This window comes from Macaca mulatta, chromosome X, assembly GCF_049350105.2.
Source record: "Macaca mulatta isolate MMU2019108-1 chromosome X, T2T-MMU8v2.0, whole genome shotgun sequence".
NCBI lineage: Eukaryota > Metazoa > Chordata > Mammalia > Primates > Cercopithecidae > Macaca > Macaca mulatta.
In genome coordinates, this window is record NC_133426.1 from 49,500,701 (window position 1) to 49,572,789 (window position 72,089).

General features: G+C 42.0%; 1 protein-coding gene and 2 pseudogenes across 2 annotated transcripts; 1 reads left to right on the forward strand and 2 right to left on the reverse strand.

Moving 5' to 3' along the window:
- Positions 1-17,958: 17,958 nt before the first annotated feature.
- On the reverse strand, positions 17,959-21,787 carry LOC693372 (sal-like protein 1 pseudogene; annotated as a pseudogene).
- A 19,031-nt stretch (positions 21,788-40,818) lies between these two features.
- PAGE1 (PAGE family member 1) lies at positions 40,819-48,172 on the reverse strand. Its single transcript, XM_015127402.3, has 5 exons — positions 48,085-48,172; positions 47,490-47,583; positions 44,077-44,202; positions 42,808-42,933; positions 40,819-40,932 (listed from the first exon to the last, which is right to left on the reverse strand). Exons 1-5 carry the CDS (start codon positions 48,145-48,147, stop codon positions 40,910-40,912), a joined length of 432 nt encoding a protein of 143 aa, XP_014982888.1. The 5' UTR covers positions 48,148-48,172; the 3' UTR covers positions 40,819-40,909.
- Positions 48,173-61,094: 12,922 nt separating this feature from the next.
- LOC693713 (small ribosomal subunit protein uS5-like) lies at positions 61,095-62,379 on the forward strand (annotated as a pseudogene). The gene is made up of 2 exons (XR_013412624.1): positions 61,095-61,402; positions 61,712-62,379. The product of XR_013412624.1 is annotated as a small ribosomal subunit protein uS5-like (transcript).
- Positions 62,380-72,089: the final 9,710 nt, after the last annotated feature.

Genomic DNA, 72,089 nt, shown 5'->3' on the forward strand with positions numbered 1-72,089 from the left:
GGCTGAGTCTGAAAAGAGAGTCAGCGAAGGGAGATAGGGATGGGGCTGTTTTATAGGATTTGGGTAGGTAAAGGAAAATTACAGTCAAAGAGGGGTTGTTCTCTGGCAGGCAGGAGTGGGGGTCACAAGGTGCTCAGTGGGGGAGGTTTTTGAGCCAGGATGAGCCAGGAAAAGGAATTTCACAAGGTAATGTCATCACTTAAGGCAAGGACCGGCCATTTTCACTTCTTTGTGGTGGAATATCATCAGTTAAGGCAGGGGCAGGGCATTTTCACTTCTTCTGTGATTCTTCCATTACTTCAGGCCATCTGGGCATATATACGTGCAAGTCACAGGGGATGCGATGGCTTGGCCTGGGCTCAGATGCCTGACACTTCATATGAGGCTGCATGATCCCTTCTTTGTGTTTGAAAATGTCAAATTTCTTTCAGGCACTCACCTGCATCTTCTTTGGGGACATGGGCTGTAAGAGCACAGGATTTAAAGAATCCTTAAAGTTGTTTGAAAATAGTTATTGGGGCTAGGCATGGTGGCTCACGCCTGTAATCCCAGCACTTTGGGAGGCCAAGGTGGGTGGATCACCTGAGGCTAGGAGTTCGAGACCAGCCTGGGCAACATGGTGAAACCCCATCTCTACTAAAAACACAAAAATTAACTGGCACACAGGCATGTGCCTGTAATCCCAGCTACTTGGAAGGTTGAGGGATGAGAATTGCTTGAGTCTGGGAGAAGGAGGTTGCAGTGAGCTGATATTGCACCACTGCACTCCGGCCTGGGTGACATTGTGAGACTCTGTTTCAAAAAAAGAAAAAAGAAAAGAAAAAAGAAAGAAAGAAGGAAGGAAGGAAGGAAGGAAAGAAAGAAAGAAAATAGGTCTGGAGCCTCAGTTTGGCCACAGAACTGGTTATGTGACATTGAGCAAGTTTTATACATCGTATGTGCCTCAGTTTCCTCATTTGCTGACTGAGATATCTAGCCTAGGGCAATCTTAAAGCTAACAGCCTTCAGTTCCCGTGTTTTATCTTCCAACATCAGCAACAAAAGCAGGAAGCCTCAGCACCCTGATATTTGCAGGAGTTTCTGGCCTGAGCCCCCATGACTTCTGGCTAAGCCATCCGAGGATTCTGCTTCTCTTTCAAACAGCTTCCTTCATCTTCCACCAGATTTTAATCTGAATGCCCAATAAAGTCAAATAGAGTTGGCCTCTGAAATGAAAATACTGTTACAAGTGGGAGAGAAACTGGAGGGTGAGTACTGCTAGAACATGAGAAATCTCTCTTGTGGGATTTCCCCCTGCACAGTTATTAAAGTTTTGAAGGGTACCAGAATATGCCACTCCAAAATATGCCTCTTTGGCATATTCATTATTTTGTGCTAAAGACCATTGATAACCAGCAGATGCAGGAAAAGCTCTTTACGTCCCCCTAACTGCCTAAAAATAGGTCTTTATGAAGTGTCATGTTTATGGAAACAAAAAAAAAAAACAAAACAAAGGTTGATGGTTAGAAAAACTTTACACTCAGATTTTTAGTCCAGAGGGCAGTCATTCAAGGCTTTTAGGTGTTGGACCGGAAGCATCTTTAGATGAAAGAGTGGGAATAGGCAGTGGCAATCCACTGATTTTTCTGATTTGCAGTGTCACAGTCATGGTTTTTTCTCAGAGCAGAGCATGAACGGATCCAGCTTCAGCTTGCAGGGCTTTTTAGATAGTCCTGATAAGGACCTGGGCAGTCAGGTCTTAGTTTTCAGTGGCATCAAGTCAGAGGGGTGAGAGAATAATTAGAAATGCTATTTACTGACAAAAATCACAGAACAGCAGGATCCAGTTTACAAAGAGGTAAAAAGACAAAACAAAACAAAATGTTCAAAGATAGTGAACATGGCTAGAATTTGACAACCCACAAGGGTGTGCTATAGTTTCTCACAGAAACAGAATTTTTCTCTCTATAATCACTCTCATTTCTATCAAAGATCATCAAAGGAAGACTAATTTGCTTACAAAGTAAGTCTTGTCTCATTAAACTTGGCCTGATAAGTGCATAAGTGCAGCAAGAATAGTGACTGACCATATAGGCTCCTTTAAGTCTGCTTTGCTGGATCTTTTTTAAGGAATCTCAAAGTAGTCTTTCATTGACTGGTTGATTGATTGAGGTAATCACCCAGGCTGGAGGGCAGTAGTGCAGTCTTGGCTTACTGCAACCTCTGCCTCCTGGGCTCAAGTGATTCTCTCACCTCAGCCTCCAAAGTAGCTGGCACCACAGGCACGTGCCACCATGCCCAGCTTATTTTTGTATTTTTGGTAGAGACGGATTTTGCCATGTTGCCCAGGCTGGTCTTGAATTCCTGAGCTCAAACGATCTGCCCGACTTGGCTTCCCAAAGTGCTGGGATTACAGGTGTGAGGCACTATATATATATATACATATATATATATGTACATATATATATATATACACTATATATATATATACATATATATATATATACATATATATATATATGTTTGGAGACATAGTGTCACTCTTCTCTCTCTTGCCTAGGCTGGAATGCAATGGCGCGATCTTACCTCACTGCAACCTCTGCCTCCCGGGTTCAAGCAATCCTCCTGCCTCAGCCTCCTGAGTAGCTGGGATTACAAGCATGTGCCACCACGCCCAGTTAATTTTGTATTTTCAGTAGAGATGGGGTTTCACCATGTTGGCCAGGCTGGTCTCAAACTCCTGACCTCAGGTCATCCACCTGCCTCAGCCTCCCAAAGTGCTGGGATTACACACATGAGCCACCAATATACTTGCCAATATATTGGCAAGTTTTCCAATATATTTTAAGATTCTTGGACCTGTCAGTAAGTGGCCTTCCTTATTCATCTGTAAGAAGAGAGATCCTGTAAGTCAGGTACCAAGCCGGTGTTCTAAGAGGGCTTTGTAAACATTGGCTCCATAAAGTCAACCTTAGTTCCTTATATCTGTCTGGTCTTATCTGATTCTATGTTCCTTATTCTTAAATATGACATTCCATTCAAATCCTTGGTAATATAACCAGTGTTTCTAATTTTGTCCTGTTTTAAGAACAGATTCTTATTGAACTTATGCAAATAACTATATTATTATGTATCCGATTACAGAACAGATCCTTATTGAACATATGCAAATATATTACCATGAAAATAATATTTAATAAGAGTTTCTGAATTCTGGAAGGATGAGACAGGGAGAAAAATAAATTTTTTCTTTTCACTTACAAAGATATAATCTATCAAATTGTTGTAAGTTATAAATAGTTTAAGAGAAAAGAGAAAAAGGGTTTTCTTAAATTTGGAAAATAAAACACTAAAGAACCTACAATGTTTCAAAAAGAAAGTCATAAAAATTATAATCATCTTCATCACTTTATTCAGGGCCATGTAATTAATTTTTGTCCCACTTGATCTTGGGTTAGCAGCTTTATAAAGTCACAAGAATTTTTTTTTTTTTTTTAAACCGGAGTTCTGGGAATTTTTACTCAGATCTTTTTTTTTTTTTTTTTTTTTTTTTTTTTTTTTTTTTTATGGAGTCTTGCTCTGTCACTCATGCTAGAGTGGAGTGGTGCATTCTCTGCTCACTGCAACCTCCACCTCCTGGGTTCAAGTGATTCTCTTACCTTAGCCTCCATAGCAACTGGGATTACAGGCGCCTGCCACCATGCCCGGATAGTTTTTAGTTTTAGTAGAAACAGGGTTTCACCATGCGGCCAGGCTGGTCTCGAACTCGTGGCCTCAAGTGATCTGCCCTCTTCGGCCTTCCAAAGTGCTGGGATAACAGGTGTGAGCTGTAGTGCCTGGCCAAGTTCAGTGGAATGATCTTAAAGTTATCAGAAACCCATACTTTGGAATACTTGTCATAGTCTTTTGTTTGAATCCTTTTGAAGATGGAGCACTTTTGTTTTTTGCTTACAGGTAATTGTAAAATCTATCAGAGAAAAACCAAAATAATAATTGTCTGTGAATGACAAAATACTTAAAATAGCCATGGTTAAAGATCTAACTCATTATAATGCAATTGATGATGAAATTTGGTTATTTCTGTGACATAGGATATTTTAACATAATATCCGGAATTATGACTAATATCATACTGAAACATATAGATGGTAAAGACACTGACAAATTTTTAGGAATATTATACAATTTCTGAAACACTTGTACATGTGTATGTTTTGATTTTTCATAGAGGCGTAGGTCTTACTGTGTTGCCCAGGCTGGTCAAACTCCTGGCCTCAAGTGATCCTCTTGTCTGGGCCTCCCAAAGTGTTGGAATTACAGGCCACCATGCCCGGCCTGAAACACTTATATTAATAACATAGATATTTACAAATATAACCTAAAGAAGGTTAAGCATCAGTTCATATTTCACAATGATTCCCATATAATTTAACATATCAAATAAATCTAATTAGTTTAACATCTCTCTTTTACAAGGTGATAGAGGAACAAGTCCTTTGAGATTTTACAGGGGCCCTCTGGGAAATCTCAGTCAGTTTGAGGCAAAAAAGGATTTCATTTATAATTTGATTTGGGGAAGTTTGTGAAAAAATGTCAAAAGGTTTGAACACCTGATTATATGAGATCATATGAGATCATATGAGATCAAAAATCCTGATTATATGCAATAATAATCAGTTATATATTTAAACTAAAATGACAATAAAAGATTTCAAAGGCAAGTATAGAAAGTAACGTATGTATAAAAAATTGCTTAGCTCTTTCAATACTGAGAAAATTCCATTTCATTAAGTAATCAAAGGCTTGATAAAGACAATATGAAGCACAGAAAATGACTTTTTAAAACTTTTATTGATACATAATAACTGCACATATTTGTGGGGTACAGGTGATATTTTGATACATGCATACTTAGTTCAAGTCAGGGTACTTAGGACTTCTATCATGTCAAACATTTATCATTTCTTTGTGTTAGGAATATTTCAAATCTTCTCTTCTAGCCTTTTTTTTTTCTTAACACAGGGTCTTGATCTGTTGCCCAGTCTAGAGTGCAATGGTGCCATCATGGCTCACTGCAGCTTCAACTGCCCAGGCTCAAGTGATCCTCCCACCTCAGCCTCCTGAGTAGCTGGGACCACAGGCATATGCCACCATGCCTAGCTAACTTTTTAAATTATTTGTAGAGATGAGGTCTCACTATATTGCCCAGGCTGGTCTTGAACTCCTGGGCTCAAGCGATCCTCCCGTGTCAGCCTTCTAAAGTGCTGGAATTATAAGCATGAGCCACCATGCCTGGCCACTTCTAGCTGTTTTTGAAATATACAATAAATTGTTAACTATAGTCACCCTACTGTGTTTTCAAACACTAAAACTTGTTCCTTTTATCTAATTGTATGTTTGAAATTATTTGAAAAGACACAGAATCTTTATTTTCTATTACTTACTCAATAGGTGAAGAAAACCTCCTTACAATAATCCAATATTTTCATTTTAATAGAGAAAGAAATTCAAATTATAGTTTTGCATAGTACATTATTGATATTAAATCTAATTTTAAAAACTCTTATAATAAACTCATTCAATTAACATAGACGACAATTTAATTGTCATTAAAATGACAAGCTAAAATGACAGGCTAAGGCTTGTTCGACCACAGGAGATAAGATTCCCTCTCTCTGTGTCTCTCTGTCTCTTTCTTTACATTTTATATCCATTTCAGTTTTTGTCCTTTATTTTCCCCTTTCAAAACAAAATTTAAGTAACCCCTAAACTAGAACAAAATTTCTCTCCTTTTCCCTTAACAAAAATGCACCCTTCATACCTCATACCTTTCCTTACTGAAGCACATCTTATTTTCCTTGCACACTTTGCATATAGAAATTTTTTCCTTTGGGAGGCCGAGATGGGCGGATCACGAGGTCAGGAGTTCGAGACCATCCTGGCTAACACGGTGAAACCCCGTCTCTACTAAAAAAATACAAAAAACTAGCCGGGCGAGGTGGCGGGCGCCTGTAGTCCCGGCTACTCGGGAGGCTGAGGCAGGAGAATGGCGTAAAAACCCGGGAGGCAGAGCTTGCAGTGAGCTGAGATCCGGCCACTGCACTCCAGCCTGGGCGACACAGCGAGACTCCGTCTCAAAAAAAAAAAAAAAAAAAAAAAAAAGAAATTTTTTCTTTATCCTTATTATTCCTGGTAGTTAAATATGTTGATTAGAATTCTTAACCCTTAGTAATCTTCATTCTCAGTTAAAATTAGAAAGCAAGGAAGTGTAAACTGTCATATACCAACATTTTGTAGTAGATTAGCAAATTTATGGATATACCCTTTCATAATTCCTAGAGATGTATGCTTCCTTGTAGTATAATTTTTTGATGTGGCAAAGGATATTTTTAGCAACAGGTTCCAATATCTTTAGTAGCTCTGTAAAAATTAAGAAGCCAAAAGTAGATGAATTTAAACTTATGTTTAGCAATTGATGTTGCAGTGTTTTATATTATTTGTTAATGATCTAGATATTCAATGATTATCTATCATTTAATGTAACTTAGTATACTTTTAGGATTTCAAGTAACCAAAAATATTTTGGAACCATTTTCAAGCAAACGTATTATAAAACATGTAATAGGCTGGGCACGGTGGTTCACGCCTATAATCCCAGCACTTTGGGAGGCTGGGGCAGGCAGATGATCTGAGGTCAGGAGTTCAAGACCAGCCTGGCCAACATGATGAAACCCTGTCTCTACTAAAAATACAAAAAAAAAAAAAATAGCTGGGCGTGGTGGTGGGCGCCTTAGTCCCAGCTACTCGGGAGGCTGAGGCAGGAGAATTGCTTGAACCCAGGAGGTGCAGGTTGCAGTGATGTGAGATCATACCACTGCATGCCAGCCTAGGTGACAGAGTGAGACTCTGTCTCAAAATAAATCAATCAATCAAGAAAACATACAATAGTTATTGTTGGAAGGTTTATTTATAAACTTTTATCCCACTTACACTCATTTAATTCACTTGTTATTAACAACTATGCATGAATTGTTCATGAAAATTTCACAAGACATTAAACAAAGCTAGCCATCATCTTAAGTTCTTTTTCTTGCTGACCAATTTTAAAACACATGTATATTAGGCAAGTATCAAACATTACAGAACAAAGCACCCAAAAAATTAAACACATGGCTCCCCAGATTTGTTTTTACTGGTGTGCTTGATAAACACAAGCAATTTATTTATTTATTTATTTATTTATTTATTTATTTTGAGACAGGGTCTCACTCTGTTGCCCAGGCTGGAGTGCAGTGGCGCCATCATGGCTCACTGCAACCTCCACCTCCTGGGCTCGAGTGATCCTTCCCCCTCAGGCTCCCTAGTAGCTGGGACTACGGGTGCATGCCACCACACCCGGCTAATTTTTGTATTTTTTGTAGAGAGGGGGTTTCACCTTGTTGCCCAGGCTGGCCTTGAACTTCTAGCCTCAAGTGATCCTCCTGCCCCACCCACCAGCAATTTGTTTTTATTGTACATTTGGTTTTTAGCTCAAATTTATAATTTTTAAATCTTAAATACCTAGTAGAGATAATATAACATTATTTAACCTGTAAACCCAAGAGAATAAAATCGCATGTCTGTATAATATCTAATGCCATCAACCCTGAAGACATGCTGTTTTTATTTAACCAACAATCTTTTTTTTTTTTTTTTTTTTTTTTGAGGCAGTGTCTCATTTTGTCGCTCAGGCTGGAGTACAGTGGAACAATTATGGCTCACTGCAGCCTCGGCCTTCCCGGGCTCAGGTGATCCTTTCACCTTAGCCTCCCACCACCACGCCTGGCTAATTTTTGTATCTTTTGTAGTGATGGGGTTTCACTAGGTTGCCCAGGCTGGTCTCAAACTCCTGGGCTCAAGCTATCCTCCCTTCTCAGTCTCCCAAAGTGCTGAGATTACAGGTGCGAGCCACTGCACCTGACCTAACCAAAAATCTTAACTCAGCAATCTTAACCTAACTTTATTTACCAAAGATTATCCCAGATTATGTGAATTAAAAATAAAATGGATTGGATTCTAGTTTTCTAAGAGTTCTAGGAATGCTTAATTTACATAAGTGCTTAATTTATTTTAGGCCAATTAAAGCAGAGCTCTTTTACAGGATTTTCTGAGTTAATTTTGACAGTACTATTGCAAGGTAGAAAATACCACATATACATAGCATATATACATACATACATAGACAAATGTACAGGCAAATGCAAATAGAGATCTTATAGCTTTCATTTAAAATTTTTAGCTATGAATCAGGCAAAAGTAGTAATAAAAAGCTCACTAGTTTATATACAATAGTCAAATCCAAATAGTGTTTTTGGCAGATGAACAAATTAAGGTTACCTGTTTAATAAGGGTATAAATAATACCTCATTAAACCTCATTAGCTGGGACCACAGGTGCACCCCACCATGCCCGGCTAATTTTGCATTTTTTTTGTAGAGATGGGCTTTTCGCTACGTTGCCCAGGCTGGTCTCGGACTCCTGGGCTCAAGGGATCAATCTGCCCTGGCCTCTCAAAGTGCTGGGATTTCAGATGTGAGACTCCGCACCAGGCCTGGATGTTTACATTTTTAAAATATGGTAAGATTTACAACTCCAAGAGACAGAGAAAAGTTGTAAGTTTTCTCTGAGAAGGGATTTAGGGGCACATTTGCTTACCGTTGGAAACCCAGGGCAATTGTTACTTACAGTTTTTTAGAAAGTGCAGATTTCTTTGTGGTGGGGGTCCAAAATGCATCCACAAAGGGAATTGCGTGGGAATGCCTGGAGCTGGTGGGGACTGGTTATAGAGTGAGGGGCAGTAAAACAACCTTGCTGTGTATTCTTGGGGGGTCAGAGGTTGGGGGGCTTTGTTAGCTAGTTGCTGGCTATCAGTGTTTGTATAAGTCCCACACCTTCCCGAGTGTCTTTTGTAATTCGTAACTTTTATTCTAAGTCTGATTTCTGCTTCCTAATCTAGTTAAGGGGGTTTTTGCTCTCAGAAGTGCACTCTCCCATTTCTTTTTTTCTTCTTTGCATCTGATCTCTCCATAGGTACCAAGAGGATATTTGTTTCGGATGAGAGCTCTCTAAAGATTATTTTAGATGTCAAACCAAAGGATCTGTGTCTGGCCATCAGTGGATAGGACCTCTGAAGGATACATCTACTCCCAGAAACCGTAAAGCCTTTTGATGGAAAGACCCAGAGGCAAATTTCCAGGCTGAGAATAAGTTTTTATCATGGACAAAAGAGACATCCCTGAAATGGGTGCAGATGATGTTGCCCCTGTGATTCCGAATAGGTCACTCCCAAAGATAGACATGGAATATGAAGACGTTCGTTGTCACAGGTGGTAAGGAAACTCCAGTCTTCCACAAAAGTGAGACACCTTCAATCACAGACCCACTAATCTGTGACACCAGGTAGGCAATACTGGGATAGGACTTTCCCTAGCACAAATAGGCGGCAAAGAAAAGACGCAGACTCAGCTCTGAAAATTGGCACAGTTGCTAGGCAAAGTATCTCGGGTCCTCATCCTGATAGCTCACCACCTACAGATGCAAGCCCAACAACCTGCAACTCCAGCAGAAAAACCAGGGAGAACGTGCTCTCACTGGATCCAAGCCAAGCTCTCAAGACACAAGATAAGATGGAAGAAAAATCTCATCTTTTTAAAACATTGGTGACCCACAGCAAAGTTGGTTCAAATGGAAACTGGTCCGGTGAGAACTGTAAACTCACCAATCTGTGAGACTGCCTCAAACAACAGGGTTATAGGATGTATGCCTGCATTTTACCCTATGATTCTTCCTCTTATGGCAAGTGACACAAAAGACAGAGACAAAAGAATATTGTGGCTACCCTTTGAGAGAGAGATGGATCAATAAGAAATGATCAAAGTCACACAAACCCAGAGAACTAACTTCATACAAATGTTTTCTCCTGTTAATCTAAACTTGGAAAGGAGACATTTTTACCACCTGGTCTTGACCATAGCCTGGAAATCTGGGATGCTGAGTTCAGGAAGAATTCTTAACTTTCTGCCAGTTTGGTCTGGGCTCCAGAGTTTTACTGTAGCCTCTGGGGTGAGTCAGGGACTTTGTTGGTTTTGTTCTCTGTTGTATCCCTAGCACCTAGAACAGCACTCAGACACATAGCAGATTCTCAGAAAACTCTTGTTGAAGAATGGCTGGGAGCCAGGCACATTGCAAACGTCACTAAGATGCACAGATGTCCTCCAAGGTGGGCATTTGAATGAGACTCAGAGAGGACAGGTCACTGCTATGGTTTGAGTATTTGTCCTCTCCAAAATTTATGTTGAAGTTTAATTCCCAATTTGGTAATGTGGAGAGGTGAGACCTTTGAGAGGTGATTGGGCCATGAAGGCTCTGCCGTCATGAATGGATTAAACGGTTAATGAATTAACGGGTTACCATGGGAGTGGGACTGGTGGCCCTATAAGAAGAGGAAAAGAGACCTTAATTAGCACACTCAGCCCCCTTGCCATGTGATACCATACCTATCTGCACCGCCTGAGGACTCTCGGAGAGTCCCCACCAGCAAGACCATCCTACCTAGATGTGCCCCCTCAACCTTGAACTTAGCCTCCAGAACCGTAAGAAATAAATTCCTTTTCTTTATAAATTACCCAGTCTCAAGTATTCTGTAATAGCAACACAAAACCACTAAGACACCAGGCAAGTGGAACAGCACTGACTTACCCAAGAAGAGACACTGGGCTCGCCAGGTAGCATCAGTTTAGCTAATTAATTAGGAACACTCTTGCTGTTGTTCAGGTATTTAGTGCTGGGGATGTGCTAACTGCTTTTCGGAAATTTTCTAACTTCATTCTCACAATATCTTTTGAGGAGGTGCTGGCCCCATTATGACCTCTGTGTTACAGATAAAGCAACTGGGGCACAGAGATGATATGTGATCTTGCTTCCAGGTCACTCAACTAGTGGATAATGAATTCAAGGCTCAAATCCTGTCTATCTGTGGCGGAAGCCATTGTCCCGAGGGCCTCGGTTAATAGTAAGAGCTAACTCTCAATGGGCAGCTGGGCTCTGTTACAGACACTTTATCTGTGCTAAATCATTTCATCTCCACAGCAACACTGTCAGGAAGGTGCCTTTATTTCCCCATTTTACAGAGAGTGAAACTGAAGCACAGAGAGTTTAGGCAACTTGCCCAAAATTAAATAGTTGGGAAATGGATTAAAACCCTGGAAGTCTTTTGGTGCTTTATGGGTTCTTATGGAGGCTTCGTTATGATTAAACCATTGACCATTGGTGATCGACTCAATCTCTAGCCCCTCTCTCCTCCTTAGAGGTTGCAGGTGGGGAGGAAAGTCCTAATCCTCTAATCCTGCCATAGTTTTCCGGTGACCAGCCCATCCTGAAGCTACCTAGCACTCTCAGCCACCAGTCATATTATTAGCGTACAGAAGACAGTCATCACTCCAGAGATTCCAAGAGCCTTGTGTTAGGAACCGGGGACTAAGGCCAAATATTATAACAAAAGATGCTTCTACCATCCCTGTCACTCAGGAAATTACAAGGGTTTTAGAAACTCGGTGCCAGGAACAGGAGATGAAGTCTAAATGTGCATTTCTTATTATATCAGAATATCGTGGTTGGTTTTCAGCTGGTGCAGAGGGTACAAAAGGTGCAGCAGGTACAGACTCTAGCAGTGACCGTCATGAGTATCTCAGAGGAGTGGCTGGATCTCTCTGCTACCCCCCTGTCCCCACCCCCCTCACAAATTTAACCCTTGATTTTGATTTTGGTGACAAAGTGGAGTCTTCTTTTTGTTTGACAGTTTAATAATCATTGTGTTGACCAAAATTAAGGCTGTTGAGGCAGAAATAATTTCATAAAGGTTTATTGGAAGTCAAATGTGAGGATTGACCTGGGAAGACACACCAACAAAAAGTTGGTGTTAAGAGTCTGTTACAAGTTGGAAGGCTTTGATAAGAAAGTTTAGGGGAAAGGAGGGGGATTTCTCAGTTGGAGTTGTCCTTTTTCATTGGAGGTTACAGTACAGCGGTTACAATCATTGGCTAGAGATGACAACAAACCAGCTAAAAAATTTTATTTTATTTTTTTGAGACAGAGTCCCGCTCTGTCACCCAGGCTGGAGTACAGTGGCGCGATCTCGGCTCACTGCAACCTCCGCCTTCAGGGTTCCAGCGACTCTCCTGCCTCAGCCCCCAGAGTAGCTGGGATTACAGGCCCCGGCCAGCACACCCTGCTAATGTTTTGTGTTTTTTGTAGAGACGGGGTTTCGCCATGTTGGCCAGGCTGGTTTTGAGCTCCTGACCTCAAGTGATCCACCCGCCTCAGTCTCCCAAAGTGCTAGGATTACAGGTATGAGCCACTGCAACTGGCCGCTAAAATGTTTTATGCACAAGACAATCCATAAAACTTTATGATTTAGAAACAAATCAGTGTCCTTTTCAATGTCAGTTATTGCACTCTTCCAATAATGTTATCTCAAAATTTAAACATCATTCTGACACACCCCCCCCTTTTTTTTTTTTTTTTTGAGACAGGGTCTGGCTCTGCTGTCCAGGCTGGAGTGCAGTGGTGTGATCTTGGCTCACTGCAACTTCTACCTCCTGGGTTGAAGCAACTCTTGGGCCTCAGCCTCCTGAATAGCTGGGATTACAGGCATGTGCCATCACTCCTATGGCTAAAATTTTTGTATTTTTAGTAGAGACGGGGTTTTACCATGTTGTCCAGGCTGGTCTCGAAATCCTGACCTCAAGTGATCCACCTGCCTCAGCTTCCCAAAGTGTTGGGATTACAGACCTAAGCCACTGCCTCTGGCCCACTTGTTTATATGTATGTGTATATATATGTGTGTTAGAGACAAGGTCTTGCTCTGTTGTCCAGGCTGGAGTGCAGTGGTGAGATCATAGCTCAATGTAACCTCCAACTCCTAGGCTCAAGCAGTCCTCCCACCTTGGCCCAGAGTGCTGCAACTGTAGCACCTCGGCCGTTGTTAGATATTATCAATCCTAATAAGATTGAAGTATTTATTCTAAACAGCACTCACTTTAATCTGGGTCTAGTATAGCCAGTTTAGAGGTTAAGACTCTATTTTTAAAACTGGAGTACATAGGGCACAGTGCATGAGTGTTTGGAACTATTGAGACTGTGACTCCAAGGGCCTGTGGGTATTTTCTGCAGGGCCCAGTGCTGTTTGTATGATCTCACACCAGAAGGCAAAGTTACACTCTGAACTGCCCAGCGTCAGACATCTTGGTGCCAGCAGGACAGGGGTCAGCTTCTGTATATCCTTGTGGAATGAATGGCATGGAGGTCCCTGTGGAAGTTTCTCTCTCTCTCTCTCTCTCTTTCTTTCTCTCTCTCTCTCGCTCTCTCTAACACACACACACACACCACACACACACACACGCATGCGCACACACACACGTGCACACACACACGCATGCACACACACACGTGCACACACACACGTGCGCACACACACGTGCACACACACACGTGCACACACACACACGCATGCACAACCAGGGATCAGGGGCTTCTGGCAAGCCCCTGTCATTCAACTATTTCCATGTGTGTGTGTAGAGCATCTGAAACTTTTCTTTTTGTTTTTTGTTTTGTTTTGTTTTTTGTTTTGTTTTCTGAGACAGAGTCTTGCTCTTGTTGCCCAGGTTGGAGTGCAATGGTGCCATCTCAGCTCACTGCAACCTCTGCCTCCTGGGTTCAAGCGATTCTCCTGCCTCAGCCTCTTGAGTAGCTGGGATTACAGGCGCTCGGCACCACGCCCAGCTAATGTTTGTATTTTTAGTAGAGATGGGCTTTTACTATGTTGGTCAGGCTGGTCTCAAACTCCTGACCTCAGGTGATCCGCCCACCTCCGCCTCCCAAAGTGTTGGGATTACAGGTGTGAGCCACTGTGCCCAGCCCATCTGACAATTTTCAAATGACTTCCACACATAGCATCTTATTTCACCCATACCACAACCCTCATACGTATCTGACTATCCTCATTTTAGCTTTATGGAAACAGATGTGGAAAGGGAGGACTGTGTCATAGGCAGAAGTGACTGAGCCTCAGCCTGAATTCAGGGTGATCTGTTGTGGGCTCTGTTCTCTACGACACTTGGCCTGTGGCCCCCATACAGGCCTGTCTTCCTGTATCCCTCCTCTGTCTCTCCTCTCTGAGCCTCCCTGCCTCCCAGTATCCAATGACCTCCTGCCACCGCTGTGGTTCTGCCTGGTCTCCTGGGGCTGGGATTCAAGGTCTAGAACTTTCCTTTCCTCCCAGCAGCTATAGTCTTCTCTCGTGGCCTTCCAGTTCTCTCTGCAACAAACTTTCAGGGCTGACAAACAAATAAGCCCTTTCATGTCTTTGTGGGATTGATAATATCTGAAAACATATGGCTTTTAAGACCAATTTTTGAATCTGGAGATAATGTTATTGGGCCAGTGTAAAATTCTTATCCCATGATCTTAATTTCCGATGGTGGAACTCAGGCATTGTGGTTATAGACATGAAGCTGTATGATTGTGTGCATACCAAACCTTTTCCCTACTCAACAAACCTTTTCTTCAGATCTGCTTTGCATTTAAGAACACTTCATAGCACAATTAGTTGCCTGCACTTTGGGGCAGGAAACAATTGTGCTATGTAGTTCAGTGGGAAGTAAAGGAGGGAGGGGCAAAGAGAGAAAGAGAGAAAGAAAGAGAGATTTAGAAAGGCAACTTTCCCCCCAAAGCTTCTCTTCATTGTCTGTAATAGTGCAATTATAAATGCAAACATTATTTAATTAACTCGCAAATGGGAACCAAATGTAGCACCAGCCTATCGGCCAGTGAGAAGGTAGAGGTATTTTTGTGACTTCTCTCCATCAGGCTGTGTGATAGGGACAAGCCATTGGACTTCTCTGAGCTTGTTTCCTCATTTGAAAAATCGGAGCAATGATTCTAACTTCACTAGTGTTTGTGAAGATGAAGCGATATATGAAATGGCATGCTTCACAACCTGTAAATTACTCTGGTAATATAGGGTATGCATCATATACATCAATAAATGAATGTGTCTTCTGTGGGCCCAGCTGGGGTATACCCAAATGCACCATGAAGCCAGCTGCCCCAGCCAATCTCCTCACCAGTGGGCTGAGAGACCTCCCTCTGTTCTTCCCTCCCTTCAGGGATTAGCCTGACACTCACAGAGCTCCTGTAAGCCCCAAGGCTGTGCTTGCAGGCCTGCGGGCTGCAGTAGACTCTGTTCTGGGCCACTGCCCTGCGGAGGCCACGCTCATTGTTGGGAAGGCCAGGAGCGTCCCAGTTCTTGGGAAAAAAAATGTTAGAAATGTCTCTAGGAGCCTGTATGATGAACTGGTACAGCCCCCCTGGTGCTTTGCAGACATTGAAGGTCCTGTTTCACTTAATGGGAAGTTTGTGTGGGGAGAATTCTGTCCCCAGACTGAGGGACCCCACACCAACATGCAATTTACAGGGGTACATGTCCAGATGCCAAGGGAAAGCAGCCGTCCCTTCTGATCCCATGTTAGTGGGGTGCCTGAGAGACCCTGTGCCTGAGGCCCCAGTACTCCCATCCTGAGCCCTGGGTAAGCACCACACAAATATACAGGGTACAAATGAGAATAGACCCCCAAACTCCCTACTTTCATTTGAAACTCTTTGTAGCAGAGCTGAAAACTGTATATTGACCAGAACATCAGTGGCCTCAAGACTGTCACCATCTGAAGCCAGCATTCTGTTCCTGCTGTTTCCCACCCTCCTGAATGAAATCTATAGGATACCCATGAAGGTAGATTTTAAGACACCAGGGCTCTCATCTAGGTGGCATAAGTGACAGATGGCCTTCCAGGTGTGCTGTGGACACTGCAGTTGCTCAATGTCCTGTACAGCTCCCCATGTTCATCCAGTTCATCATGACCCACTGGTAATCCCTTGCTTACAAGATATCTGAGAACAGGGGACAGAGTAGACCGGATTGTGCAGAACTTGGGAACTGCGAAAGTTTGTAGAAGAAACTGAATTGGGGACATATTGCATTTAATGTGATTTCAGGACATCTGAATGGGAACATCCAGGTAGTGATATAGGATGGGAGCTTGGGAGAGAAACATAGTCCTGTCCTTGGGCTAATCACAGCCTGAGCATAAAGAATCTTGGAGAGAGCAGAGAATGAATGAAGAGACTTAAGGAACGCACTGATTTCAGGTTCAGAAGAGACTAATGTTAGCCCAGTGAACCAGCAAAGGAGGGAATAGGCTCAAGCCTCCACCCAAGGTTTACTTCAGTTTTATTGAACCAGTGCCTACTAGATGCGGAACTGCATTTCACTCTTGCCATGTAAATACCGATTACAGTTTTTTCCAGTTATGATGAAGTTTAGAACAGTGTATTTTTAGAGTGTAATTTTGCTTTGACATCCCTATTTTTTATCTTTATTTTTATTTATTTATTTTGAGATAGAGTCTCACTCTGTCGCCAGGCTGGAGTGCAGTGGCACAATCTTGGCTCACTGCAACCTCCGCCTCCCAGGTTCAAGCGATTCTCCTGCCTCAGCCTCCTGAGTAGCTGGGATTACAGGCTCGCGCCACTATAATCAGCTAATTTTTGTTTTTTAATAGAGATGGGGTTTCACCATGTTGCCAGGCTGGTCTCGAACTCCTGACCTTAGGCGATCCACCTCCTCAGCCTCCCAAAGTGCTGGGATTACAGGCGTGAGCCACAGTGCCCGGCCTATTTTTATTTTATTTTATTATTTTTGTAGTTTGCTTTGACATCTCTATAACCTGCAAGTTTAACTTCCCTTTGGAAACTGCACAGGGCTTTTTTTTCTGTTGCAAAAAAATGTATTTGACTGCTTGAGTAAAATTACAGTTTATCTGTTGTTAATAAGTATTAAATGAAACTGAACTCCTCCCCTTTCCTTTCAACTTTCCAAGAAAGTGCATATAACAGTCCGTTATTTTTCTTCCATATCTAATGCAAAATAAACACTATTCCTGCACTCTTGATCAAGAAGAAGAGATCAAATCTCTCAATACAAGAGATCTAATTGTAAGATCTCTTGTAAGGAACATATGTACATTTGAATGAAAGTGACATTTCTTATTGTATATACAAGAGCATTTACATTTTCTCTACTGAATGTTGTTCAAGATGCTATGCTTAGCAGCCTTGTGAAATTCTAGCACAAATTTTCTACCGTGAATATACCTATACGGCAAAATGTTACGTCTCAGTTCAACTACCAAAACAACACTTGTTTCTCTAAAGAATTCTGCGTGCTTATCACTGTGCAGAAATGTATCAATATTGAAGATGATGCATGTAAAAAGCACAATACAAATAGCAATTCAAAATGGAAATGGTTAAATCTACAAAACAAAAAAAGGTTGAATTTTTGAATAAAAATAAAAAAACAAACCTGTCAACCACACTGTTCAGTCTGTACTTTCAGTCCTTTCCTTAAATCTGTTTTGAAAGATTAGACAATGTGTTTGCTGATAAAAATTTCCAGCGGGATCAAAGTGTACATTTATATACAGACTTTATTAGAGATCTAATGCGTCACCGAGGCATTGCGTCAACACCAGATTCATATTAAACTGGATATAAAAAATAAGTTAATGCCAGATTACGACTGCCTAGCGGGGCAACTTGCAATTGCCATAAATATCACAGCAAGTTTACAGCACTCTAGTTAATTAGTATTTAGTCCACAATACAGAAGACCAAAGTTAATACTTTCATTCCGTTTGCAAAGCAAGGTTATATCGCTAATAAATAAGCTTTCTTAGAACTCCAAAGTTGAACAAGGTACAAAAGAATGTCTTCATAATGTTGTAATTCATAGATCTGGGGAACCAGAAGGAAGGGGTATGGGGGCAAGGAGTAGGAGGCCACCATAGGTTGTATTCTGAACAAGAATGAATGCTATGTTTCCAGTCAGAGCTGCTTTAACTTGTCCTCCATGAAGCAGGTGAAGCGCAAGTTGGTTCTCTTCTGATTGCTTGCCATTTTCTCCAGTCTGGCCAGAGAAGCAGTGGGCTCTGACTTCTGGAGCTTCTCCAGATTTCCTGTCAGCCCACTAACAGGTGAGCTGTTTCCAATGTCAAGGCTTCCAGGAATTGGAGGATGCCACCATTCTGAATGACGGAGATTCTGTTGACCTTCATCATCAACCCGTTGGAATGCGGTGCTGCATTCTGAAGCTGGAAGGATCCGCACTTCCTGATCTTACCACCAAATCCTTACGGAGCATTTCTGGGAACTTGATGGGATTGCCTCCTAGAAATGCCATGGGCCCATCCCCAGAGAGCTGCCTACCCTGTCACACAGGGGTGTTATTCCACATGCGAGTGCCCATGTGTACCTTGTGTACCTTTTGTCGTGAAAGCTCTTCCACAAATAGTGCAAGCAAAGGGTTTCTCTCCAGTGTGAGTTCTGCAGGGCACTCAACGCGGAGGAGATTTTGCCACATGTGTTGCAGTAGTGCTACTTGGGAGTTCTCCCGGGCAGAGCCAAGAGCAGAACTGGGGATGTGGCAGAGAAAGACAGAGGCCCAGAAGGGATTGACTGGTGGGGGTGTCCTTACTGTCCCGAGGAGAAATATGCACAAAGCCATTGATCTCCGTTTTGCTGAGAGATGACAACGAGTTGGCAGGAATCACCACAGAGTTCTGATTGGGGCGAAGGTTGGAACTGGGCTCAAAGAGCTGTGATGGTGGATCTTGCATCTGATGTGTCAACACATGCTGCTTCAAATGACCCTTTGTGGAAAATCCACAATTGCAAACTGCAAATAAAAGGTCTCTCTTTTGTATGATTTCTATACTGAATGTCCAAGGCACTCTGTCAAGCAAATATTTTGCCACAAATGCTGCAAGTAGTGTTTCTAAATTTACCCTGGTCTCCGAAAGGGAAGAGGGTCCCCAAAGAATCTTCCTTGATGATTTTCTGTATGTGACTAGATGTCAGATCCAAAGCCCCGTCATTCACTGGAATGAAAGACAAACCATTGGCAAACTCGCCTGGGACCACTCTCTGTGGTTTCTCCTCTTCGCTGGGTGACTTATGGAACTCCTGGGTGCTGTTGGATGGGAACAGAGCCTGCATGGAAGACGTAGACTCTGAGATGGCTGGGCTGCCAGCACTTTGGCTCTCCATGTCATCACCCACTGAGGCTGAATCATTGATCAGGACATCATCCTGGATGGACCCATTCTCCACTGACTTCAGGCTGGTCCACAGCTGCTCCACTAGGCCAGCATTCATCATCTTCATCTGATTTTCCAAAGAAGTGATGCTCAACATTTCTAGGGGCAAAGGTGAAGAAGATAAGCTGTCTTGGAAGTTTTCTGCAGACATGGGCATATCAGGGAAGCTGCCCTCAGGACAGTCTTCCATTTTTTCACTGGAGAGTTTGTCTAGGTCATCAACATTTTTCTCATTGAAGGAGCCTGTGTCAGACTCCGTGGACTTGGAGTAACTGTTGGGGACTGGGGTGTTGGAGACCTGGCCTCCCATATGCATTCGAGTGTGCTGCTGCAGGATGACAGTGTTCGTCTGTCAACTTCTGGTAGATGGGGCAGGAATGCTGGGCTCTGAGCAGGGGCACAGTACGATGGACCCTGTAGTGGGTTTTAAGATTCCTTTTTGTGATGAAAACCTGGCCACAGATCTTACACTTAAAAGGCCCCTCCCTAATGTGTGTCCGATAGTGCATTTACAAGGCACTCTGACAGCTGAGAACTGGGTGGCAGATGATGCACTCCCTGGGGTCAGTGGCCTTTTGTCAATGTTTTCTACCAGTTGCTGAAGCTTGGATGTCTCTGATGCCTGGGCTGAGTCCAAGAGTCCCCCAAAAGGAAACTTGGCCTTGAACTGCTTGTACATGAGTGGCAACAAAGGGTTGGTGAAGGTGGTGGTGCTTCCCCAGGGGGCCCCAGTCTGCTGCTGGGGAGCTTAGGGCACTACTGCTCACTGTCAGGACTGAGTTGGTGACCACATCGCTCTCTTTGCTTTTGCTACTGGAGGATGGCAGAGTGGACCCTTCAGCTTCCTCCGGGAGCCCACCTAGGTTTCTTGTGGCCTGCTCGGCGACCCTGGAGTCACTTTTGACTAAACCTGTGGGACTGGTGGCAGAATGACTAATGGGGATGGGGGCTGGCTCTTCTGTCTTGATGAAGAGTATGAGGCTTGGGAGGGTTGGGGGCAATGGAAGGCCGACTGAAGTGGTCAGAGTAGCCAGGACTGGTTTGGTGTCTAACCGGCTGGTGACTGGCTTCTCTGGAGGGATGGACATGCCATATGGGATGCGGGTACTCATGGGGATATTGTCCAAATGCTCAGACACAGGATAAGGGTTCATCTGGGTATGAGTGTATTTCTCTTTGTGGCACTGAAAGTGGACTTTCAGATTCTTCTTGGTGGAGAACCCATTCCCACAGATGTTGTACTTGAACGGCCTCTTTCCAGTATGGGAATGCAAGTGGGTCTGTAAGACACTGTCACTCTCAAAGATCTTTGTGCAGAATCTGCACTTGTGTTTGAAGAATGCTTCATTAGAAGTACTTTTCACTTCAAAGGCAGTGACATTTGGCGGCTTGCTTTTTCTTTGCAGGGCCAAGGCAGACAAGGAGTCTAAATCCTCTGTAGTTGTTCTGGTGTCGGGCAAAGGGCTGGGGAAAACCGAGTTAGCGGGGACCAACTGATGTAGAAGTGGATTAGATGCAGGACTTAATAAACTGCTTATTGCAAAAGCTGGTGAGGATGATGATGAGACTGCTGGGTTACTGACATGGGAGACCGCAGCACTTGAATCCACTTTTTCCGAGGACAGGGTGGTAACTGACACCACCAATATGTTCATATTGGGAGAAAAGCCACTGTTGGATGGAATGATGGTGTTGCCAGAATTACTCTGAAGTAGCTGGATTGGGGTAACTGTTTCACACCACTAATGCTGGCAGATTGGCTGGTGAGGCTCTGTGCCATTCCAGCTGCTGCTGCCAGCTGCTGAGATAAATGGGAATTTAGCATGGACAAGGGGTTGGCAGATGTTTGTAAAGTACCTTGAGAAGGACGAGAAGATGTTGGCAAGTCTGCATTCTGAGAAGCCAACGGCAATATTTGGTGACAAATCTATTCGATCAGTTGCAACTAGTGGACCTGCTGCTGCTGCAGACCTAGGAGCTGTTCCATGAGGGCTGGGACCGCCAGCTTGCCCCCGGAAGCCCCGCTGCACCTCGCTTTCTGGGAGAACTGGGACACCACCACCTTGGTGCTCTGGAGGTTCTACATGATGACGTTGCTGTTGATCATGGAGAAGTTGCCCAGTGTTGTCAGGTCCCCGAGTTGAGGCAGAGAGGTTGTGATCGCTGAGGTACCTGTGGGGGGAGCTGCTGCTGCTGCCACTTGGGGCAATACTGCTGTGGCTGCGGCTGGAAGTGCTGCTGCCACTTTTGTTAGCTAGCGGGGCCTCCACCTCCATGGACTCTTCCCTGTTGAGTCTGTTGTGTTCTTAAAGGTCGCTGCAGTCCACTTGATCTGTTTTGTTAACTGTTTCATTCATTTGTTCATCAGGATTATTGGGAGGGACTCTGGGGGAGAAGGTTTCGGGTGGGGAGGCTGGATTTTCATTTACAAATAAAACTAATTGAATAGTACAGTTCTTCTTGTGGAGCAGAAGATGTGATAATTCAAAGAACTTGGCACAGCACCAGCCACAGACGTGGGTGTCCTTGCTCTTAGTGGGGAGACTCGATTGACCCTTTTCCGTGTCTCCACAGATTCAAGTGAATCTCATGCCTTGGCCTCCCCAGTAGTTGGGACCACAGGCGCCTACCACCACGCCCTGCTAATTTTTGTATTTTTAGTAGAGAGGAGGCTGGCCAGGCTGGTCTTGAACTCCTGACCTCAAGTGATCCACCCGCCTTGGCCTCCCAAAATTCTGGGATTATAGGCGTGAGCCACTGTGCCTGGCCTGCATAGTACTTTTTATTTAATCTTGTCAGCCTAATTTTTTTCTACGACTTTATTGAGTTATAATTGTTATTCAGTAGACTACACATATTTAAAGTGTAGATAATATGATGATTTTTGGCATATGCATGCACCCATGAAACCATCACAAGAATCAAGATAGTGAACATACGCATCACCTCCAAAAGTCTCCTCATGTCCCTTTGTCATCCCTCTATCCCATCCCTTCCTCCTACCTTCCTATCCCCGTGCAACCACTGACTGCTTTCTGTTTGTATGGCCTAGAATTTTATAAAAATGGAACCATACAGTATATACTCTTTTTCATCTGGCTTCATTCATGCAGTGTAATTATTTTGAGATTCATTCATGATGTTGTTGCCAAACACTAAAGGTTCGGCCTAGGTCCAGTTGCTCATCACACAGAAAGCCAATCCCTGAGACAAGTGTTGCCCAGGAAAAAAGGCTTTATTGCAGGTGATGTCAACAAAGAGATGAGAGACAAGTCGGAAATCTGTGCCTTCAACTGACTAAAGTTATGGGTTTACATAGGGGGAAAGGAAAACAGGAATCAGAGAGGGTTAAGGAAGAGGAGTTGGTCAATAGGCAGCAGGATGTGTTGATCCCAAAAGCCCCAGCCCCACTGACACCATCTAGGGGCCTATTGGTCGGTCTCCTGAGAAAGGAACTCAGACAAGACAAATGTAAGTTTCTAAAGCTTCAGTTTTACGGGAAACTTGGGCTGGTTTCAAGGTTTCTTTAATGTGGTAACTTTATAGCCCCATCTAGTAAGTCTGAAATTTCCAATTTTATACTCTCATTCTTTTGGCTAAAGTCTCTGATAGCTTTTATAATACATGCCCTCTCGAGAAAGGTAAAATGTAGACATGATCAGACATGTACACTTTCAGGTGAAGATCTTGTCAGAATTGTTTTTCTGAGAATAGGTTTTGAAGTCTGGTAGGACTAAGTTAGAAAGAATGCTTCTAGCATCTGACAGGTGTCCTTGACAGAAACCAATAAAGCAGCCAAAGGAGGGTCTAACTCCTGAAAACAAATGTTTCAGAACTCCCAATGTTGTAGAGAGCTGGCCCTCTACAGGGCTTTTCTCCATGAACTTCAACTTCCCTGTCACAAAAATCTCTCCATAAACACTCAGCTTCCTTTGGATCTGGGCTGTAAATACTTGCCTGGACTCAAGGATCCCCTAACTTTATAATGTACCTTTTATGTAAATATATGTTGACTTGCTGGTTTGTGTATGCATTGCATGTAAGTTCTCTTTTTAAAGCATATTAAATCTTATAGAATATAAAATATAAATGTTTCTCTACTTTCTAAAATAAGACACTCTATTTAGAATGTTAAGATAGCCCCTGCCTGTTATGTAGAACCGTAAGTATCTTGAAAAATTAATTGTTTGTCACATATTTTTAAGGGCTCTGACTGTAATCCTGAAGTGGTTTCTAATGACTGCGAGAGAGGAGGAGCTGATTGCTGCTACAATCACATGGACACCAGGATTCACACGTCCTAGTGGCCACTTTAGCCTTGAGAAGTCAATTATGAAAGATGTGAAACAACTCCAGAGTTCTACAGGTGTATAGGGGATGAGGGTAGGTAGCAAATGCCATAAAAGAGCAACAACAACCCTGATAAAAATAATAGGAACAGGCTGGGTGCGGTGGCTCACGCCTATAATCCCAGCACTTTGGGAGGTCAAGACAGAAGCATCACTTGAGCCCAGGAGTTTGAGACCAGCCTGGGTAAAGCGAGACTCTTTCTCTACAAAAAATAGAAAAAATGTGTAAGGCATGGCGGCGTGTGCCTGTGGTCCCAGCTACTTGGGAGGTTAAGGTGGAAGGATTGATTGAACCTGGGTGGTCGAGTATGCAGCAAACTGTGATCATGCCACTGAACTGCAGCCTGGATGACAGAGAGACCCTGTCTTAAAAATGAATAAATAAAGTAAAAAGAAAAAATTGGGAACAATCTTTATTTTAAAGCATTATACCCTGGAACAGGGTTTCTCAACCTCAACTCTATTGACATTTGGGTCAGATGATCCTTTGTTGTGGGGGCTGCCTGTGTATTGTAGGATGTTTCAGCAGCATCCCTGACCTCTACCTACCATAGGCCAGTAATCCTTTCCCCAGTTGTGACAATCAAAAATGTCTCTAGGCTGGGCGAGGTGGCTCACACCTGCAATCCCAGCACTTTGGGAGGCTGAGGTGGGCGGATCACTTGAGGTCAAGGGGTTTGAGACCAGCCTGACCAAACTGGTGAAACCTTGTCTCTAGTAAAAATACAAAAATCAACCAGGTGTGGTGGCATACTCCTGTAATCCCAGCTATTTGGGAGGCTGAGGCAGGAGAATTGCTTGAACATGGGAGGTGGAGGTTGCAGTGAGCTGAGATAGTGCCATTGCACTCCAGCCTGGGCAACGAGAGCAAAACTCCACCTCAAAAAAAAAAAAAAAAGTCTCTAGATGGCCGGGCGCAGTGGCTCACACCTGTAAACCTAGCACTTTGGATTGCTAGAGCCCACGGAGGATTGCCTGAGCCCAGGAGTTCGAGGCCACCCTGGGCAACATAGTGAGACTTCGTCTCTATTAAAAAGAAAAAAAAAAAAATAGTCTCTAGACGTTGCTGAATTCCCCTGGGGGACAAAATTTCCATTGCCCTCGAGTAAGATATTCTAATATACATTTATTACAAAAAATCTCAGTTTTCTTGAGATATAATTTACATGCCATACAATTCACCCTTTTAAAGTATGCAATTCAGTGGTTTCTAATGTATCTACAGGGTTGGGCAACCATTGCCACAGTCTAATTTTAGGACATTTTTGCCCTCCCTAAAACAAACCCTGTGCCCATTAGCAGTCCCTCCCCATCCCCCCAACCCCTGCAACCACTAATTTGTTTTCTATCTCTATGGATTTGTCTACTGTGGCTATTTCATATAAATGAAATAATACAATATGTTGTCTTTTGCGACTGGCTTCACTCACATAGCATAATGCTTTCAAGGTTCACTCACTTTTAGCATGTACGAGTACTTTATTCTTTTTTATAACTGAATAATATTCCACTGCATGGATAAACCACATTTTGTCTATCCAGTCATCAGTTGGCGAACACATGGGTTGTATCCATCTTTTGGCTATTACGAGTAATGCTGCTATGAACATTCAAATACAAGTTTTTGTGCAGACATATTTTCATCTCTCTTGAATGAAAGGAATAGTGTTTCTGGGGCATATAAAACACTTTTTAAACAGCAAGTTCTTCTTTTCAAGATACATCTTATGGCAAACCCCCAAATACAAGATACATCACAGTGGAGTGTTTGAAGTGAGGTTAGCTGGAGCTCCAGAGCCCTGCCTGGGCTGCCATTTGACAGCCCTGGTGGCCTTGAGATGTCTCCACAAAACACCTTCCAACAAAAAAAAATTTTTGAGACAGGATCTGGTTCTGTCACCCAGGCTGGAGTGCGGAGGCATGATCTCGGATCACTGTAACCTCCACCTCCCAGGTTCAAGTGATCCTCCCATCTCAGCCTCCTGAGTAGCAGGGACTACACGTGCATGCCACCATTCTCAGCTAATTTTTGTATTTTTTTGTAGAGATGGTTTTGCCACAGTGTCCAGGCTGGTCTCAAACTCCTGGGCTCGAGTACTCGGTCTGTCTCAGCCTCCCAAAGTGCTGGGATTACAGGTGTGAGCCACTGTGCCTGGCCGGTTCTTCCTTTTTTTTGAGACCAAGTTTCACTCTTGTTGCCCAGGCTGGAGTGCAATGGTGCACTCTCAGTTCACTACAACCTCCACCTCCCGGGTTCAAGCGATTCTCCTGCCTCAACCTCCCGAGTAGCTGGGATTACAGGAATGCGCCACCACGACCAGCTAATTTTGTATTTTTAGTAGAGACGGGGTTTCTCCATGTTGGTCAGGCTGGTCTCGAACTCCCAACCTCAGGTGATCCACCCGCCTCGGCCTCTCGAAGTGCTGGGATTATAGACGTGAACCACCATGCCCGGTGCGGATCTTACTTTTATCTCCTCACTCCATGATAACTGTGCAGTTTTTCATGGGTTCCCCTGTAGTCTCCTTCTTATCTCTTTTTCTCTGGCCTATGCAGCCTGCCCCAGTCAAGCTAAACTGCATTGCTATGATTTGTTCTCTTCCTTTCTGTCAACATAAATTCAGATTCACTTAGTTTCTTCATTCATTCATCAGACATTTACTATAACCAGGATTTACTATGCTGGGAGCTGCAGGAGTTCCAGATATACAGGGAGAAGTTCCTGTCTTTCATTTAGACATAAGACAGTTACAGAATGCCCATCTTAGAAGATGGTATGTGCTAACAGCCGTTTGAATGGTACAAGCACAAAACTAGCTAGAGACGTCTTCATGTGAGATTGGGGATGACTTTGTAAATGGGACAGCACTGAAGAACTGGCAGGAATTCTTTATATAGAGGTGGTATTAGGGCATCTGGTGGAGAGGGTGGCATAAGCAAGGTCACGGAAATAGGAAAACACAGATGATATTCTGGCAATTATGAGTCAAATAATTAAAGCAGGTGAGTAATGAGACAAAGTAGTATAGTTACATAGACCAATGAGAATGGAAGGATTTGAAAGCCTGCCCAAGGGGTTCAAACAAGTGAAGTGTTTGAAGGAATGACTGATGCAATCCAACCTAGAGTTTCTCTGATATTGTCGTTCCGCACTCTGGCCCACTGTTAGGAGATGCTATGATTCGGTAAAAAGGTTTTAACCAGAGAGAACTCCCTTCATGATTTCTTCTGGTTACTTTACCTCTCAGGGCCTGATTTTCCGTGACAATAAATCAAAGGAGACTGGACAAAATGATCTTTCCGGCATCTCTATTCCTGAATGAAGCATGGACCAGGAAGCCCTGCTGCTTTTTGAAGAGTTGGGGATGAGTTGGGCTAAGGGCTGTGGGAAGATGACAAGGATCATTTGTGAGATTTCCATGGAGAAATGAGTCATATTTGGAAACATCGGAAAATAAGAAAATCTTTGTCTATAATCTATCCAGCTTCCTTCTTCCGTATCTCTTTCCTTTTAGTGGCTTCCTCTCCACCTTAAATCTAGAAGGTTGTAAAATGGTTTGGGGATGAAGCACAGATGCTTTGCCTTATGTTTCTATCCCTAGTACATAGCACAGTGCCTGATTCATGGACTGTCAGTAAGACTCTGCTAAATAAATAATTTCTTCCAAACCCCGTCAAAACCTACTCCCAGGGAGAAAATATGTAAGCAAATTCATACTAAGGTATAAATGGCTGATAACCATTTAAATTGTGATCCATATACTAAGAGGAATTTTTCTTATAAGGCACGGAATAGCCCTTTGCTAAAATCAAAACCCATTTCTAATAGTGGCATACATAGAACTAGGGGAGGCTTCAGGATGGCAGCAGTGATATTTCCAGCTGGGATCTCAGCCACTATTAATCCCTCTTATCCTAAACGGGCTTCTCAATTCCCACCTAGAGGCTAAGCCTTGCCTCACTCTCTGCAATAGATGCTGTCTGTTCTCAGCAGAAATTTCTGGAGCCCTGTTTTAACATTCTGAAGCTCAATGTTGGGCTCTGCTTGCTTCAAAATTGGTTCTGGGCATTATTTATAGCTCACTTCACAGAACTGGGCTTCTGTTTGGTTTCTCCAGCCTGGGTATATGTCATGACAACAGGTCCACTCCGCTGGACACTCTCAGATAAGAGTTCTGTGCTTATCTCTTTCTAGTATATCTTAACACCTTTCTCCCATCTGACTGTGCATGGAGTCAACTTTTACCTTTGATATCTAGCCCAGTACCCATCACTTTTTTCCCTGTTGTAAGATGACCCTGCTGCTGACTCCCAACCTGCTTAGACTTCCAAGAATCAGCAGCCAATGTGTAGCCTGCCACTGATACCCTGTCTCCCTACCCTGAGAACCAGCCAGAATTCCTGGCACTTCAAATTGGAACTTCCCCTGCCCCCTCAGCCAAATTACATAACTACTGACCTAGACTGCCCTCTGCTATTTGCTTCCAGAGCCCCGGGGCATTACATTTGTCCTCTCGAAAGGGAATGCCTCTGCATTTGAAGTTGAGTCAGCTCTCCTGTGATAAGGGCTTAGTGGGTCTACTTCTAAGCCCTGGCTTTTTCTTAATTGAACTGACCTTGCCATGGCCTGGAAGACAGCAAGCAAGCATTTATCTGGAGCACCTGATATCAGACCCTGGAGCTAATTATCTATCCTGCTAGGTTATAAGGAAAGCTTCACGGCTAACATCTTCTTGTGGGAGTCACCCAGGCAACTGAGGCTGCCTTGTTGCCACAAGATAACCTTCCATATAGATATTTTTCTCCAGTTAGACATCCTTTATTCAGCTTGGGGGTTGCATTTGTCTAAAATTTTCTTCCTTGGCATATCGGATAGTTGACCTAACTACCTACCATGGTCTTCCACCTGCCTTCTTGTATTAAATGCCTGTTGCATTTGCCCTAGGCAGAAATGAATTTCATTGATAGAGGGACCATATATCTGCCCTGGGTGGATAGATTCCTTTATGGTGTAATTCCAGGGATTCACAGAAAGTATCTACTCCCAAATATGTCTCCCAAATGATGATGTGTATCATCATTATTTCCATCCAATCTCTCCAATGGGTGGGCCTCAATTTCTACTTGTTTTCAAAGACTCAGAGTGACTTGGAGAGAAGGACACAGCAATGAGGAAGAAAATATAGTTAGTAATTATGATTACTTCTTTTGGATCCTTCCTATTATACACCAAGGTATATAATATGAATTTAAACGAATTTATTGGCTTACACAAATGGGAAGTGCAGGGTTCTATGCATTGGGAGCACAGCTGGATCCAGGGGCTCAAATAGCTTCATCAATGCTCCCCCATGATGTCTTCCCTGGTATGCAAAAAAGGTCCCAGGGAGGACTCTGATTGGTTGATTTGTGTACTGTGCCCTCCTTTCATCCAAACACTCTGCTTAAGAGGATGATCGATGCTGATTGGCTAGCCTAAATCACAGGAGGCCCAGCCCAGTGGTCAGGAGGGGCAAATAGTTTCACTCTAAACAAACTACAAGGATATTGGGTTTTCTGCAGGATAAAGGGGTTCTTTTATCAGAGAAGGGCAAATAGACGCTGAGATGGAAACAATCAGATATCTATTTTAAGGGTCAGGGGGATAAAGGGGCTGTACTGCATATTTGCCTAGACCTCACTTTGGGTTATCCATTGCTCACTTCAGCATCCCTTTTTAAAATATAAAGGTGGGAGTGGGGCTGAGGAATCATGCTGAGTCTTAACTCGGCGTGAAAGGGTTTGTTCAAAATGTTCTTCTATTCCCACTGACCCAGGCCATAGAACACTTTGGAAAACAAGTCTGGAAGCCTAAAATGGGAGGGTCCTATAAAAAAGTACAAAGAAGGGCACAAAGAGGGGTACCAAGAACAGGGGAGATATCCCTGGTCTATCCTATAGCATGGTCCTGGGCCAAGAGTCAGCCTGAGGATTTGTACATCAGCACATAAATGGACCCTAGGTTCTGGCATTCATCTTGAGCAGCTTGGAGTTCAAGATGAGGCTCCTTTCCCACCCCTCCCCTCCCCTCCTCTCCTCTCCCTTCCCCTCCCCTTCCCTTCCTTTCCCCTGAGCACCTTTTCACCCCAGGAACTGTTCACAGCTCCTTCCTCAGAAGTCTCTCTCTTCAGATAAGATGGCTTTGTCTTCTTCGCCTTACAGACAGACTCCAAGGCCAGTGACACATACACATTCAGACAGAATTCATGATCACATTTTGACGAGAGATGCCATTTTATCTAGAAGCACAGTCCATGTGCCAATCTAAGGGCAGAAATTAAACCCTAAAACAACACAAACACATTACAAGTCAATAGTATCATTAGAAAGGACTATCATTAAAACGTTTGTGTATTGTGGCTTAAATTCAATCATGGTAGGAAATTTGAGCTGTTTCTGAGAGATAAGTCTTGCATAACCAGAAACTGAATGCTCTCTTCTTTTCCCACCAGCAGCCTCATCACCACTAGTTTCTAAGAGCCAGCATGTCCTTAGCTCCACTGAACTATGGCTATGATTACTTCAGGGTTTTACGCTGATGGTATCCTTTCTGCTCCTTGAAAATTATGTTTGCCATAATTACCTCTCTTGCGTCTTTTTCTTAAGACCAACGACTTTGCTATTAGTGTTGAAGGAAGGGGCCAGCACTCCTAAGCATCCATCCACTTGTAAGCAAGTATGTCCATCCAGGCTACCGTTAATAGCTTTTGTTTCAGAGCTTTTTGCTTTATTTCACAAGCACGCTTGTCTTGTTTCCTGCAGAGGATCTCCTCATGACCAGGCTCTATAAAACTCAAGAGCAACTTGAGTGTAAGAAACGTTGCTCACCAGAACATCCTTCCTACTCATGATGATGCCCCTGTTTCCCTTTCATCAGCCCCTCATTGTTGATCTTCATAGACAAACTCTTGTCCCCTCCCCAAATTCTGTGTGGCTTGGTGTTTGACCCCAGTAGATGAGGTAACTGAGTGTGTCAGCAATTAGACTGACATCCCTGACTCCTGGCATTCAGTTGTAACAGTAGTCTCTGTCTCCAAATGAGGTTTCTCCTGCCTTGATGTTGGGCATTTCAGATGTACCCCCCAAGAAAAACGGGGTGATGTTTGCTGTGTGCTTCTGTCTGTTTGGCACAGGCCCTGTTTCTCGGTGACTCCCAAAGCTTTGTGTCTTTGGAGCAAAAGTCCAGACTGGCAGAAGGAGCCTGTTGAGTGCTGAAGAATTTAGAGACATCCATCTCCAGTTCAGTTGCTTTTCTGTCAAAATCTCAGTCCCTAAATCTCTCAGAAATCCCAAACTGCTCCAATCATCCAAGCTTGCAATTTGGATACTTTTTAATGCTATGCATTTTACGCTATGAAAACCAAGTGTGTCAGAATGTGTCTTTTTTTGTGGGCTCACCGAATGCTTTTGCACTACATCATTTATTGTCATGCATCTGTAGGCTTATAGTCTACTTAAAACATTTTTATTTTACAATAATTTGTATTCATTTGCTTTCCAACCCGCTTATTCCAGTTCAGGGTGGTAGGTGGCCAGAGTCTATCCTGGCAGCTCTAGGGGCAAGGTAGGAACCCACCCTGGCCAAGATGCCATTCCATTGCAGGGCGCACTTACACAGACACTCACACTCACTTAGACTGGTACCATGTAGACACACCCATTCACCTAATGTGCACAGCTTTGGGATATGGGAGAAAACTGGAGTAACTGGAGAAAACCCATACAGACATGGGTAGAACCTGCAAACTCCACACAGACAATAGACCTGCTGGGAATTGATTTTTTCCCTGATCAAGGTAATAATAAAATAATGTTGAAACACATGACATTTTTCGAGCACTTCTGCAATGCTAACTGAAAAATAGTTGAACTCAACTTTATAAATATTGACTATAGGTTTGTTGTTGTTGTTTTTAAAAGAAGCCCAAGCAACAGTAAAGCTAAGGAGAGATTATTCAGTTTTGTTACATGGGAGGGAGAGAAGTTAATTTCTGTTGCTTTGGTGTTTTGTATTTATTTCTCATTACAAAATTGGATAAAAACACAATTTTAAAGGCTGCACTATATATTGTCATTTATCAAGGACAGGAAAAAGTTAAGCCCATACATCTCCATTATGTGTTTCTGAAAGCTGTGCAAATCTTGAACACAAGCTGGAACATCACAGAAACCATATCTCAGAGCTGTACAAATTTCCTGCTGATTATACAGAGAAAGAGCATGTGATTACCAAGAGCCTTGAGTAGATGTAGGAGAAAATAATGTTGGGTTAGCTATCTGGTTGGTTTATCTGATGCCAGAACTTTATCTATTTGAGTCTGATGTTTTGACTGTTTGGGTTTGGTTGTTTTTTTTTTTTGGAAGGGAGAGAGGCCAGTATGGTATAGAGGAAGGAGGCAACGTGTTGGTGGATTTCCCACATTAATCAAGCCAATACCACATTTCAACATCATAAGCTTCCTTTTTCTTTTCAACATCATAAGCTTCCTTTTTCTTATGGTCTGATCCTTCTTGCCCCATAAGCTTGGCATCCTCTAATGGTTATTTTTACTATGTTATCCATCTCTAATAGCAAAAATAATCTAAATAAAATATAGCCTCAAATGTGAGGCTAGATGCTCTTAAGGGTTATAGACACAGACTTTATTTCATTTAATAGCGGTGATTTTTCTTTTCATCCTTGTGCCTGTATTAAGTGTTGCAGGACAGGGAAGCTCCCTGCCAAAATTGGGGCTTAGCTCCTGAGGGCTCTTGGCTTTGCCCAGGAAGGAATTCAAGGGCCAAGTGGTGGTGTTAGATGGCAATCTTCTGTTGAGTGGTACTGCTCCTTGCCTAGCAGGGCTAACTCACAGGCAGTGTGGTCCAGAGTCAGCAACTAAGGGGCTCTTGGCAACTGCATTAATACTCATGTAAATCCACTTTCAATCACACGCAAATTAAGGGGTCAGTCAATGCAAATTGAGGGGCAGGTTATTTAGACCTTTCTAAGAAAAGGGTGGTAACTTCTAAGGCATTGTTATGGAAAGAGGTGGTGACTTCTGGGTCATTGCTGTGGCATTTGTAAACTGTCATGGTGCTAGTGGGAGTGTCTTATGCCACTGAGCAATGAGAGCAACTAAAGATCACTTTTGCCTTCTGCTGGTTCCTGCTCGTTTCTTCACTTTATCCCATTTGGACCAGATCCTGTTTTGGTCAGCAGGGTTTTGACCAGAAAACAAGTCCTGCTGGTTGGCTACCTCATAAGCAGGGTGCAAAATCTAGTGAGTCCCACCATGATTTGCCTCTTTGCAGCAGCTGAGATACCTGAGTCTCTGTACTTTGACATCAGATTCCGCTTACATAGGGCAGCTCTGAAAAGTCAGAGGGTAGTGGGCCTGGGTCAACACTATCTGCTTTCATCAGTCACATGCCTAAGACCCAGAGTGGGGCGATTCACATTGCCACCATTCAGGCATGTACAGAAGGCTTCATTAGCATGTGCTCCTTGAGTACAGGAAAGAATGGGGCAGGGACACTCATGAGTCTTTAAAACATTCTTTTTTTCTAATTTTTCATTTTTATGCACACATAATAGGTGTATATACTTATGGGGTACATGTGATGTTTTGATAAAGGCATACTATGTATAATAATCACATCAAGGTAATTGGGGTATCCATCACTTCAAGCATTTATCATATCTTTGTGTTAGGAACATTCTAATCCAACTCTTTTAGCTATTTTAAAATATAAAAGAAATTATTGTTGACTATAGTCACCCTGTTGAGCTATTAAATGCTAGATCTTTTTCATTCTAACCATACTCTTATACCCTCATCCCCACATTATCCCCCCCGCCCACTTTCTCCCCTATCCCTGCTACCCTTCCCAGCCTCTGGCAACAATCATTCTACTATCTCCTTGAGTTCAATTGTTTTAGCTTTTAGCTCCCATGTATGAGTGAGAACATGTGACATTTGTCTTTCAGTGCCTGGCTTATGGTGCTTAACATAATGGCCTCCAGTTCTATCCATGTTATTGCAAATGACAAGATTTCATTCTTTTTTATGGTTGAATAATATTCCATTATGTATATTTACCACATTTTCTTTATCCCTTCATCTGTTGATGGACACTTAGGTTGATTTCAGATCCTGGCTATTGTGAATATTGCTGCAATAAACATGAGAATGCAGGTATCTCTTTGATATACTGATTTTCTTTCTTTTGGGAATATATCTAGCAGTGGGATTGCTGGATCATATGGTAGCTCTATGTTAATTTTTGAGAAACTCCCAAACCTTTCTCCATAGTGATTGTACTAATTCATATTGCCACCAACAGTGTACGAGGGTTGCCTTTTCTGTACATCCCTGCCAGCATTCATTATTGCCTGTCTTTTGGATAAAAGCCATTTTAACTGGGGAGAGATGATATCTCATTTTAGTTTTGATTTGCATTTCTCTGATGATCAATGATGTTGAGTATCTTTTCATATACCTGTTTGTCATTTGTAGGTCTTCTTTTCAGAAATGTCTATTGAGATCTTTTGCCCATTTTAAGGTCAGATTATTAGATTTTTTCCTGTTGAGTTGTTTGAGCTACTTATATATTCTGGTTATTAACAACTTGTCAGATGGGTAGTTTGCAAATGTTTTCTCCCATTCTGTGGGTTGTTTCTTCACTTTGTTGATCGTTTCCTTTGCTGTGCAGAAGCTTTTGAACTTGTTTTGATCCCATTTATCCATTTTTTGATTGGGATGCTTGTGCATTTGAAGTATTACTTAAGCAATCTTTGTCCACACCAATGCTCTGGAGAGTTTTCCCAATGTTTTCTAGTAGTAGTTTCATAGTTTGAGGTCTTAGATTTAAGTTTTTAATCCATCTTGAGTTGATTTTTGTAATGGCAAGAGATAGGGGCCTAGTTTCATTCTTTGTATATGGATACCCAGTTTTCCCAGAACCATTTATTGAAGAGACTGTCTCTTCCCCAATGTATGTTCTTGGTACCTTTGTTGAAAATGAGTTCACTGAAGATGTGTGGATTTATTTCTGGGTTCTCTATTCTGTTCTATTTCTACCATTTTAAGAAAACTGCATTAGTGTGTGTGTGTGTGTGTGTGTGTGTGTGTGTGTGTAGTTCTGTGCCACTATCACAATCAAGATATAGAACTGGCTCATCACTACACAAGAATCCCTTCATGTTACCTCTTTTAATTCATTCCCCCACTCTTTTCTAGAGTCGCCACACTATTTTTCATTCCTATCAGCAATGCATCCTTCTGTGCATCCTCACCAACATTTGGTATTATCACTTTTCAACTGTTCTAATAGGTGCATAATGATAGCTCCTCGTGCTCTTATTTTACATTTCTCTAATGGCTACTGATGTTGAACATCCTTTCATGTGCTCATTTGCCATTCACATCTTCTCTTTGGTGAAATATATGTTCATGTCTTTTGCCCAGTTTCTAGTTGGATTGTTTGCTTTTTTTATTGTTGAGTTCTGAGAGTTCTTTATATATTCTAGCTATAGGGCCCTTGTCAGATATGTGGTTGGCAATTATTTTATCCCAGTCTGTGATATGGCTTGCCTTTTCATCTTCTTAACAGGGGTCTTTCACAGAACAAATGTCTTTGATTCTGATAAAGTCCAATTCGTCAATTTTTCCTTTTAAGGATTGGGCTTTTGGTGTCAAATCTAAGAACTCTTTACCTAGTCCTAGGACCCAAAGATTTTTCTCTTATGATTTGTTTCTAAAGGTCTTAGAGTTTTACATTTTGCATTAAGTCCATGATTCATTTTGCACTAATTTTTGTATAAGGTGTGAAGTTTAGGTCAAGGTTTAATTTTTTTTGCTTATGGATGTCCAATTGTTCTAGCACAATTTGTTGAAAAGGCTCTCCTTTTTTAATTGGATTGCTTTTGCATCTTTGTCAATAATCAGTTGAAAAGCTAGGTGTGGTGATGCGTGCCAGTAATCCTAGTTACCTGGAAAGCTAAGGTGGATCACTTGAGCCAAGGAGTTCAAGTCCAGTGTGGGCAACATAGCAAGACCCCACCAAAAAAAAAGAATCAGTTGTGTGGGTCTATTTATGGGTTTTCAATTCTGTTCCATTGATGTATGTCTATCTCTTGGACAATGTAATAATTTCTTTGGTTACTATAGCTAGATGGCAAGTCATCAGTTAGAGCAATTCCTCCCGATATATTCTTTTCAAAATTGTTTTAGCTATTCTAGGGCTTGTGCCTTTCCATATGAATTTTAGAATAAGCTTGTCTATGTCTACAAAAAACTTGATAGGAATTGCATTAAACTTAAAGATCTATTTGGGGAGATTTGACATCTCCACTATTTTGAGTCTTCCAATCCACAGACACGGTATGTCACTCCATTTACTTAGGTCTTTGATTTATCAGTCTCTTGCAAATTTCAGCATACACATCTTGTACATGCTTTTAGATTTATACCTAAGTATTTCATTTTCTTTAACACAATTGTAAATGGTATTATGTTTTTAATTTCCAGTTTCCACAAGTTTGTTGTTAATATATAGAAGTGCAATTGATTTTTGTGTATTTATCATCTTGTATCCTGCATCCTTGCTGAACTCACATGTTAGTTATAGAGGGGATTTTTTTGGTATATTCTTTGAGATTTTCTATATAGCCATCTGCAAACAGGGATAGTTTAATTTCTTCCATTTCCATCTGTATTTCTTATTTTCTTTCTTTCTTTCTTTTTTTTTTTTTTGTCTTATTCCACCGCTAGAACTTCCAGTAGTATGTTGAATAACAGTGGTGAGATACATACATCCTTGGGTTTTTCCTGGCCTTGGGGGAAAACATTCAGTCTTTCACAATTAAGTATGATTTTTAGATTTTTGTAGATGAACTGTATCAAATTGAAGAAATTCCACTGTATTCATGGTTTGCTAAGTGTTTTTTTTTTTTTCTGCCTCAGTTGATATCATTATGTCTTCTTGGTGGATTGATCTTTTTATTATGTAATGTCCCTCTTCATTTCTAGTAATTCACTTTGCTCTGAGGTCTACTTTACCGAATATTAATGCAGTCACTCCCAGTTTTTTCTTTTTTTTTGGGATGGAGTCTCACTCTGTCACCCAGGCTGGAGTGCAGTGGCACGATCTTGGCTCACTGCAGCCTCTGCCTCCCGGGTTCAAGCAATTCTTCTGCCTCAGCCTCCTGAGTAGCTGGGAGTACAGGTGTGTGCCACCATGCCCGGCTAATTTTTGTATTTTTAGTAGAGACAGGGTTTCACCATATTGGCCAGGCAGGTCTCAAACTCCTGACCTCGTGATCCGCCCACTTCAGCCTAAAAAAGTGCTGGGATTACAGGCGTGAGCCACCACACCTGGCCCACTCCCAGTTTTTAAAAAATTAATGTTTGCATTACATTTGTTTTTCCATTCTTTTAGTTTCTATCTACATATGTGGTCATATGTGAAATGAGTTTCTTGTACATGGCATATGGTTTGATTATTTTTTATCCATTCTGTTAATCTCTATCTTTTAATTGGCCCAGGAATGAATATTTAAATTTTTTCAGTACTTATTAATTTTTAAAAAAATTAACAGACTCTTTTTCTAAGAGAAGTTTTAGGACCACATCAAAATTGAGAGGAAGGTATAGAGATATCCCGTATACTCCTGGGCCCAACACGTGCACAATTCTCCCCATTATCAACATCCCCCAAAGGAGTGGTACATTTGTTACAATTCAACCTGCAATGACATATAATTATCACCCACAGTCTATAGTTTACATTAGGATTCACTCTTAGTGTTGTACATTTAATAAGTTTGGACAAAGGTATAATGACATGTACCCACCATCATAGTATCATACAGAGTAGTTTCACTGCTCTAAAAATCCTCCATGTTCCACCTATTCATCCCTTCCTGCTCTATAACCCCTGGCAACCACTGATCTTTTTATTGTTTCCATAGTTTTGCCCTACCCATAATATCATATAGCTGGAATCATACAGTATGTAGCCTTTTTAGACTGACTACCTTCACTTAGTAATAGAAATTAAAGTTTCTTCCATGTCTTTTCATGGCTTGATAGTCCATTTCACTTTACGGCTGAATAATATTCCACTGACTATCTGTAGACAGTTTACTAATCCATTCACCTACTGAAGGACACTTTGTTTGCTGCCAAGTTTTGGCAATTATGAATAAAGGTGCTTAAACAGCAATCATGCACACTTTTGCAACAAGAAAAAAACAGAAAGTCCCGCCACAAAAAAAAAGAATATTTAAAGAAGAAACAAATGGAAGGTTTAGAAATAGAAGACATGATAACCAAAGAAAAAATTCCCACTGAATGGGTTCAATAGCAGAATGGAGACAAGCAAAGAGTTAGTGAACACAAAGACAGATAAAAAGAAATTGTTCTATTTGGCCAAGAGCAGTGACTTACACCAATAATCCTAGCACTTTTGCAGGCTGAAGTAAGACGACAGAGGGCTGGAGGCTAGCAGTTTGAGAACAGCCTGGGCAACATAGTGAGACCTCATCTTTACAAAAAACAATTAAAAATAGCTGAGTGTGATGACACGTGCCTGTAGTCAGCTACTGTGAAGGCTGAGGGAGGAGGATCCCTTGAGCCCAGGAGTTCAAGGCTGCAGTGAGCTATGATCTCACCACTGCTCTCCGGCCTGGGCAACAGAGTGAGACCCTGTGTCTAAAACAAAACAAAAAGAAATTGTTCAATATGAACAAGTCAGAGAAAGAAAGTGAAAGAAAAAGGAATACAACCTCGTGGACCTGTAAGAAAATACTAAAAATATCTATCATTTGTAGCATCAGAATCACAGAAGAAGTGAAAATGTTAGGGAAACGGGAACCTAGGACAGCCAGAGTGACCCCACTTGAAAATCAACTCCATCTTGAAATTAGCAAGGCACATTCCTTGCTAGTCACAACCCACGGTCCCAAGATGTTTGCAATTGAGAAAACAGACTAAAGATACCTAGAAGGACATACTCCCACAGCAGCGGAAAGTGCAGGGGTCCCAATACCCATAACAATATATGCTTTCAAAATAATTATAGTTATGCTTTGATGGACTTACATACTAGAAAGTCAAGGATAGTTTTCTTTAAATCAATAGAACGATAAATTTCGTCATGCTGTTATTCCACTCACACAAAGGTACGGGCAAGTTGAGTCTTTACATAGACAAGACCCCTATATAAGTGTGAGGAAAAGAAAAAGAGATCAGACTGTTACTGTGTCTGTGTAGAAAGAAGTAGACATAAGAGACTCCATTTTGTTCTGTACTAAGAAAAATTTTTCTGCCTTGGGATGCTGTTAATCTGTAACCCTACCCCGCAACCCTGTGCTTGCAGAGACTTGTGCTGTGTTTACTCAGGGTTCAATGGATTTAGGGCTATGCAGGATGTGCTTTGTTAAACAAGTGCTTAAAGGCAGTATGCTTGTTAAAAGTCATCACGGTTCTCTAATCTCAAGTACCCAGGGACACAAACACTGCGGAAGGCCACAGGGACCTCTGCCTAGGAAAGCCAGATATTGTCCAAGGTTTCTCCCCATGTGATAATCTGAAATATGGCCTCGTGGGAAGGGAAAGACCTGACCGTCCCCCAGCCCGACACCGTAAAGGGTCTGTGCTGAGGAGGACTAGTAAAAGAGGAAGGCCTCTTTGCAGTTGAGATAAGAGGAAGGCATCTGTCTCCTGCTTGTCCCTGGGCAATGGAATGTCTCAGTGTAAAACCCGATTGTATGTTCTGTTTACTGAGATAGGAGAAAACCGCCTTAGGGCTGGAGGTGAGACGTGCTCGGGGCAATGCTGCTCTTTAATGCACAGAAGTGTTTGTGAAGATGTTTGTATACATGCACATCAAGGCTCAGCACCTTTCCTTAAACTTATTTATGACACAGAGATCTTTGTTCACATGTTTTCCTGCTGACCCTCTCCCCACTATTACCCTACTGTGCTGCCACATCTCCCTCTCCGAGATGGTAAAGATAATGATCAATAAATACTGAAGGACCCAGTGCTCCGTATGCTAAGCGCTGGTCCCCTAGGTCCACTTTTCTTGCTCTGTACTTTGTGCCTCTTTCTTTTCTCAAGCCTCTCGTTTCCCCTGACGAGAAATGCCCACAGGTGTGGAGAGGCAGGCCACCCCCTCATATAAGAAAAACGTGGTCAGGCCAAGGCTCACACCTGTAATCCTAGTGCTTTAGGAGGCTGAGGTGGGCAGATCGCCTGAGCTCAGACGTTCGAGAGCAGCCTGGGCAACATGACAAAATCTCATCTCTACAAAACAATAGAAAAACTAGCCAGACATGGTGGCATGTGCCTATAGGCCTATTCAGGAGGCTGAGGTGGGAGGATCCCTTGTGCCCAGAAGGTCGAGGATGAAGTGAGCTGTGATAACACCACAGCACTCCAGCCTAGGTGACAGAGTGACACCCTCTCTCAATTTTTAAAAATATAAAACAAAAAAGTACAAATTTATCAATCTAATTCACTACTTTAACAGATTAACGAAAAAAATGCTGTGATAATCACAATAGATGCAGTGTTTGATGAAACTCAACATATATTCAAAATGAATACTCTCAGCAAACTAGAACAGAATGGAATGACTGACTGTTGAAGTCAATCTACAAAAAAAGTACAGCAAATATCATGTTGAAATGTTGAAATTTTTCCACTTCTGATCAGGGATAAGACAGGGATATCTACTATCACCATTATACCAGGTGGGTCTGCCCAATGCCCCTAAAATCAGAAAAGAAATAAAAGTGTTTAAAATGGCAGCAACAGGCCGGGCACAGTGGCTCATGCCTGCAATCTCAGCACTTTGGGAGGCCGAGATGGGTGGATCACTTGAGCTCAGGAGTTCAAGAACAAACTGGGCATCATGGCAAAATCACATGTTTACAAAAAATACAAAAGAAAACAGAAAAAAAAGTGGCAGAAACAAAACTGTTCTTATTCAAAGATGATATGAATCTGTATGTTGAAAACTGAAAAGGATCTATAAGTAAACTTTTAGAATTACTAAGCATGTTTAACAAGGTTGCTGGATAGAAACTCAGTATGTAGGAATTATGCCTCTACATACCAGCTCAAACAGCTAGCATATAAAATGTCAAAGAATGATACACATTTCAGAGCATCGAATACCTGGAAATAAAATTAACAAAAGATGCACAAGACTTCTTTGCAGAAGGATGTAAAGCTTTATTGGGAGAATTTTAATGGTCAAATTTCCAACACAGGAGCATCCTGCATCATTTCAGCGTGTCTTCTTTTAAGGTTGTGATTGCCCTTCATCTGTAACAGAAACATAACAGTTAGGAACATGACTTAGCAGCAGATTATTTAGATGACCCTAAAGGCACACAAAGGACACCACAATTTGGGTTTTGTAAAATGGACTACAAATAGAACCCTAAGGGCGATCCTGTGTCTTATAGCCAAGTAAACCTCGTATAAACTTTGAGGGTAGACATGTAGAATTTAAAGGTAATTAATTCCGTAAACATAAAGTGCTTCCTTTAAATCCAGAAGCACTTATAATTAACAGTCAGCAATTTGGAAAACACATGTGTAAAACATACTTCAGTGGATTACTCAGAAAGTACTGGAGTCATGGTCTTTGAACTTCAAATCTTACCAACTGATGCCTCAAAAGCTGAAACTTACATCTAACATTTGATATGGTTAGAGATCACATATGTGTCGACAGTCTTATTAGAAATACTGGCTCATGAAGACTGACAGTGGGGCAGGGAACGTGAATAGCACAGACATCTTACTCACACCCATGCTGAGGATCACTGATCTACATCCCACAGAAAATAGAAACTAAATGGTCTCTCACCATTTGATTATTCACTCACTCAAGGTTTCCTTGGAGAAAGATTTAAAAAGCAATTATTCATTAAGGGCCAGAGAATCCCAGCTTGGGCAACACAGTGAGACCTCGTCTGTACAAAATTTTTTTTAAAAAAAAAAACAGCATCAATCAGGCATGGCAGCTTGTGCCTGTAGCTCCAGCTGCTCAGGAGGCTGAGTTGGGAAGATCGCTTGAGCCTGGGAGGCCGAGGTTGCAGTGAGCTGAAATCACACCACAGCACTCCAGTCTGGGTGACAGAGTGAGATTTGTCACACACACATACAAAAAAAAAAAAAAAAAAAGCCAGAGAATTCAAAAATTGACAGAACCTAAGAATAGGCATTCAGGTCTCCACACAGAAAAACTAACATGAAGCAGAGTGCCCGCTCACTTTCTTAGTAGCAATGAAATCTCAATTCAGAGGTTTTCAGAGGACTCAGGCCAGGATTTGATGATTTATGATACACAAATCATGCAAAACAGATGATCTCTGTATCCCATGCATTCTATGCAACAGGATCAGAGTGTGAAAGAACCAGAATGGAAAAGGATTTTAAAATATCTGACTTAAACTCACTATTTTCATAAAACCAAAGACAGGTTTAGAAGGTAAGGGATTTGCTCAGAATATCACCAATGCTGTAAGAGCTGGTATTAGAACCCGCATCAGTGCTTCAGCATATTTCACACCAAGTGATGGGTGTTACAAATGTGTTATGTATTTGTTAAAAGCAGATCTTTACAAAAGCATCTGAATATCATGAGCTATTGGTTTAAGGATTTATACTCAAAAGTTATAATTCAATATGGCTTTGACTCAGTTTGTTTCTGTATCTGACAGTCTATAAGTTGGGTGCTGGAACCTGAACTACGTTTCAAATAAACTTTATATAAGAACTCTATTATTAAAGAGGCAGTATTGTCACCTCTGTGTTATTAAAAACATAATACTGGGCCAGGCGCAGTGGCTCATGCCTGTAATCCTGGCACTTCAGGAGGCTGAGGCGGGTGGAATACCTGAGATCAGGAGTTTGAGATCAGCTTATGCAAAATGGCAAAACCTCGTCTCTACTAAAAATACAAAAATTCGCTGGGCGCGGTGGAGCACGCCTGTAATCCCAGCTACTTGGGAGGCTGAGGGAGGAGAATCACTTGAACCTAGGAGGCAGAAGTTCCAGTGAGCCAAGATGGCACTAATGCACTCCAGCCTGGTTGACAGAGCGAGACTGTCTCAAAAAAATAATAATAATTATAATATGATACTGCGGAAACAGACACCTTACAATTTGCATGCCTAATGGATTGACTACCTTCTTCAGGTGTTTTCACCTCCTCTGGATTTGGCAGGCCCAACTCCTGGACATCAGGACCATCTCCACGCTCACACCCAGTCTTCGGGTCAACCTGTTCCTGGCTATCTGCTTCAGGCTCTGGCCCTTAAAAAAAAAAATACATATATATATACATGTATATATGTACATGTATATGTATATCAATTTAAGCAGTAAAACATGAAATATGAATAAGGAAATAATATTCATGCTCTCAGTTTTATTAAATAAAAGCTTACACTAGTGTAATAATAAATGTGTTGATAAGAATCCCAAGAATATTATTTCAGGAGTCTGTTGGCAGAAAAGAGGAAAACAGGGTTTTCCAAATATTATCCTCTTCCTTTCCTAAGACTGCCCTCAGACAACTTTGTTGCCTCCTTTGTACTTCTCTGTTACTCCACTTCTGATTGTCCTTATCATATTAAATGACTCAAGGGTGAAACCCTGTTTCTCATAGCACTTACACTCCTGGCACTTAGACTCCTACATGGCATGAGTAGACACCAATAAACACCGAGTGAAAAAAGGTCTTTAAAGAATACATGAAAAATCCCCAAATCCTGAACATTCTGCATACCGACTTGTCTATCCTCTCCAAAATGTCAGTATCCTGAATGACAAAGCAAAATTAAGGAAACATTTCAGATTAAAGGAAACTAAAAACGCATGACAAGCACATGCAAGACGTGATCCTGAACTGGACTCTGGATCAGAAAAAGAAATTCTATAAAGGAAATTATCTGGGCCGGGTATGGTGGCTCATACCTTTAATGCCAACATTTTGGGATGCCAAGGCGGGCAGATCACTTGAGTCAGGAGTTCAAGACCAGCCTGGCCAATGTGGTCAAACCCCGTCTCTACTAAAAATACAAAAAAAAGAGAAACATTTATTTGTCAGGTGCTGTGGCAGGGCTGTAATCTCAGGACTTTGGGAGGCTAAGCTGGGTGGATCACCTGAGGTCAGGAGTTTGACATCAGCCTGTGCAACATGACAAAACCCCGTCTCTACTAAAATTACAAAAATTAGCTGCCTGAGGTGGCACATGCCTGTAATCCTAGCTGCTCGGGAGGCTGAGGCAGGAGAATCACTTGAACCCAGGAGATGGATGTTGTAGTGAGCCAAGATCGGGCCACTGTACTCCAGCCTGGGTGACAGAGTGAGACTCCATCTCAGAAAAAAAAAAGAAAACTATAATACTGTGGAAACAGACACCCTACAATTTGCATGCTTAATGCACTACCTACCTTCTGCGGGCAGTTTCATCTGCTCTGGGTTTCGCAGGCACACCTTCTTGGCATCAGGACCATCTCCAAGCTCATAGCCGGTCTTCGGCAGCACCGGTTCCTGGCTATCAGCTTCAGGCTCCTGCCCTTGAAGATAAAACAAAATTATCATTTTAAGCAGCAACACATGAAATATGAATAAGAAAATAATATTCATGCTCTTGGTCTTACTAAATAAAAGCTTTAGCTACTGTAATAATAAACGTGTTGATAAAAATCCCAAGAACATTATTTCAGGAGTCTGTTGGCAGAAAACAGGGTTTTCCAAATATTACCCTCTTCCTTTCCGAAGACTGCCCTCAGACAACTTTGTTGCCTCCTTTGCACTTCTCTGTTATTGTATTTCTGATTGTCCTTATCATATTAAATGATTCAAGGCTGACATCCTGTCTCTCATTAGCATTTAGACTCCTAGCATATGGCATGAGTAGCCACCAATAAATGGTGTGTGAAAAAGCACTCTTTAGAAACTACACGAAAAAGCCCAAAGTGCTAAACATTCTGCAAACCAACTGGTCTATCCTCTTCAAAAATGTCAGTATCAGCCAGCGGGGCGTGGTGGCTCACACCTGTAATCCCAGCACTTTGGGAGACTGAGGTGGGCGGATCATCTGAGGTCAGGAGTTAGAGACCAGCCTGGCCAACATGGTGAAACCCAGGCTCTGCTAAAAATACAAAAGAAAAAAAAAATTAGGCAGGCGTTGGCCGGGCGCGGTGGCTCAAGCCTGTAATCCCAGCACTTTGGGAGGCCGAGACGGGTGGATCACAAGGTCAGGAGATCGAGACCATCCTGGCTAACCCGGTGAAACCCCGTCTCTACTAAAAAATACAAAAAACTAGCCGGGCGAGGTGGCGGGCGCCTGTAATCCCAGCTACTTGGAGGCTGAGGCAGGAGAATGGCGTAAACCCGGGAGGCGGAGCTTGCAGTGAGCTGAGATCCGGCCACAGCACTCCAGCCTGGGCGACAGAGCGAGACTCCGTCTCAAAAAAAAAAAAAAAAAATTAGGCAGGCGCAGTGGCCCTTGCCTGTAGTCCCAACTACTCAGGAGGCTAAGGCATGAGAATCTCTTGAGCCTGGGAGGCAGAGGTTAGAGAGAGCCTAGATCTTGCCACTGCACTCCAACCTGGGCAACAGAGTGAGACTCTGTCTGAAAAAAAAAAAAAAAAAAAAAAGAAAGAAAAAAGAAAATTATCTGGATAACTGGCAAAATCTGCGTATACTCTGTATATTAAATAACTGCAGGTTCTCATTGTTAAATTGCCTGAGTTTGATCATTGTTCAGTGATTATCCAAGAAATGACTTTTTCTTTGTTCTGAGGATATATAAACACTCTCAAGTACTTAGGGTAAAGGGCCGTAATACCTGAAACTTTATCTGAACAATGGAGCATTAGTAAGAGTAAACATAATATCCATAATAACCAATGGAGCAAAAGCTATTAACAACTGGTGAATCTAGGTGAAAAGTATATGAGTTAATTGTACTATTCTTGCAAATTTTCTACAAATGTTATGTCTTGAAAATATGTAAAATAAAAACTTGTAAGAATATATGACAACTACACTGAACTTTAGGAAGACAGAAGTTTTTTTTTTTTTTAATTGTGGTAAAAAATACACATAACATAAAATTTACCATGGTAACTAATTTTAAGTGTTATAGTTCAGTAAGGAGTTATGTTTGCAACATTACCAGCAACTGGCCGGGCGCGGTGGCTCAAGCCTGTAATCCCAGCACTTTGGGAGGCCGAGGCGGGCGGATCACAAGGTCAGGAGATCGAGACCACAGTGAAACCCCGTCTCTACTAAAAATACAAAAAATTAGCCGGGCGCGGTGGCGGGCGCCTGTAGTCCCAGCTACTCAGGAGGCTGAGGCAGGAGAATGGCGGGAACCCGGGAGGCGGAGCTTGCAGTGAGCCGAGATCGCGCCACTGCACTCCAGCCTGGGAAACAGCGTGAGACTCCGTCTCAAAAAAAAAAAAAAAACAAACAAACAAAAAAAAAAACATTACCAGCAACTAAGAACAAACTTTACACGTTTGTTTTCCTATATAACGAAACATTAATTAATTAATTAATTAATTAATTTGCGATGAGGTCTCACTATGTCTCCCAGGCTGGTCTTGAACCCTAGACTCAAGCGATTCTCTCACCTCAGCCTCCCAAGTAGCTGAGACTATGACTGCACGGCCCTAAGCCCAGTTTGAGACCTTTCTACTAAATGACAATCTGAGGATAAACCACAGGACATGTTTAATGCTTATATTCAGCCACAGAGTACCAAGGGCAGTGTGCATCAGCTAAGAAATCTGAAGTCTACAACATGGATAGGATTTCAGTTACAATTACAATGTCAATTTCTGAAGGATTGATTAGCTGAATGGATTTGAGGACTATGGAAAATCTTACAGTCTCGACACCCATTACCTACTGGGGTAAACAGAAACTTAACTTTGTTCAAACAAAGTTATATTTAGGTCCGAAGGTCCCAAATGTAATATTCCGTAAATGAACCCCGTGAAGAACAAAGCACCAAATATAACATTGTTTGTGAATCACACAAAATATACTGTCCCGCACTGAGAATAAGGGAGTGGGTGGACAGCAATTAATGGGCATTGTTATCAGTCGTATTCTAGAAACTTTTAACAGTAAATCCTTAGAATAATCCATGACCTGAGTTTCGTAATTGTTTTGCTTCAAAATATTTTATCTCGGAGAAGTTATTTCCATCTCATGTTAATCTCAGGATAATTCCTTTTTTTTTGGTTTTTCTAACCATAAAAGGATTTAATCACTTCCTAAAAGCCACTTAAAAAATCATACTACACCAGCTACCTGTATGGCAGTATCCTGAATTCTCCAGCTTTCATCAAACTTACCACATAAAAATATCAAAGGAAATGGTGGCCAGCAATGAGCAACTCAGTTTTTGGAGTTGCTCCTGCTCCTCTGAACTGGGTCTATTCCTGGGCCAGTACTAAGCTACCTTACAGTAAAGCATTTGAGTTTTAAGCACTTTCAGCAAAATCATTTACTATTGTTACAGCAACATAGATGGTAGGAAGACACAAACTTTGGAACAAAACACAAATTTTGTATTCACCAGTCAAGTGTTCTTGGACAAAACACAATCCCCGAGCCTTTGTTCTCTCATTCATAAAGTGGAGAAATTTTATCATAGTGAGGGATTTATTTCCCTAAGGTAAGCTGCAAACTATACCCTCTTCACTTTTCCAGTCAATTTCTAGGCATCTTTTGCATCGTTTTCATTCCTTCTGTTCCTGGTATGTGACAATGCATGAGACACACACACACACACACACACACACACACACACACCAACAGGCATTCTTCTTCCCTTTCCCTTCACCTTGAGCTTCAGATGCTCCCTCATCCTCTTCCTCTTGAGTAGAATCCTGACTTTGAGTTGGTGATTCCACTTCTTCAGGTTGCTCATCACTGGACTGCTCGTGGTAGGGCATACGTGTGTGAGTGTGCAAATACAAAAAGTTTTATTAATACATGTCAAAAAATATATACACATATACAAACAGAAAATGCATAGATGTTTCTGATCATAACTAAACCTAAAGACATTTCTCCAACTTTATTCTATATGGTTAATAAGGCTACTCTACCCACAGAAAGGTTACTGCGAGAAAAGTTACCCACAAGGACTTTGGAAGCGATTATACTCTATGTTGGAATAGATGTGTATAATCTATGTGTCATTAACAAGCAAAGCATGAGAAGGAAGTCATGGCCAAAAGTTGGAGAACACGAGAGAAAAAAATCCTCCTGAATCAGTATTTCCTTCACGAGATGCCAGAATCATTTTTGATCAGCATGAACTACCTTTATTAGTGTATCTATACTAATGCAACAACACTATCACAAAAATTAATTTCTGCTAATAGAAAACATCGAATTAACGTTAAAGCGCTCAACAGCATAGGCCCAATTACCTCAGAAGATTCTACAAACATTCTTGGTCTACGCCGATAGATTAATTTTCTTCGAAAACCCATTATTTCACACTGAAAAGAGAAAACCGTGACTGGGAACATGCACTTGAGAGGACAGCTATATTCGATCACTTCCATGGCTAAATATTAACTTGTCATTTTAATTTTGAAAATACTCTCAAAATAAGTCCCAGAGTTAAGTGTAAGTGTGTACGTTTTCTGAGTGCTTGCAAAGCCACTTATGCTCCCCAAGCTGGCAGTGCAGTCATCTTAAGGCGTGTGGAAAAGGCAGAGGACATTATTTTAAAATTTCTTTTAGACACAGGATCTCGCTCTATTGCTCACGCTGGAATGCAGTGGCGTCATCACACTTCACTGCAGCCTCGACCTCCCGCTCAAGCGATCCTCCTGCCTCGTCTGGAGTAGCTGGGACTACAGGCACGCACCACTACACCCCCCTGACAGAGGGCATTTCTGATGAGGTTTAGTTTCACAAGCGGACTCCACATGAAAACACTAGTGAATCACAATTCCCGTGACTGCTGCTTTTGGCACACTCCCACTTACTAGAGCCTTTCACTCCCCTCAAATCAAGTTTGGTTGGACGGCACAGCCTCTCCCAGTCCTTCCCATTGTTTCCGGACCTTCCATGGCAGAGGTGAGACCTCGCCACGCCTCTCACTCGGGTGCTTCTCACTCAGGCACTCCCCACTCCACACCACTGGGAGGCACTCACCAGCCCGCAGCCTTGCCAGGTTCCAGGCCCCTTCTTTACCGCCATCTTCACCACCCACCTCCCGCCCCAGGGCCCTATTCAGGATTCAGGAATGTGCCCTGTGTCATGGATTCCTATCACCTCGGGACTCTGACCCCTCCAACAGCACCCGCAACACTCGCCCCATTTTCACCTGAGCCCCTGACCGCCTCCCCTTCACGGCCCACCTTCCTCCCTGTCCTGGCCCCTTCATGACCACAAAGTCAATGGTGGTGTCGCAGCCTGTGAGGAGAAGGAGGACGAGCTCGAGGCCCTTCTCTTTCGGAGGCCACTGAGGCCCTTCTCCCTCAAAAGCCACAGATCACTACACCAAGGACCCACCGAACCTGCCCTAAGCCCACTGGCTCCTCCTCACCCTCACTCACACTTCAGCCCCCAGGAGGACTGGCCTGTGGATCTACCAGCTGAGTCTCAGTAGAGGAAAAAGTGTCCAGATAGCAGGAACGTGACTGCACACCCTCACAGCTCCCTGGCGTTCTCCACGTGGGCGAAGTGGCCGACGGGAAGACACCCAGTGAACATGCTCACTGAGGCCGGCACCCAAGGAGCATGCGCAGCTACCGCGGTAGGGGGGAGGAGGGGGGCTGCAGTTCCCAGCAGCACACCCCACACTCCCGATTTTCATTCCCATGGAGATAATGGAATCCGACCTCCCTCGGCAGTTTCATATGCCTCGGGTGCTCAAATACCTCAAATAGTGCTCCCCTCAAAACTCATTCCACCTTCAACTGAGCCACCCTCCCGTCCAGGGCCCTCTCTTGCTCTGGCCCCACCATAGGAACAAGGACCATGGTGGCTGCCTGTGAAGCGAGGTAGACCACCTGCTAAAACAGAAATAGCAACATACCCCATAGCATTATACAAGACTAAGAGTCTCATAACCAGATATTAAAAATGTCTAGCATATAATTCAAAATTACTCAGAATATGAAGAACCAGGAAAATAGGGCCACTGAAATGGGGAAAGACAATCAACCGACACGACTGCTAAGATAGAGATGTTGGGATTATGTGGGAAAGCCTTTAAAGATGCTATTTTACAAATGTGTAGGCTGGGCGCGGTTTGCACTTTTGCGTGCTGAAGTAAGAAGATAGATGGCTTGAGGCTAGGAGTTTCCAACCTGGGCAACACAGTGAGACCTTGTCTCTATAAAAAAAAATTAAAACTAGCTGAGCGTGATGACACATGCCTGTAGTCCTAGCTACTGTGAAGGCTGAGGCAGGAGGATCCCTTGAGCCCAGGAGTTCAAGGCTGCAGTGAGCTATGATCACACACTGCACTCGAGCCTGGGCAACAGAGTGAGACCCTGTGTCTAAAACAAAGCAAAAAGAAATTGTTCAAGTGTCTCAAACCTGATATTCAAAATGTCTAGCGTGTAATTCAAAATTACTCAGAATAACAAAGAACCATGAAAGTTAGGCATCTCGGCCAGGCTCAGTGGCTCATACCTGTAATCCCAGCATTTTGGGAGGCTGAGGTGGGTAGATCACGAGGTCAGGAGTTCAAGACCAGCCTGGCCAAGATGGTGAAATCCTGTGTCTACTAAAAATACAAAAATTAGCTGAGTATGGTGGTGGTCACCTGTAATCCCAGCTACTCGGGAGGCTGAGGCATAGAATTGCTTGAACCCGGGAGGCAGAGGTTGCAGTGAGCCAAGATCGAGCCCCTGCACTCCAGCCTAGGTGACAGAGTGAGACTCCAGCTCAAAAATAAATAAATAAAAAAAAGGAAGTTATGGAATCTCAAATGGAGAAAGACAAACAACTGACACCAGAGATGTTAAGATTATCTGGAAAGCCTTTAAAGATGCTGTTTTAAAAAAGCTATAAACATCCATGTCCAGACACAAGTTTTCAGCTCCTTTGGGTGGATACCAAGAAATATAACTACTGGACTTAATAGTAAGAGTTTGTTTAGTTTTGTAAGAAATACTGCCAAACTGCCTTTCAAATTGGCTTTACCATTTTACATTCCCACCAGCAATGAATGAGAGTTCCTGTTGTGCCACATCCTCCCCAGCATTTGTTGTTGTCAGTGATCTGGATTTTGATCATTCTAATAGCTGTGTTTTTGGTGCAGTTTTCATCAACCCTAGTTGCCCATTGGAATTGCCTAGTAGAACATTTAAAAAATACTGATTTTTGGCTGGGCACAGTGGCTCACACTTGTTATCCCTGCACTTTGGGTGGCCGAGGCAGGCAGATCATCTGAGGTCAGGAGTTCAAGGCCAGCCTGGCCAACATGGTGAAACCCCATCTCTACAAAAAGTCAAAAATTAAGCCAGGCATGGTGGCTCATGCCTGTAATCCCAGCACTTTGGGAAGCTGTGGTGGGTGGATCACAAGGTCAGGAGATCGAGACAATCCTGGCTAACACGGTGAAATCCCATCTCTACTAAAAATACGAAAAATTAGCCAGGCATGGTGGCGGGCACCTGTAGTCCCAGCTACTTGGGAGGATGAGGCAGGAGAATGGCATGAACACAGGAGGCGGAGCTTGCAGTGAGCCGAGATCGCGCCAGTGCACTCCAGCCTGGGCAACAGAGCAAGACTCCGTCTCAAAAATAAATAAACAAACAAAAGAAAAACCAAAAATTAGCTGGACATGATGGCAAGTGCCTGTAGTCCCAGCTACTCAGGAGGCTGAGGCAGGAGAATTGCTTGAACCTGGGAGGCAGAGGTTGCAGTGAGCCGAGATTGTGCCATTGCACTGTAGCCTTGGTGACAGAGTGAGACTCTGTCTCCAGAAAAAACAAAACAAAACAAAACAAAACAAACACACAAAGATATCGATTATCAGGCTCCACCCCAGGACAATTAAGCTGGGTCTGGGGCTTAGTCATTTATTTATGAGCATTTAAAAAGTATTTCTCGGGTTATTTAAATTTGTATCTGGTGTTGAGGATGGCTAGTTTAGAACATATAATACCAATAGGCCTTTGACAAAGTGTTCAGAGCAGTGAGAAAGGTAAGATATAAAGCTTTTACCATCTTAAAGTCAACCAGCTTGTTGGAGATGGGTTGATCAGACACATTTGGAAGACCCTGCTTGAGGTAAATCAAATATAAGCAAAATAGTTGTAGATGTTGAAGCAGAGACAGCTAAAGGGACATTAGAGCTGCAATTTAAGGCCTTTCAGGGTTTCCCCAGATGATTAAAACTAATCAGAGGCCATGACAATCATCTTTTCTAAGTCTATAGAGAGAATAAATGCAGAAGGAAAGGGAGAAAAAAACTATAACTATTTTAAAATCTTCCTAAACCCTTAGCGTGTTTTGTAGTCCTTACTATATCACCTGAACTAGTCTATTTTATAAAGTGGCCTGGATAACCTTTAAAGTCCTCTATGTGGGTCTCTATCAGCATTTGCCAGTCATAACAAACAGACTGAGATAGAAGACACTGAAGCTGTGTCTGTAGAACATAAGACAATAACAAGAGACCAAAAGCAGGTCCATTATGTACAGCTGCCCGGGAGTGTACATTTAGGAGGACTGCAAAAGTTAGAAGACATACCTTACTTATTAAAAGTGGTGACTAGAAAATGTACCCCTAAAGAAAATCAGTATTTTTTTTAAGTATACCATTCAGTACTTCTTAGTATATTCACAAAAGTTGTGCAACCGTTAGTACTAATTCCAGAACATTTTCCTCACCCCTAAAAGAAACTCTATTTTCTGTCTTTATGGATTTTCCTATTCTGGACATTTCACATAAAGGGAATTATACAATATGTAGCCTTTTGTGTCTGGCTTCTTTCACTTTGTATAATGTTTTCAAGGTTCAACCACATTGTACCATGTATTAGTATTTCATTGTTTATTATTGCTGAATAATATTCTATTATATTGATGTACCACATTTTGTTTGCCAATTCATCAGCTGATGGACATTTAGCATCTTTCTACTTTTTTGGTCACTGTATATAATGTTGCTGTGTATATTTGTGTGCAAGTTTTTCTGTAGACATATGTTTTCATTTCTCTTGGGTATACAGCTAGGAGTGGAATTGCTGGATCATAGAGTAATTCTATGTTTAACTTAAAGTGCCAAACTATTTCCTACAGTAGCTTCCCCGTTTTACATTCCCACAAGCAATGTGTGAAGGTTCTTCTTTCTCTTCCTCCTCAGCAACACTTGTTATTTTCCATCTTTTTTATTATAGCCATCCTAGTGGGTTTGAAGTAGTATCACGTTGTGATTTTGATTTGCATTTACCCAATAACGAACAATGTCAAGCATCTTTTCCTGTGCTTGCTGACCATTTGTATATCTTCTTTGGAGAAATGTCTATTCAGGTCCTTTGCCCAACCATCACCTGTGCTGCAACCTTTATAGCAGGTTAAACTACCACCTCTGCAACAGCTATCTTGGAAATTCAGACCACAATCTCTGCAGCAGCTGGCCCAGAACAGTCAGATCTTCATCAACAACTGCCCTATTTTTTGGCCCCAGCTTCCAACTTACATCTGACTGGAGAAAGCCAAATCTGCTCCCCAGACCAATCATATAACATGTCCAACTCTTAGTTAGCCCAACAATAACCTCCAACCAGGGCACACCTGAAGCTCTTTCCCACTCCCCTGCCTGCCTTTGAATCTCTGCCAACCACAAATGATGGTGGCTGACTTTCTTTCTGTAGCAAGCTCTGAATAAATAGCCTCTGTTTGTTCTCATTTGGGTGGTCTTCATTTATTTCCACAGTAAGGTTGCCAAATAAAGGATAGGAGACCCAGTTAAATTAGAATTTCAGATAAACAGCAAACAATTTTTTTAGTATAACTATAGTCGTGCATCACTTAACCACAGGGATATTGATACAGTTTGGCTCTGTGTCCTCCCCCAAATCTCATGTGGAATTGTAATCCCCATGTGTTGGAGGAGGGGCCTGGTGGGAGGTGATTGAATCATGGGAGTGGATTTCCCCCTTGCTGTTCTTGTAACAGTGAGTTCTCACGAGATCTGATGGTTTAAAAGTGTGTTGCACTTCCCGCTTTGCTCTCTCTCTCTCCTGCCACCACGTGAAGGAGGTGCTTCCTTCCCCTTCCCCTTCTGCCATGATTGTAAGTTTCCTGAGGCCTCCTAGTCATGCTTCCTGTATAGCCTGCAGAAATGTGAGTCAATTAAACCTTTTTTTTTTTTTTGAGGCGGAGTCTTGCTCTGTCGCCCAGGCTGGAGTGCAGTGGCCCAATCTTGGCTCACTGCAACCTCCGCCTCCCAGGTTCAAGCAATTCTCCTGCTTCAGCCTCCTGAGTAGCTGGGTTTACAGGCACATGCCACCACGCCCAGCTAATTTTTGTATTTTTTGTAGACACAGGATTTCACCATGTTGGTCAGGCTTGTCTCAAATTCCTGACCTTGTGATCCACCCACCTCAGCCTCCCAAAGTGCTGGGATTACAGGTGTGAGCCACCACGCCCAGCCAAACCGCTTTTCTTGATAAATTACCCAGTTTTAGGTAGTTATTTATAGCAGTGTGAGAATGGACTAATACAGATATGTTCTGAGAAATGCATTGTTAGGTGACTTCATCATTGTGTGAACATCATGGAGTATACTTATACAAACCTAGATGGTCTAGCCTACTACACACCTATAGGCTATATGGTATAGCCTATTGCTCCTAGGCTACAAACCTGTACAGTATGTTACTGTACTCAATACTGTAGGCATTTGTCCCACAATGCTAAGTATTTGTGTATCTAAACATATCCAAACATAGACAAGGTAATGAGTTGTACTATGATGTCATTATGGCTATGACATCACTGGGCGATAGGAATTTCCATAATGATGTCACTAGGTTATAGGAATTTTTAGCTCTATTATCATCTTATGGGACTGCTGTCATATATGTGGTGCATTATTGACTGAAATGTCCTTATAAGGTGCATGACTGTATGTTTCAAATATTGCATAATTGTGATTTGCTATATCTGGAACTCTATGCATATATAAAAATGCAAGCTCACACAGAATTCTGAGAGGTGTACTGCTTTCTTAACAAAAGGCAGCTGGATAGTTCTGATCAGTTGAGCTCTGTGGTTTAAGTGACAATTAAATGACATTTCTGTTTTGTTGTGTTGTGTTTCTGTACCAGGCCAGAGCTTATCTGCCAATCAATACATGCTGTGATGTACCTTTATCAAGCTGGGGGACTTTCACATTATTGTCTGGGCTTTAGCTCCAATACAAGGCATTTCATTTTAAAAGCCCTTTGCTCCCTGTGTGTTAATTAAAGTCATTTCAGTGGTCTCTGCTGCCAGTTTCCTCTGCTCTTCAATGTGATTAATGTTAATTCAGTCCCAGAGTCCCCTGGAGATTCATTCAAGTTTCATTCCTGACTTATTTCTGTCCTGACCAGATGGCTCCAGGTTCCTGCAACTGCATGGGCATCTTTTGGATTATTCTGTTTATCTTTCCCAGGGCCCAAGGTAAGGGTAAAGTCTAATGGAGTGCATTTGTCAGCAGGATAAGCCATTCACTGCTGCTTGAACACCATAACCAAAGTTAGATTTAATATATGCTTTTGTAAACTCCACAGCAAAAGCTGGTGAAGGGTTGCTGATTTGTTTTTTGATCTTTTAGAAGATGCAGCCAATGGCAGGGCAGTAGCTGGTAGGACTGAGCAGAGAGGAAGGGGGACTCTACGGGGAGCTCTGAAGGCTCCTGAGTCTTTCTCTGCCTTTAGGGATGTGGAAAAGATAGACATGTCAGGAAAAAGACAGATATCTTTAATGAAGCTAATAAACATGTAAAAGAAGATGTGATATTTAAAGAAACAGTACATCAAAATTGACAAATGCAATCTTTCACTGTGAGATCGAATTCAATTCACCCAAAGGGCACACTTTACTTTTGTTAAAAAATACTTGCCTTAGATTTCAACACAGCAAAAGCTCTCATATAAGCCAAGGCTAAAGCTGAATATGCTCTGGTTAGTGGGTTTTGCAACCCTGAAAAACAAGCAGGAAGCCACACAATACAGAGATTTGGCATTTGGACTTGCACACACATGGGCATGCATGGACACACACCAGCACACATACAATCCAGTAATTATGAATTATCATCATTAGGGGTTTCAGCGCCAAAAGTGTTTGTTGTTCAAAATGCTGTAAGGATGCACAATTCACACATATTTTCAGATTGTTGGTTCTGATTCCTGGATCAGTTCCTCCTATAGCCTACCCATGCATACAATGCAGAATCCTGGTGGGCTCTAGAAGCAGGGGTTGCTAATTGTCCTTTATCCTGGAGAACCCAAATGAAGAATTTCTGGCTTTTGGTTCTAACTAGCCTACTATGTACCTTGTTTAGACTGGCTGTAGGGAAAGCAAAGGTTAATAAAGCGGTATGCTTGCCTCAGAAGCCAATTAGAGGCTTTTGCCTACAAAAGCAATTATAATGCAATGCTGTCTGTGAAGAGTGCTATAAAAGGTAAAAACCTTGCAATAGAGTGGTGAGCAAATTAATCTGGGAAGTCTTTGCAGATTTAATCTAGACCTTGAAAACTGGAAACGGCAGTGGCAGGTTGATGTGTTCTGTGTGGGTTCGGAGGGCAAAGGTGGAGGGAACGAGCTGTAGTACATTCAGCACAAACAAAGGTAGAAGCCAGAAAGAGCAAGGAATCTGTGAAACTGGGAGCAAAGCGGTATTTTCTAACATAGTTGGAAGAGAGGATGTGAGAGAACAGAGACTAGAAAGACAAAAACGGAAATAATAATAACTATTATATATTGCCTGCTTTGTATTGGCTCTGTGCTAAGTGCTTTTCACCCATTATCACATTTAAAGCACACAACTCTTGGAAGTAGGTATTGTTATTTCTATTTTATAGATGAGGAAACTGAGGAACAGATAATTTATATAACTCAAGATTTCAATCTGGGGCAGGGGTGAGGGTGTCCGATCTTTTGGTTTCCCTGGGCCACATTGGAAGAAGAATTGTCTTGGGCCACACCTAAAATACAGTAACACTAACAGTAGCTGATGAGCTAGAAAAAAATTGAAAAAAAATCTCATAATGTTTTAAGACAGTTTTAAGACGAATTTGTGTTGGGCCGAATTCAAAGCCGTCCTGGGCCGCATGCGTCATGAAGGCCATAGGCTGAACAAGCTTGCTCTAGGGTATTGCCTATAACATGTGCTGAAGAACTCTGTTGGGGCACCAGAAGGGAGCTGAGATGGAGGGTTCTGATTACCTGGTGGGCCTGACTCTGCTCCTCCTTACCTTCATGCACTCTTACATTAAGCGTCCTCACCCTCCTTTGTCCTTCTGCAGTTTTTTCAAATTGTGAAGTCCCACCATAGCCATGTTCTTGACATATTGCGCCATGCGTGTATTTTATCTCTCTGACTCATCTTCTGTTTCCTTAAAGGAAGGGATCTTGTCTGTCCTTTCATATCTTCCCTGGAGCGAGGAACTGAAAACACACATGATGGTTAATTGATTGATTAGGATTTCACTAAGCATTCCACTTAGGCACTTACCTGCCTGTAGTGCTTGTTGACTGCTTGATTGAACACCTTCCTCATTAACTCCATCTGGGCAGGCAACTTTTCTGCATATGTGCCAGATCCAGTGCTAGGCACTGTCAGTTTCCTGATTTCACTTAATTCTCTCTAGATGTGTACCGTGCATTCCCATTTCACAAGATGAGTAAACTGAGGCTCATTGAGGTTAGGTGGCATGTATCAAAGAATAACTCAAAGGCATATTGTTAGTTATTATCATGCTAACTTACTTGAATACAAAATACTAACAACAGATTGATTTCATCTAACAAAGGATTTATCTACAAGGAAGAAGAAGAGAGAGAGGTAAGGAGGAAAACCACAGGCATATTTGAAAATGGTGAACCCTGCTTTCCTCTTGCTGGGCGAACTGGTGACCAGCAAGGGGCCAGGTGGGCTGTTCTGCCCTTGGACAGCAGACTGGGTCCTCAAATAAAACAAATTCGGTTGTTTATGGGTTCCACATAAGGCCTCGGAAGTTTAGCTCTAGGCAATGTGTGACAGGCTGTCTCTGTGTTTCGGCTGTCACTGTCTTTAGTTAACACCTCCATCTCAGCTATGTCAGTTGGGCACCAGCTCCCTTCCAGAATTTCTCAACTACTGCCTCAGTCACTCAGCAACCAAGCTGGGCTGACTATGAAGGTTTCAGGTTCCTTTTGACTCTGATCATGGGTTAACTGTTGTTTTGAGATCCTGGCTGTGCAGCCACATTTAGGCAGTTGGAGTTAGACGGTGGAGGAGGGCAAAAAGCCTAAGGGCAATAATAATAATAAATATCGAAACTCACTTCATGTCCAATGTTTTAGTTTCCCAAAGCCCAACCAGGAGAGTAATTTGGGCTTTGTCAAACTTGCCAAAGGATTAGTTTGGCCAATATTAGATAAGCAAGTGGCCTTTTCGTTCATTCCTTGATTTATTGCCCCATTTCTGCTGAAGTATTTATCCAGACATAATAAAATGTGTTACCCATTGCCCCGACTTCACCTTGGCTTGTGAGCAAATAAAAATTCTAAGACTCCAGCTTGGCTGGTGAGCAAATAAAAATCCTATCTGATAGATTTATGCTTACATGTTCTGCTTCTAATGCTTGAGCTATTTCATTTGCTATTTGAGCCAAAGTCTGACATAAATTGTGGATAACATGATCTATTTCAGGAACTCCTGTTCAGAATATAAATCCCTGCACAAATCAGTAAAATACAGTATCATGGATACCTCCTGGTAAGGTAACATGTCAAAATATTAATAAAATAAGATGACTGGGAGGTTCTGTTTTGAATGCTTGGAAAGGCTGAATGAATATACCGAAAGTGTACAGCATATATTAATGCAGCGAGCATAGAAAATCCATTTTATTACACCCAAAGAAAGTCCCAGAAGTGCACATTGAGAAGGCATATATGTGTTGTTTATGGTAGGTACCACTTATTGTCTGAATTTAATAGATCTGTTTGTTGACGAAAACATCCTAGAGTTAAATAAATCATTTATATAGTTTCTGTTTAGATTTGTGGTAAAATAATTGGACTATAGTTTGCATCATTAGTCTCATGCCTATCATATTCTTGTTGCAAGTTCTTGGAAATATCAGAAACAGCAGTTAATTGTTAATGACCTAGTGTCAAGTTAAGGCATATAGATGTCTCAAGGTTAATATTTCTGTATTGAAGATACAAGGGAATGACGTGGTCAGTCTTAGGGTGAAATCTGGTACCATTTAGTCCTATAGGCATGGGTATAAGAGTCTTACTAGAACATCTGGGGCTGGATGAGAAATCCAGCAGCTGAAAAGATTGGCTGTTGTTGCAGTTGTTTGAGAAAGGAGAATTCACAGAGTTTCTGGAAAATGAAAGTGTTAAAAAAATGAAAAAAAAAAAAAGATACAATCTAGTATCTTGAGATACCACAAAATAAAAACAATAAAGGGAAAAAGAGGAGTCAAATAATAAAATAAGGGTCTGTTGCCCTGATTCTGGATCTTAACTAGAAGGTCTTTGGAGAGGGCTGTCCACTTCAGGAAGTATTTGCTTATGCAGTCCTTTTTGATGACTCTCAGAGTTAAGTCTCTAGTGGGACTGGAGAGATGGTTCAGTGGTAGGATACTTAACACACTGACACTGGCTTACATGTACCCATGGCTACACACCCTGGAGTTAAAATGTAGTGCTTGTAGTTAAAAGGACCTGAAATTGTCTTTTCTAGTGTGTTTCTTCTTCCTCCTCCTCCTCCTCCTCCTCCTCCTCCTCCTCCTCCTCCTCCTCCTCCTCCTCCTCCTCCTCCTCTCCTTCTCCTTCTCCTTCTCCTTCTCCTTCTTCTTCGACAGGGTCTCATTCTGTTGCATAGGGTGGAGTGCAGTGGTGTGATCATAGCTCACTGCAGTCTTGAACTCCTGGGCTCTAGCAATCCTCTGCCTCAGCCTCCTGAGTAGCTGAGACTACAGTACACACCATCATGCCTAGCTAATTTTTACAGTTTTTTGTAGGGACAGGGTGTAGCTATGTTGTCCAGGCTGGTCTTGAACTCTTGGCCTCAAGTGATCCTCCCACCTTGTCCTGCCCATCTAGTGCATTTCTAAGGCTGACTTTCATTGGTTTCTCTTGCAGCATCTCCAGTCTCCTGACTACAAATCATGTAAGGGTATATCTGGTAATATTCTCATTGAAAATGCAACTTGCATATCAGTTGGGCATATGATGTCGTTTTGGACAATATTTGACAAGCTTGAAGTGTTTACAAGGTGGAATCCAATAGAGGAGGAGTCATCACAGTCTCATGGGTCTTCCCGGAATTGTTTCAAGGGAAGAGCCTGTGAAGATTTTGAGATGATATGACTATTGCCTTATGGTTACAGCTGATAGTTAGATTTTAGGTCAGGGGAGATTAAACTCTTCTGAGTACTATGAGAGATCATTGGCCCATTCTATTTTGCCAAAACTTAGTGAGTGGATAAATGTGAGCAAGGAAGTTTTTGTTTTAATGGGAGTACTTTACACAGTTTCTTAAGTATTTCCACCTGTAAAATGAGATGTTCTATTACTAGAGAGTAATATATGTACTCTATCACTAGAGAGTAATGCAGGTGGGAAAAACAATATCTATCAATCTATTATCTATCTATCTATCTATCATCTATCTATCTATCTCTATTATCTATCTATCTATCTATCTATCTATCTATCTATCTATCTATCTATCTATCTATCTATCTTTTCACCTTTTAGCAAGGGAAAACTTTAATCCAACTATAAACCTAACATACCATTACAACTGAATGAAATCTATTTGGAAATGTTCAAACCGTTTTTGAGGCAAAGGTTCTGAACTTTGCCTTTTTCTGCAGCTTTTCCTGGGTCATGATAACAACAGAGAAAGCAAGGTTTGGCCACCTGTCTTGAGGAAGATTTTTCTCAGCAAGATTTTTGAAAAGTTTGAGCAATTTATCATTGTGAATAATTTCACAGAGAAAGCACTAAAGGTCTGGAGATGGCCTCTGGTGACATTAAGCACTCATCCTGGCAATGCCAATGCCCATTATTGCACATGTGACAGTTTGGAGAAGGCCACTATTTCTTTTCTTCTGAGGTGGCAGATTATCATATTTGAATAAGCCTTTCAGAATTCATTAAGTCAGATTGAGTAAGTGTCTTTAGAATATCTACTGTAGCAAGAACAGAAAGGACTACTTGTTTTACATAGTAGTCAGAAATTCTCTTTTGCCTTCTTTTCCGAGAGAACACCAAATGGCGGATGACGCCGGTGCAGCGAGGGGGCCCGGAGGCCCTGGTGGCCCTGGGATGGGGAACCGCGGTGGCTTCCGCGGAGGTTTCGGCAGTGGCATCCGGGGCCGGGGTCGCGGCCGTGGACGGGGCCGGGGCCGAGGCCGCGGAGCTTGCTGAGGCAAGGCCGAGGATAAGGAGTGGATGCCCGTCACTAAGCTGGGCCGCTTGGTCAAGGACATGAAGATCAAGTCCCTGGAGGAGATCTACCTCTTCTCTTTGCCCATTAAGGAATCTGAGATTGGCCGGGCGCGGTGGCTCAAGCCTGTAATCCCAGAACTTTGGGAGGCCGAGACGGGCGGATCACGAGGTCAGGAGATCGAGACCATTCTGGCTAACACGGTGAAACCCCGTCTCTACTAAGAAATACAAAAAACTAGCCGGGCGAGGTGGCGGGCGCCTGTAGTCCCAGCTACTTGGGAGGCTGAGGCCGGAGAATGGCGTGAACCCGGGAGGCGGAGCTTGCAGTGAGCTGAGATCCGGCCACTGCACTCCAGCCTGGGCTACAGAGTGAGACTCCGTCTCAAAAAAAAAAAAAAAAAAAAAAAGGAATCTGAGATCATTGACTTTTTCTTGGGGGCTTCTCTCAAAGACGAGGTTTTGAAGATTATGCCGGTGCAGAAGCAGACCCGTGCTGGCCAGCGCACCAGGTTTAAGGCGTTTGTTGCTATCGGGGACTACAATGGCCACGTAGGCCTGGGTGTTAAGTGCTCCAAGGAGGTGGCCACTGCCATCCGTGGGGCCATCATCCTGGCCAAACTCTCCATTGTCCCGGTGCGCAGAGGCTACTGGGGGAACAAGATCGGCAAGCCCCACACCGTCCCTTGCAAGGTGACAGGCCGCTGCGGCTCTGTGCTCGTGCGCCTCATCCCTGCACCCAGGGGCACTGGCATCGTCTCAGCGCCTGTGCCCAAGAAGCTGCTCATGATGGCTGGTATTGATGACTGCTACACCTCAGCCCGGGGCTGCACTGCCACCCTGGGCAACTTCGCCAAGGCCACCTTCGATGCCATCTCTAAGACCTACAGCTACCTGACCCCTGACCGCTGGAAGGAGACTGTGTTTACCAAGTCTCCCTATCAGGAATTCACTGACCACCTTGTCAAGACCCACACCAGAGTCTCCGTGCAGCGGACCCAGGCTCCAGCTGTGGCTACAACATAGGGTTTTTATACAAGAAAAATAAAGTGAATGAAGCCTGAAAAAAAAAAAAAAAAAAAAAGAAATTCTCTTTTGCTTTAAAAGTGTTACCTTCAGAATGAGTTTCTCTCTTTCTAATCCATACTTCATTTGGATGTTATAGTGCTTCTAATAAATTACTATTTTTTCATTTTAGTTGGGGTACCTGAAGAGATTAGAAAACCTGTTTGTTTTCATAATGTACTAAAAAATCATGAGCAACTCCAAAGATACATCTATTTGTATAGATGTGCACTCAAGTGTTTAACAAGGTTACATGCTGGTGATGTAACTGTCATTCAGCTATTTGAATGGAGTGAGCTATTGATAAAGGAACAGCTATAATAGCAGAATTGTCAGAACTTATGGCATATCCAGCACAAAATATGCTTTGCTTATTCTCAAGATATGAGCCATTAACAAACATCATATCAGAGTTTTCTAGCCAGTGGTTCTCAAGGTTCTCAACCTTTAGCATGTGTCAGAATCACCTGGAGGGCTTGTTGAACTACACAATGCTGGTTTCCACTCCCAGAGTTTTGAATTCAGAAGATCTGGAGTGGGGTCCAACAATGTGGATCCCAGAAAAAGTGCCAGATGATGCCGAGGCTGCTGGTCTGGGGACCATACTTTGAGAAGCATTGCTGTAGAAGAGTATCAAGTGTCAGTTTGAAGAATACTGAGAGTTTAAATAGCTGCTAGACAGTCATGACATTCAGTCATTCAAAAGAGGAAGTAGGATATCAGCACTTAGATTAGAACAACATTTAACAGTTTTGCGTGAAGCAGAACATAACAGAACTTCATAGAAGGCAATGAGACTGGCTGACAACCATTGTGTGTTATTCTAAAGTAATAAGATTTCTACTCCTCAGGAATCTCTAGGGTGAGGGAGAGGCAAAGAAGATATCTGCTGGAGCTTCCACCAAATCTAGCTGCTGCCCCATGGCATATAAACAGGGGGGATGAGCCTCCGCCACAGGGCCAGAGATGTAAGTGATGATCTTACGATAAGCTCCTGATTCTTGAGTAAGCTCATCAAAACGCAGTCTTGCCTTTCGTAGGAAGAGCTTAGCACAGTTGGGAATACTCAAAATTGGGTTTGTTGCAAGGCTTGCTTAAGGGACGAAAAGCCCTGCTGTCATCTGAACCCCAAAGCAGGTTCTCTAGAATACTGGATTTGTAGGGGAAGAAAACTAATTTTCTCTTTACCCTTTTTTGACAAAAAGAGTCAAACTCTGTAAAATATTTGAAGACACTTATTCTAAGCCAAATATGAGTGACCGTGACCTGTGACACAGCCCTCAGGAAGTCCAAGAACATATGCCCAAGGTGGTAGTGGTACAGCTTGGTTTTATATATTTTAGGAAGGCATGAGACATCAATGAAACACATTTAAGAAATACATTGGTTTGGTTCAGAAAGGCGGGGCAACTCAAAGTGAGGGATGGTGGGGGGCTTCCAGGCTATAGATAAATTTAAACATTTTCTGATTGACAGTTGGTTTAGTTTGTCTAAAGACCCGGGAACCTGGGATCAATAGAAAAGAAAAAGTTTTATAGTGGCTGCCCTTAGAGACAATAGATGACAAGTATTTCCTATTCAGATCTTTAAAAGGTGGTAGACTTTAGTTAATCTCTTTAGGATTGGGAGGGCGTGCAAGAAAAAGATCTAGCTATGTTAATAGAGATTCTTTATAGATGCAGATGGTCCCTCACAAAGGATGGCTTTGCAGGGCCATTTCAATATATGGCAGAGAAACATATTTTGGGGTAAAATATTTTGATTTTCTTCCATGTCTCGTAATGTTATGCCAGAGTCAGGTTGGAAAGTAAGCCATGATATATAGGGTTAAATAAAACACATCTGATGAGAATTTATGGTTTGTAGGGCATGACTCCCCAGGCCCCTTAGATAGGAATTTGGGCAAGATTAAAAAAAAAAAATCAGAGCTTAGTCTTCACCTTCATAATTCTCCATTGGGAGGGACCCCTGTAACAAAAGACAGATTAACAAGAGAAAAACAAACAGAAGTTTATCCACATGTAAACCTCATGTATACATGAGAGATACCCAGAGAAATGAATAATCTCCAAGAGGTGGCTTAGAGTTCAGTCTTAAATGACATCTTCAATTAAAACAAAGAAAGAATGGTGTTGGGGAGGCCAGTTATGGGGAGATGACCAGGAAAAGCAAGGAAAACAAGGGCAAGGATTGTTATACAGATTTAAGTCTATGCCTTCCCCATTGATAAGAATCTCTAGTGATTTACGGTAATCATTTTCTTCCTGGTACTGAGAGAGAGACACCCTTATAAATTGAGATTTCATTTATACATGTAAATTTCCCTTATAAAATAGTAACTTCTACTCTGTTTTCAAAGCTTTTCCTGTGTCTGCAGTTTCTCAAAATAATCAGCTCAAAATAATCATTATGCTAAAGAGGTATATTCTGTAGTACCTGACTATAAGATGTGTCTTCAGCAGCTGTTTTTTAAATGATAATCAGTGTTTTTTTCCAGTATTCTGATCATTAGACTCTAATGTAAGTGCCTTAGCAGGTACTGATATCATAATATTAACCAAAGAATAATTAGGAAGTATTCTCTTTCAGTATACCAAATATAATATACTTGTGAATGGAGGCATGTCATATATATGAATCCTTCACTTATGTGAAGTACATCTTCCAACAATACATTATATTTTGCTCTGCATTAGCAGAAGATATTATTCACAGTTCCAAGCCCTTTTCTATAGATATCCATTGCTTTTAAAGTAGCCAGCAATATAATCACTAATTGTATTTGGTTTACTTAAAAAAATCCTTTCCCTCAGCTACTCAACGGTTATTCCTTATTCTTCTGTCAACATGCCTATTTCTAAGAACCTACTTCATGTAATTGCTTCTAATTTGCTATAGGAGGAGACTAGACAACAAGCTTGTTAGTGAGTGTTGTGTAAGGGGAGGAATTCCAAAGTCTGAATGAGGGCTCAGGGCAATGAAATAGGTCAGCTTTAGAGCACTGGCTTTGTTAATGGCTGTTTTCTGAGCTCCACTGCCTTTTTTGCATGATTCCTGCCTTCTGCCTCTGCCTTTGTGGAGGTGGCTGTCAGGCTGACACCTTAGAAGGATGTTACTGCAAACATAAATTCCACACAGAGTCTTATGCAAGATCCTTGTTTGGGTATATCAAAGAAACACATGACTTAATTCTTGGGAACTTGATCTAATTTTAGATAGTAAATCCTAATAAGAACAAAGCAACAACATCACAGATATCACACATAAAGTGGTTAAGCACTAAAGGAATACATCGTGAAGATTTTCTGGAAGAGATATGTATTAAATCAATTTTTCTTTGAAAAAGTGAGAGATATGCTTTGGTGAGAGTCAGAGAAGGCTGTAAAAAGATAATTTTCAGGAAAAGGTAAAATCATGACTCTCATAAAGATAGAAAAATGAACTCATGTTAAATAATTTATTTTACTCCTGTCGAAGAGAACCGGAGACTTACAGACTGGCACTTTGAAATGCCGACAGGCCTTAGGGGCTGCTTCAGAATCAAGGTTCCTCTAACTTTGTCCTGTCTCCCTGTTATCAGAAAGGAGTCCCGATTCAGAACCCAAGAGAGGGTTCTTGGATCTTGCACATGAAATAATTTGAAACAAATTCATAAAGTGAAAGCAAGCTTATTAAGAAAGTAAAGGAATAGGGCCGGGCATGGTGGCTCATGCCTGTAATCCCAGCACTTTGGGAGGCTGAGGTGGGCAGATCACGAGGTCAGGAGTTCAAGAGCACCCTGGCCAAGATGGTGAAACCCTGTCTCTTCCACTTAATGAGGAGATAGCATCATTGCACTCCAGCCTGGGTGACAAACGTGAGACTCTGTCTCAAAAAAAAAAAAAAAAAAGAGAGAGAAGCACAAAATGAGATACTGGTTTAATGGGATCTTTTACCACTCAGCTATTGACTCGATTTTCCTCTCCACAGCTACCAACTCAGCTTTTAACGTATGGAACTTCTAGCGTAGTTTCAGGCAGGGGAATGTTAAGGCTCAGAAGGAAATACCACAAAGACTGGTGCTTTGACATGCTGAGAGGCCTTAGAAGCTGCCTTAGAATCAAGGTCCCTCCAACCTTGTCTTGTTCCCTCATCCTCAAGCACAGGAAGTAACTCTCTCTAGAATGTTTTTTTTTACTTAACCAAGAAAGGCTTCTTTGCAAAAGAAACAGAATAATGCCTGCCTCTTGGGCTCATTTAAATTTCAAATAGAATAATTTACAAGTTGATTTCTATCTATTCATTCTCCCTAATAATCATATACTGCCCCTCAAAAGAATTGTCTACATTCCTTATCTGCCATCTCCCACTATGGAAAAGGGTATATAAGCTTCTGTACCCCGTTGGGTTATTGGGTAATCCTTCTCCTGCATTTCCCCTGTGCTAGACTTGTTAAAATAAAATTTTGTATGTTTTTTGGCCTATTGATCTGCTATTGTCAGTTTATTTTCAGCAAACCTTCAGAGGGCAAAGGGGAAGTTTTCCCTTGGCCAGTATAGAACTATTGCAATAGGAGAAAAGAGACCTTGGCATAGAAGTGTGCTCAATTCCAAATACTGTACAGCAAAGACAGCTGGGGATTTACAGTCAGGGGAAGAATGAGAGGGGTCAGTGGATGAAAAATTACTAAGAAGAGACAGAAGGTAGAGGATTCTTGCTAAACTAACTGAGCAGGATTCTGACTATAGCTGGGCTATGAAGGCTCAGGAATAAGGGGGTTGAAAGTGGGAGATAGGGGGTGGCAAGGCTGGGAAGAGGGCTCAGAGGAGCTTGAAGGTAGAGTGTTTGTCAGTCCTATGATATGAGAAAACCGGCCAATGTTATAACCAGTTCAAAGGAAAAGTCAAAACGGCACTGATTTATATGAAATGAAAGAATGTTGAAATGAATTGCAAATGTCCACAAAACTGGTTTTTCCACTAGAGAGAGGAAGTTAATGAAAACCACCTCTAGACAGAACAAAATTTACATATATATCAGTTACCTACAGCGTATAAAGAGTTGCAAAATAGCTCAAAGAGAACGAATAGGGCAAGACTCTGATAACCCTGAAAGGCAGAGTTTTCCATTGAAAAACATATTTCTCTTTAAGGCAACTCAGAAGGGGCTAAAGGCTGGGAAGTCAGAGTAGAAATTTAGGAAGAGTAAAGAAGTCAGGAAAGGTAAACCTATTGGACTGGACTTGCAATTAGATCAGCATGAGACAGTGATTTTTTTTTTTTTTTAATTTCAGGTTGAAAGAAAAGGTTTGATTTCAGAGTCTCTAAATGTTTAATGCATAGAGTTCCAGGGTATGCACTGATAGGGTTCAGTACATGCTGCTCCAAAATATGTCACTGTGGCATATTGAATATTTTAAGCTGAAGGAATTTGAGAAATGGCAGGTGCGGGAAGGACTCTCTGAATTTTCCTTGAAGCAGATCATAAGGCCTTTATGTGAGAGGTGTCCTCCCTATACCTGGAGGATAAGAGCATTTTTATCAAGGGACCCAGAGAACAATTTTAATGAACAGACCTTACTAAGTTTCCACAATACTCCTTATTGTCCTATCAACATTTTCCCACAACTCTGTACACTTCATCAAATGTAGCATAAAAACATTCAGGTTTAACTGTTTCTTCCAGTCTTCATTTTCTTACGAAGGCTCCAGTGTTACATAAAACTTACATCAAATAAATTTGTATGGTTTTCTCTTGCCAATCTGTCTTTTGTTACCGAGACCCAGCCGAGAATCTGGAAGCATATTTGATTTTAATGGCTTTGGGGTTTATAAACAAAATTATGGGAAGCCATTGTTTCAGACTGAGCTCCTGCACTAGGCCCCAACAGACTAGACCAAACCAAAATGCAGTCACATATGCTAAATGCCACATTATCAAGTTGAAACTTTAAAGAAGTAGATAGATCCCCAAACAGACCAGTTTTTTTAAACAAAACAAAACAAAACAGGAGATTCCAGTCTACCCAAGTCAGCATACTAAGGAAGCCTTTTCTGTTTTAACCTTAAAAACCAAAATAACCTGAAGTAACGTAATGGTAATCAACAGTTGTTTTTTTTTTTTTCTATTGTTCTGTTACCTTGTTCCTGCCTTACACCACTCTGCCATTGCCCAGTGGGAGCGCTCATTCTGTTTGTAGAATAGAGACTTCCCAGAGTCATGAATTGTGAATAAAAGCCAATTAGATCTATAGCTAAATTTGTTGTAATCTTGTCCTTTAACAGATTCCTGTCACCTGATTCTAGCTCCTTCTAGTTGCTGCAGCTACAGACCTTTTCACTGAGCCAGGTACTCTCTGAAGTTGTTCCTTAAGAGGCTTTTTGAAAATATTGGAAAGCTTAGAACTATAGGGGCAGATGGAGAGAGAAAGAAAAAGAGAAATTAGATACATTTTATCTTTCTGTAGTTGGCTTTTATTTTTAAAATGACCCTGTACCCCTTTTCAGTTTTCCCTCAGAACAGTTTTTCCTCCACATATTCTCTTTTCCTTCATCATTTTAATGGCTACAGTCTTGCTCTGGTGAGTCAAAAGGAATGGCCAAAGCTTCACAAACTGCCTGCTGGAGCAGAGGGACTAAGTTAGATAGAAGTGGCCCCAAGGGGAGATAATTAGGTAAGAGGAGGAATGGGGATAAAGATAAGCATGACAGGGGGCAGGGTGTGTGTGGTGGGGGAGATATAAAAGACAAGAACTAGAATGACTCATCACAACAAATGGTTTAGTCAGGAAATGGCACCAAAATTACACACCCGCTAGAATGTGCCCATATTAATTTTGCTCAAAAGCTTCCTGAATGCAGCCAAGAATCTTTGCTACCCCTTTTATTAAAAAATAACATTGTAATTAAAAAATAATTTAAATATTTTCTTCTATGGTAGAATTCCCAAGAGAACCTTCAGTTTTATAGGATTTGGGGGGAGATTTATGAAAAACCACTGGGTCATTTTTAGTTAGGTGACATTTGTCCTTTCATTTTTTGTGAGTAGTGTAGTAAAAGCAACATGAAACTAAGATACAAAGCCAGAAGGCTCAAATGCCACATTTGTGTCTTTGGCTCCATTTAGACCATAGTCACAGAGTGCCCTTGGAGTTTAGATGACGCCGTATAAATAGTGTGGTTAGCTACAGTTTGAGCTCAGACCTGACAAAGACTCATTCCTTGGCCAAACTTTAGACAGGCTCCTTTGAGTCCTTTTTGCCTACTAGGCCTTGGGTCCTGTCTACAGCCTGCCTAGGCTATGTAGGGGAGGGAAACTAAACTTTTTCCTCTACCCACCTTAGATTCATTGTCTGGGGCCCCATAACTTTCACCATCTAAAAACAGATTAACAAGATAAAAACAAGCAGAAATTTGTTAACATGTACATCTTTTTTTTTTTTTGAGACGGAGTCTCACGCTGTTGCCCAGGCTGGAGTGCAGTGGCGCGATCTCGGCTCACTGCAAGCTCCGCCTCCTGAGTTCCCGCCATTCTCCTGCCTCAGCCTCCTGAGTAGCTGGGACTACAGGCGCCCGCCACCGCGCCCGGCTAATTTTTTTTGTATTTTTAGTAGAGACGGGGTTTCACTGTGGTCTCGATCTCCTGACCTTGTGATCCGCCCGCCTCGGCCTCCCAAAGTGCTGGGATTACAGGCTTGAGCCACCGCGCCCGGCCAACATGTACATCTTATATACACAGGCGAGCACTCAGTGATGAGTAAGTCAAAGGGGTGGCTAGAAGTTAAGGACCATACACCCAACTTAGTAGGAGAAAGGGAGGAGGGAGAAAGGGTGCTTGTAGAAAAACAAATAACTTTTTGGAAATATAAATGGACCCTTAGGAGAATAGATGGGAGATATGATAGTCTTGAGATGATGTGTGTTTGAGTGTGGTGCTGACTTCTTACTTCTGAAAAGACTGAAGTTTCTCTTGGGCAGGGGATTTATGACAATTGAATTTTGTTGAGTTTTGTTTTTTCCTTTTTTTTTTTTTTGGAGACTCTGCTTTTAGACATACAAAGGATTTCAGAAACTCAAATACCTTCCACTCAAAATAATTTGTGTGCCAAAGTGGCATGTTTTGAGGTGGCACATACTGATCTACTCCATCCAGTTGTAGCAAGAATGCTACTAAATCAGTTTAGTGAGAATTCCCCCACCCTTGTTATGGATCAACCTGACCTGCCTTTAGCAAGATTCTTGTTTAATTGGTTTATCAAGAATTCTCCCTACCTTTGAGATCTTCTCTTAGTAATTTTCTACCCACTGACCCCCTCACTCTGCTTATTGGATATAACTCCCTAGCTATCTTTGCAGTATTTATAGTTCAGCCCAATCTCTTTCCCCTATTAAGATAGTGTTGACTCTATCACAATAGTCCTGAATAAAGTCTTCCTTACCATTCAGAAAAATGTCAGAATAATTTTTTCTTTAACAGAAAGGATGTTAACAATCTATAAGTTACCTATTGCTTCAGCATCTTCCTTTTCATTTAAAAAAATCTTTTTATTAAAAAAGCCTATTTTCATACAATGTGGTTCAGGACATGCTACTCCAAAATATGGCACATTAGCATATTAAATATTTTAAGATGGAGGAATTTCAGAAACCCGCAGAACCGGGAAGGTCACTCTGACCTCCCCCACACTCCTGCTTTTCTCTCCTGAAGCAAGGTATAAAACCTAGCAAGGATTTTCTGACCATCTTCTGAAGCAGGTAATAAGACCATAATAGCCGGGCGTGGTGGCTCAAGCCTGTAATCCCAGCACTATGGGAGGCTGAGGCGGGCGGATCACAAGGTCAGGAGATCGAGACCATCCTGGCTAACACGGTGAAACCCCGTCTCTACTAAAAAATACAAAAAGCTAGCCGGGCGAGGTGGCTGGTGCCTGTAGTCCCAGCTACTCGGGAGGCTGAGGCAGGAGAATGGCGTGAACCCGGGAGGCGGAGCTTGCAGTGAGCTGAGATCCGGCCACTGCACTCCAGCCCGGGTGACAGAGCGAGACTCCGTCTCAAAAAAAAAAAAAAAAAAAAAAAAAGACCATAATGAGAGGTGACCCCTATGCCTGGAGGAAAGAAGCATCCTTATCCCCAAAGACACAGGACACAGAAAGGAATAGGAATGAACAGGCTTTGCTAAGTTTTCCACAGTTTATAACACTTAGTTCATAACCTCTTTGTCCTATCATATTTCTCCATGACTTTTCACTTTTTATCTAACCTAGCATAAAAACACTCAGGTTGAACTGCTTCTTCAGGTCTTCATTTCCTTATGAAGGCACCCATGTCACATAAAACTTATATTAAGTAAATTCATGTGCTTTTCTCTTGTTGATCTGTCTTTTGTTACAGGGGCTCCAGCCAATGAAACTAAGAAGGGTAGAAGGAAAAGATATTATTTCTCCCCAACACATTCCTCTGATATTATGCTACTGAAAGCATTAGGTCAATTACACTGGCCAGCTGATTTTACTGAATTAAATTTTGGTATTCTTTAAGCTGTCAATTTTGATACCTTGCTTCCAGAGCCTTCACAAATCTGAGATACTCAAGTGTAAGAATATTTGCCCCCCATTTTCTTTGCTTTTTTCAGTTGACAACAATGGTTTAGTATTTACATAGAAATTAAGTTCAGGGTTATTCCCATGTTGGTTATATTGGGGATTCAATTTTGTTCATTGACTCAAAAGCTATTTTTTTTTAAGTTTTAATTTTTG

Bases quoted from the DNA above. Each gene is read 5' to 3' on its own strand.
- PAGE1 (XM_015127402.3), bottom strand. From the start codon at position 48,147: ATGGGTTTTCGAAGAAAATTAATCTATCGGCGTAGACCAAGAATGTTT. The intron at 47,584-48,084 runs GTAATTGGGCCT...TACCACGAGCAG, and splicing joins TGTTTGTAGAATCTTCTGAG to TCCAGTGATGAGCAACCTGA. The intron at 44,203-47,489 runs GTGAAGGGAAAG...TTTATCTTCAAG, and splicing joins GGGAGCATCTGAAGCTCAAG to GGCAGGAGCCTGAAGCTGAT.